Source organism: Chiloscyllium punctatum, chromosome 41, assembly GCF_047496795.1.
Source record: "Chiloscyllium punctatum isolate Juve2018m chromosome 41, sChiPun1.3, whole genome shotgun sequence".
NCBI lineage: Eukaryota > Metazoa > Chordata > Chondrichthyes > Orectolobiformes > Hemiscylliidae > Chiloscyllium > Chiloscyllium punctatum.
The window spans coordinates 67,449,257-67,521,345 of NC_092779.1; positions in this window are offsets into that span (position 1 = coordinate 67,449,257).

The following is a 72,089-nucleotide window of genomic DNA, read 5'->3' on the forward strand; positions in this document are numbered from 1 at the left end:
TATAAACCTCTATCAAGTCACCCCTCATCCTTCGCCGTTCCAACGAGAAAAGGCTGAGAACTCTCAACCTATCCTCGTACGACCTACTCTCCATTCCAGGCAACATCCTGGTAAATCTTCTCTGTACCCTCTCCAAAGCTTCCACATCTTTCCTAAAGTGAGGCGACCAGAACTGCACACAGTACTCCAACTGTCGCCTAACCAAAGTCCTGTACAGCTGCAACATCACTTCACAACTCTTGAATTCAATCCCTCTGCTAATGAACGATAATACGCCATAGGCCTTCTTACAAACTCTATCCACCTGAGTGGCAACCTTCAAAGATCTATGTACATAGACCCCAAGATCCCTCTGTTCCTCCGCCTGACTAAGAACCCTACCATTAACCCTGTATTCCACATTCTTATTTGTTCTTCCAAAATGGACAACCTCACACTTGGCAGGGTTGAACTCCATCTGCCACTCCTCAGCCCAGCTCTGCATCATATCTAAGTCCCTCTGCAGCTGACAACAGCCCTCCTCACTGTCCACAACTCCACCTATCTTCGTATCATCTGCAAATTTACTGACCCACCCTTCGACTCCCTCATCTAAGTCATTAATAAAAATTACAAACAGCAGAGGACCCAAATTCATATACACATCCCAAATGCCTCTCAAATGTTGCAATTGTACCAGCCTCCACCACTTCCTTTGGCAGCTCATTCCATACAAGTACACCCTCTGGGTGAAAAACGTTGCCCCTTAGGCCTCTTTTGTATCTTTCCCCTCTCATCCTAAACCTATGCCCTATAGTTCTGGACTCCCCGACACCAGGGAAAAGACTTTGCCTATTTACACTATCCATGCCCCTCATAATTTTGGAAACCTCGATAAAGTCACCCCTCAGCCTCCGATGCTCTAGTTAAAACAGCCCCAGCCTGTTCAGCCTCTTCCTGTATCTCAAATCCTCTAACCCTGGTAAAATCTTTGTAAATCTTTTCTGAACTCGTTCAAGCTTCACAACATCTTTCTGATAGGAGCGAGATCAGAATTGCACGCAATATTCCAACAGTGGCCTAACCAATGTCCTGTGCAGCAGCAACATGACCTCCCAACTCATGTACTCAATACTCTGACCAATAAAGGAAATCATACCAAGCGCCTTCTTCACTATCCTATCTACCTGCTACTTCACTTTCAAGAGCTATGAACCTACACCTACAAGGTTTCTTTGTTCAGCTACACTCCCTCGGACCTTGCCATTAAGTGTATAAGTCTGAGCTTGACTGATCTTTGTTGGAAAGGAGAGTCAATGTTTATTGGGAACAGACAGGAGATGGATGGACACACTCGGATCAGCCATGAGCATTCTGAATGGTGCCGCCAAATGATCAACTGTTGCCCCTACCCCGTGTGTTGTTCCCTCAATCCACCCTCGAGGCTATTACATGGTAGGGGACCACCCCATTCAATCAGACAGGTTCGATACAATGAGACAGGAGGAGACCATTCTGTCTCTCTAAGGAATTGCACAGCAATATAGAATGAAGTAATTCAGCTCGTTGAGTACATCACACAGCCCAGCAGGAGGCCATTCAACACGCCGGAACGGCTACCCAGGAGCAGGAAACATTGACTCTCCTGTCCAGCAAAGATCAGTCGCTAACAAGAAATAGAGAATAGAGTCAAATGTTTATTTTTAGGCTGCAAAGCTGTAATTGATGGAGTGCCTCAGAGATCACTGTGGGGTCATCAATGATCAACAATTTGGATCAAAGATCTGAAAGAAGGGGAGGGAATTGCTTGGAGCTCAATTAGCTCGTACACCAAGATGGTCATTTAATGTGTCATCAAATGAAGGTAGTGAGTCTGCAATGTGATACAGACAGGGAAGGTTAGTGAGCAAACCTTCAGCAGAAATAACAGAGGGTAGGTTGTCTATTTTATCATGAAGAATAAAACAATGGTAAACAATGTAAATGCAGAGAGATTGCAGAACTCTGTGATTCAGGCGGTTTCCATGCTCTTGGGACATGAATCATATGAAGTCAGTCTGCAGATGCAGCAAGTGATTTGGAAGGTAAGCGGAATGATGTTGCTTTTGGCAAAAGGTATCAGATTTAAGGCAGGAATGTTTAACTGCATCGGTACAGGGCGTTGCTGAGACCACATTTGATGCACTGTGTGCTGTTTTGATCCCCGAAACTAAAATGAAAGGATGTAATTCTTTTCGAAGATTTTCAAAGAGGTTTACCTTTACTCGTTCCTAGAATGCCGGCCTTATGTTATGGGGGATTATCAGTTTTGATCTTAGCTGAGAAATAGTATTGAACCATCCATGACTTTCTGAAAAGTGTATCAACTGGATGCATATTATCTCTTGTCAGGAAGACTAAAGCTAGAGAATAAATTTTAAGAAAAAGATGCATTTATATTAACAGACATACTATGAAGACACCTACCAATATTTACAACTTACACAGACACCTGTAAGCATGTTATCAAATTATAAAGTGGGGACATTTTTGCGATTGAAATGAATGCAAATGCATATAATCTATAATCGGGTTTTCCAGAGAATCTTCCAGAAGAGCATACATGGTCCAGTTTGGTGTTCATTATTGTATGTTTCAACACAGAGAAGGAGAAAAATGTCCCCTGCCTGAGAAGCAGCAGCCTATTGATCTCTCTCTCTTACGTTGTTCCATCCGATAGCAAAGTGTGAGACCATAAAATCCCTGTGTTATCTTTACCATTTGTGAAGGATTTCTGGTGAGAATTCACTGGAATCTCTCCACTGCCTGAAACAAAATGAATTCAGACAAATTCAACTGTTCCAGAGTGAAATCCCACTACCAGGAGCTTGTATGAGCAGAATGACTTCAAAGGCAGTATAACGTTTGGGGCACTCTATCATTTTACCATTTGTTATTAGTCCAACTTTCTGTGTCTCACACTTTTCTAGAAAATGACCTACTCTGAGACCTACATCATTGGTCAGATCCCAAAACTGGTTCCATTTAAGATTGGTGTAACCAGTGGAGGAGTGGGACTGGAAAAGGACGGAGTGAACTTCCAACGTTGGTTGAAACACAAATGAGAAATGTTCAAAGGGCTGTTCAAGTGGAAATTCCCTTCCCCAGCAGTTTGTGGTGCCTGGATGCTTGCATTTATTCAAAGTTATATTTGGTGACATTTGACAGACAAGTGAATGTAGGAAAATGGTATATATAGAGAAAAATGCTGCTGCGACCACATTCACATCACCCATGGAATTTGTGAGTGCTGGAGCGATGACAAAGTGTCTAATAGCCCACTCCTGCTGCTCAGTCCTATGTCCCTATGTTCTATTCAGCTCCTCACAGCTCCTGATATTAGCAGATGGAGGCCAAATACCTGGTCCACCGGAACACAGGATATCATTCAATCCCTCAAGACTGTCACACACGGTTTGGTGTGGGTTGGAAAATATTATTTGGAAAACCAGGCTGGTTTCAATATACACCTCTGGTCTCTTTACAGAGTGTCTCCGCTCTGCAACTTGTGCTTCATTTGTTGGTCATGTTGGAGACCCAGATTCACTATGAATACAGCCCCCATACCTCACCCTGAGATGACTCACAAAATACTTTATTCTCTGTTACTGCAATATTCAATAACAGAACGTTCAGGAAAATTACAATTATTTATTTTGTAATTACAGAATATGAGAACATAAGAAGCAAGATTAGGTGACTCGGACGATCAACCCATTGTATACCATCATGGCTGACCTCCTGTTAGCAATAACTGGTCTTTAATGTCCAATTCTTCACACCCTTTAGCTCTTTGACAGGTCAAAAATTCATGTACCACCTCTTTGAATACTTTCAGTGATGTAACTTCCCTCACTATCTAGCCCAGATAATTCCTGGCATTGATTACCCTGTATGAGAGGAAAACACTCCCAACACAGACACCATCATCTATTGATATGAACAAGAGGTGAACACAGGGGCTCAGGAAAGAGTGAATGGCCTTGATATCAAGGTAGCATTTGACTGAGGATGGCATCAGGACCATCTTATTTGAGCTTAATGGGAATCAGGTGTACTCTCCCCACTGGTTGGGGTCTTTTACAGCACAAAGGAAGATGTTTGTGGTCGGTGACCGAAAATCTTCTCAGTCCTGTGACATCTCTGCAAGAGATCCTCAGGGTAGCTGCCTCAAAACAAACAATTTCAGCTGGTTCATCACTGTCTTTCCTCATCATAAGATCAGAAACGGGGATGGTCACTGAATATCACCCAATGGTCAGCACAATGTGTCGCACCTCAGCTCCTGGACTAGTCTGTGTCCATGTGCAGTAAGTCCCAGACAGCATTCAGGCTTGTGCTGTTAAAATGCCGGTAACATTCATGTAACAGCAAGGCCAGACACTCTACATTTCCACAGTTAAATGAACAGCTCATTCAGCATCTCAGGCACATTAGAAACGGATATGTGGAAGCCATTCAGCCCATCGAAACTACTGAACAAAGAGAGGAATAGCCTATTCAATCCTCCTGCCTGTTCCACAGGAAGAGAAGAGGTCTGATTACCAAAACAAGCTGTTAAACAGGAACAGGCAGGGCCAGGTCAGACTGATGAACCTGTTCCATGGGACCTGGAGGAGGCCATTCAGCCCGTCGAGACACTTATACAGGAACAGGAGGGTGTCACTGATGCTCCAACCTGACAAATCAATGGAGCAGAGAATGCACTCTGAGACGGATCCACGATGTTCCTCATGGCTCCATTACCTGTGGGACACGTGACACTTTGACGTGTTTTTCTGGTAGTGAGGAAGGTAGCCAGATGCTTTGTCTCAAGTCTCAGAGAGGCATCTTCCATCTCTGAGACACAGACCCATGTTCTCCATGGACATCAGAAGCTGGAGGGAATAGTTAACTGTTTTAGAATTTAGGTATTGTGGCTGTTGTCGGGATTGTGGATAACATGAAGTTTAATGCAGGACCACACACTAAATACACTAATGTGGGGAGAATTTAATCAAAGACTGACCCTCTGTCTCTCTCAATCAACATATGGAGTGGGGATGGGCTGAGGGGGACGTCCTCTGATGCTCTTAACCTATTGACAATCATTTAACCCGAGTTAATAAAACCCATGGAATTTATCATCGTATCAGTGCCTGTTTAGAACATCATGAGTGACTGTCCATCCCCCTTCAGGTTCAATACAATCATCTCTTATTCTCTCACTGAGCTTCACTCTCTGCTCATGGTGCCATCATCCCAGGGATTAGTCTGGTGAAACTTGAGAGAAAGTTTATCTAGAGTACCCCAAATACTGCCTCTACAACACTCTCGGGGATGATTGCAAAAATCCTTTTCTCTCACTTAGACATCGCCATTTCTTTCCTATGCCACAAAAAGCCATTCCTTCTCTCTGGACTATGACTGACATGGAATGTATAAGTTCCTTACATCTGTACGTCAGCATCAATAAAGCCAACACCAGAGATGCGTAGAAGATGTGCATCACTCTTGGGGAGAATTTCAAAGAGATTGAATACACCTAAAATCGGGGATGATCACCTCTCTGAATAGAACTGAGCTATAGGAATACGGGAAACAGGCAGAGGAAGGGAGCTATCTTTACTTCTGTTCTTCTCTCACAGGATGTATGCAGCCCTGGTCACGGCAGCATGTAATGCCGATCTTGAACTGAGTGTTTGGTTCAGCTGTTCCACAGGACAGTACAGAGTAAAACACTTTCCTGTGGGATTGTAGTGTTACAACACAGGATACATTGTCCTGCTTAATATAAAACCAGCAACAGGGAAAAGATTTATCCACTGCAGTAATCCATGATAATTCTAGAGTCCAAACTATTTGAAGTAAAAATTAACAACTTTATTTCTTAAAGTATAATAGGGAATAATAGACGAACGAATATTTACAGCTTTTTCCTCTAAGCTATATTTTATCTCCCCCCCACCCCCCACCCCAACCCCCGACTATACTAGTCCGATTAGACTCCAAATTAAGATTTACAAAACAAAACTTCTTATCTCAAAACCAAGAAGCTTTCGGTTCTTCTCCATATTCCTGTCTTCTTTTCTTCTTTGAGATTCTGCTTTTACCAGTTACTAATCAATAAAGTTACCGAGAGGAGAGCTAATTTTCAGGCAGTCTTTGCCTGCTGGTAACTTGGCAATTCTCCTCTCAACTGTCAATTTCCCGCGGTCTTGTACCCCCAAACCATTGGACTGTGTCATTGGCTTTTATGATTATTAATGTTTTAAATTCACACTTGATTGGAGGTGGGCATTTTGGGTTATAATTTAAACTATTTGGCTGAATTTGTTTATGTCTTGAGAAAATAAGCTAATCGAGACGTTCAACCAAATGTTACATTAAATCTATTTTTCAGAAGACTTGGTGCCGTCAGGTAGTTATTGCTGGCTCTTAATTCTGTTAAAGGTGCAGAACACCCACATGTTCATCACAGAAGTCACACTGAAACCTGAGCAGGGAAGAATGTCACATTGTCTTCGCTTAAGGACTTGGGGCAAGCAGATGGGCTTTTATGGCAAATCAAAAGAGTTGCTTTTAATTTCCCTCATTAGATATCAACAGACTATTATTCTGTGGCTCTAGAGTATGAGTCTTGAACACAATAAACTGTCGTCCCATTTGTACAGAGAACAAGTTTAACATCCTCCAGAGCAATTTTTTAGTGACGGACATATAGTTAGAAGGAACTTGAAACTGTTGCATCCGGATTAAACAAAGGCACAAATTATGATTTATTCAGAAGTTGCAATGAGACTGAGGACGTGACTGGGATATCATGACGGTGGTATTGGACAGGATTGGTGAGTGGGGACGAGATAGAGATGTAAATCTGTGAAGGACAAAATGGATTATGGAGTTTGAGAACAGTCTGGTTCTTTCTTGCATATCAGTGAGTAATTGAGAAATAGTAGTTTGATACTGATTAATATAAGAAAAGGTGTTTTTATTTGTAACTGAAAACATTGTCTTGCACTTTCCAAATTTTATATATCATGAGCAGAAATTCAGTTCAACCCGGTTTAGTAGACAAATATAATGACTTACCAGGAACACCAACTAACGCGAGGATGGGATAGGAACCACCTTGAATAATCCAAAGGATATCCTGGATCCGTGATGCTAATGATATCCAAGGCCGAGAAAGAAAGTAAAGACCCCAGAATAAACTCCTGTCTGCTATTGTAATATTCCAGTCTAATATTCCCAGATTCTGATCGATTGTTGAACCATTCCAGTCTAATGATCTCAGATTCTGATCCATTATTGTACCATTCCAGTTTACTGATCTTAGATTCTGATCCAGTATTGGAACATTCAAATCGGAGGTCCTCACATTCTGAACCATTATTGTAACGTTCCAGTCTAATGTTCTCAGATTATGATCTCTACTGCCCCTCTCTCTCGAGTTGATGATCCGTGTTAGTACTGTCAGTGATGCTTCTACTCATACTATGGGATAACACGCTGAAAAGAGCCCATTTATCATTCACTGATGGAAACGCTCCACTGGGATAATTAGGATCCAAGGAGATTGAAATTAATCACAGTCACTGAACAAATAGCTCCAATTAACCCTTTTCAATTTAATATTGATTTTAATAAAATTCAAAAGAACGTTTAAAACTTGGCATGGGATATGTGGGAGTGACTGAGGGACGGAATATTGGAGATGGGAGATTGAATGCGTGCACTCATTCAATCTGCCTTGGATATGGGAGTAACGTCAAAGGATTGTCCGAACATAAACAAGTTTCTCCGTTTATAAATGGAAACATACAGTCTGTAACTACTGATCAGAGATTATAATGTCAGTAAAATATAGCGAGAACTTTTCTCGTCCAGAATCTGACAGGAAAATGTGCCTACGACAACATGAGTGATAACGGACAACTGACATGGATATGGTAACAGAGAATATGACGTGACAGACAATTCAGATGATTATTCGAGAATCAGAGAGAGCAGGTGAGGGTCATGCTGTTCATGTTATCGATGTCAATCAACTGTGATTAAGTACCATTGGATTTCAATTGCAATGTGATTATGTTGTTGGGGACACGGTGCTGAGACTGGAGGGAGGGTACATGATATTTCCCATTCATCAGTAGTGAAACATTACTCTTTGTAAATCACTTGAAGATCAAATTCAAGGATACAACTACAATGAGGAATGAGGAGAGCCAATATTAACCATACGACCATAAGACATTGGAGCAGAAATTTGGCCATTCAGCAAATTGAGCCTGCTTTGCCATTCAATGATGGCTGTTAAGCTTCTCAACCCCATTCTCCCGCTTTCTACCTGTAACCCTTGATCCCCTTTACAGTCAAGAACCTATCTGTCTCACTCTTAAATATACTCAATGATCTGGACTCGACAGACTTCTGTGGCAGTGAATTCCATAGATTCACCGCTCTCTGGCTGAGGAGGTCTCTCTTTATCTCTGTTTGTAAAGGTCTTCTCTTTACTCTGTCCCTTCCGGTACTAGTCTTTCCTATCATTGGATATATCTTCCCAAAGTCCACTCTGACCCAGGACATTTAGTATTCTGTACGTTTCAATTAGACCTCCTAACATCTTTCTGAACTCTATCAAATACAGACCCAGAGCCCTCAAATATTCTTCATATGTTAAGCTTTTCATTCCTGTCACCATTCTCGTGGATCTCGTCTGAAAACGCTCCAAGACCAGCACATCCTTCCTGAGATATGGGACCCAAAACTGCGCACAATAATCCAAATGTAGCCTGACCAAAGCCTTGTAGAGCCTTAGAAGTACATCCCGGTTTTATATTGAAGCCTTCTTGAAATAAATGCCATCATTGTATTTGCCTTCCTAACTACTGACAACCTGCAACTTTACCTTTCAAGACGCCTGGATGAGAACGCCCTAGTCTTTTTGCACTTCAGATTTCTGAATGTGCTTGCGATTTATAAAATAGTCCATGCCTCTATTCATCCTGGTAAAATGCTTTTCCACACTTTTCAACGTTGTACTACATCTGCCACTTCTTTGCTCACTCTCTAAACCTGTAAAAATCCTTCAGCAGGTGAAAGTGAGGACCGTAGATGATGGAGATCAGAGTCAAAAAGTGTGGTTATAGAAAAGTAAAGTCTGTCAGGCAGCATCTGAGGAGCAGGAGATTCGACGTTTCAGGCATAAAACCTTCATCAGGAATGTGGGGTGGGCGGAAGGAGCCACAGAGAAAAATGAGAGGGGCTGGTGCTGGGAGGAAGGTACCTTGGAAGGTGACAGCGAGATGAAGGTGGGTGGTGGAAGTGATAGGTCTGAGTGGAAGGTGGAGTGGATAGATGGGAAGGAAGAGGACAGGTAGGACAGTTCAAGATGGCGGTTCTGAGTTGGAGGGTTTGATCTGGCATAAGGTGGAGGGAGGGGAAATGAGGAAACTGGTAAAATTGTCCTTGATACCGTGTGTTTGGAGGGTCCAAAGACAGAAGATGATGCGTTCTTCCTTCACACGTCAGGTAGCTAGAATTTGGCTGTGGATGAGGTCACAATCCTGCAAAGCCTTGGCGGAGTCGGAGGGGGAGTTGAAGTATTCAGCCACAGGGCAGTGGGTTGTTGGGTATGTGTGTCCGAGAGTGTTCCCTAAACCGTTCTGCAAGTTGACGTCCTGTCTCGCCAATGTAGTGGAGACCAGGAGCAATGGACAGACTAGAAGAGGTGTTTGGATGCACAGGATGTTATCTGCCTGATGTGGAAGGGTCGTTTGGGGCCTTGGGTGGAGGTGAGGAGGGAGGTGTTGGCACAGGTTTCATACCTGTTGTAGTGGCAAAGGGAAAGTGTCGGTAGTGGAAGGTGGCTTGTTGGGGTTGCGTGGACATGACGAGGGAGCTGTGAGGGAATGGTCTCAGCAGTATGATGATAGGGGTAGGGAGGGACGTATATCTCTGGTGGTGGAGTCTGACTGTTGGTGGCAGAAATGGTGGAGGATGATGCATTGTATCCTGAGGTTGGTGGGATGGAAGACCAGCACCAGAGAGGTTCTAACTGGTTGTCGTTGGAAGAGTGGAGTCCAAGGGCGGAGTTTTGGGCAGGTGAGGAGATGCGCTAGAGCACCCTCCTGCAGCTGAACCTCCTCTTCAATGCTACCTGTCCCTCTATCTATCTTTGCACTGTTTGAAAGCTTAGCCCAAATGCCCTCAGTTCCGTCATATCAATAATGAATGCACAAGGTGAAAAGTTGTGGTCCCAAAACTCAGTCTTGTGGAACACCACTTGTCACTGGCTGCCATCCTGAGAAGGACACTTTAATCCACACTCTCCGCTTTCTTTCAGACAGCCAAACTTCAACTTCCACCGTGCCTCTAACCCCATGGACCCATATCTTTCTCAATAGTCTCATGCATGGCACCTTGTCAAAGGATTCTTGAGGTGCAGATGGATGACATCTATCGGTTCTCCTTGATCAAATCTGCACATTACGCCCTCAATGCATTCTAGCTGGTTTGTCAGGCACGACCTCCCCTTGATGAAACCATGCTGTCTCTGTCCTATTTTACCAAAGGCCTTCAAACATTCAGAAATCCCATTCTTCACGATGAATTCCATGATGTTACCCACAACCAAGGTTAGGCTAATCAGTCTGCAGTTTTCCATCTTCTGCCTAACTCCCTTATTAAACCGGGTGTCATGTTAGCAATTATACAGCCACTTGGCCCTTTCCTGATTTTAGTCATTCCTGAAAGATTACCACTTACACTTGCATTTACTCTTCAGCGATCTCCCTTACAAGGCTGGGGTGTAATCCATCTGGTCCAGGTGAGTTATCCACATTCAGGCCATTCTGTTTTCTAACATGTTCTTCTTGGTAATGGCCACTGTATTTAGGACTGCCCTCTCACTCTCTTCAAACCTTGGGAAATTACTCGTGTATGCCACCGTGAAGACTGATGCAAAATTCCTCAGCCATTTCTTTGATTCCCACTACTGTCTCTCCACCATCATTTCCCAGTGGACCATATTCACATTTATGTCTCTTTTGCACTTTATATATCTAAAGAATCTCTTACAGTTTCCTTTATATTACTGGTTAGCTTACCCCCATACTTAATCTTCTCCCTTCTTAGTTATTTTTTCATGCCTTCTGTTGGCCCCAGTTCTCCAGTTCCGCACTGCCCTTCAATCTGCTTGCTTTTTGCTTCTATGCAATCCCTGACTTCCCTTGTCAGCCCTGGTTGCCTCATCCCCCCTGTACCATGCCTCGATTACTCAGCATGAATCTCTGCAGTGTCATTTAAATTATCGTGGAATCTCCAGCCATTGCTGTTCCCCTGTCTTTCCTGCTAAACGCATGTCCAGGTCAATTCACAATCACGAAGGACTCAAAGCCCTCCGCTTCTTCCTTTCCCGCTGAACCAACCAGTACCCTTCCACTGACAACCTCTTTCGACTGACTGAACTGGTCCTCACCCTGAACAACTTCTCTTTCCAAACCTCCCACTTCTTCCAAACCAAAGGAGCAGCCATGGGTACCCGCATGGGCCCCAGCTATGCCTGCCTCTTCGTAGGATATGTGGAACAGTCCATCTTCCGCAGCTACACTGGCACCATTCCCCACCTTTTCCTCTGCTACATCGATGACTGTATCCACGCTGCCTCGTGCTCCCACGAGGAGGTTGAACAATTCATCCACTTTAAAAACACCTTCCACACCGACCTCAAATTCACCTGGACCGTCTCAAACTCCTCCCTCCCCTTCCTAGACCTTTCCATTTCTATCTCAGGCGATTGAATCAACGCGGACATTTACTATAAACCAACCGACTCCCACAGCTACCTAGACTACACCTCCTCCCACCCTGCCCCCTGTAAAAACGCCATCCCATATTCCCAATTCCTTCCTCTCCGCTGCATCTGCTCCCAGGAGGACCAGTTCCAATACCGTACCACACAGATGGCCTCCTTCTTCAAAGACCAGAATTTCCCCCCAGTCGTGATCGACGATGCCCTCCACCACATCTCCTCCACTTCTCGCTCCTCCGCCCTTGAGCCCCGCCCCTCCAATCGCCACCAGGACAGAACCCCACTTGTCCTCACCTCCCACCCTACCAACCTCCATATACATCGTATCATCCGTCGTCATTTCAGCCACCTCCAAACGGACCCCACCATCAGGGATATATTTCCCTCCCCTCCCCTATCAGCGTTCCGAAAAGACCACTCCCTCCGCGACTCCCTCGTCAGATCCACATCCCCCACCAACCCAACCTCCACTCCCGACACCCTCCCCTGCAACCCCAAGAAATGCAAAACTTGCACCCACTACTCCCCCCTTACTTCCTTCCAAGGCCCCAAGGGATACTTCCATATCCGCCACAAATTCACCTGCACTTCCACACACATCATTTATTGCATCCGCTGCACCCAATGTGGCCTTCTCTATATTGTGGAGACTGGCCGGCTACTTGCAGAACATTTCAGAGAACACCTGTGGGAAACCCAGACCAACCAACCCAACCACACCGTGGCTAAACACTTCAACTCCTCCTCCCACTCCACCAAGGACATGCAGGTCATTGGACTTTTCCATCGCCAGACCATAGCAACACGACGGTTGGAGAAAGAGCGCCTCATCTTCTGCCTAGGAACCCTCTAACCACAAGGGATGAACTCCGATTTCTCCAGTTTCCTCATTTCCCCTCCCACCAACTTGTCTCAGTCAAATCCCTCAAACTCAGCACCACCTTCCTAATCTGCAATCTTCTTCCTCACCACTCCACCCCCACCCTCACTCCGGCCTATCACCCTCACCTTGACCTCCTTCCACCTATCGCATTTCCAACGCCCCTCCCCCAAGTCCCTCCTCCCTACCTTTTATCTGACACTGCTGGACACACTTTCCTCAATCATGAAGAAGGGCTCATGGCCGAAACGTCGATTCTCCTGCTCCTTGGATGCTGCCTGACCTGATGCGCTTTTCCAGCAACACATTTTCAGCTCTGATCTCCAGCATCTGCAGTCCTCACATTCTCCCCGGTCAATTCTACCCAGCTTCTCCCTTATGCCTCTCCAGTTGCCTTTATTCAGATGAAATACTGTTAACTCTGATTCTATCTTCTCTCTCAAATTGCAGAATAGATTCTACCATGTTCTGATTACTGCTTCTGAAGTTTTCCTTCACCTTAAGCTCCCTTGTCTAGCCTGCGTCATTAAACCTAGTGTCATCTATTCCCGACCGGGCTCCACCACATGATGCTCCAAAAAGCCATCCCATAGACATTCTTCAAATTCCTTTTCTTGCGATTCACTACCAACCTGGTTTCCCATTGCACTTGCATATTGAAATCCCCCATGATCACTGTAACTTTGCCTTTCCTACAGATCTTTTCTATATCCTGGTGTATCTTGTGCCCCAGCTCCTGACTACTCTTTGGAGGCCTGTGCAAGTCTCCAACTGTGGTTGTCATACCTTTGTGGTTCCTCAATTCTACCATGCAGATTCCACACCATCTGACCTTACTTCCTTTCTTATTGTTGATTTAATTTCATTTCTTATTAATAATGTAAACCCACTCCCTCTGTCTTTTCCATTGGGTATATGTCCTTGCATATCCTGATCCCCTTGCAGCCACTTCTCTGTGATGCCCATCACATCATACCTACCAATTTCAGTCTATGCCACAAGCTCATTTACCCTATTCCTTATACTGCACGCATTCAGATATAACCCTTCAATCTTGTATTAACGGTCCCTCTTCTCATTGCCATTTGTTTTTCCAGTGTGATTGAAGTTTGATTGCTTACTCTTTCCATACCCTCTGTCCTATTTGCGTCTATGCTGGTGATTTTAATAACCTCTCCTGAGCTCTGTACTCTTTCATGCTCTTTTCTAAGTAAAACCTATAAACGAACCCCCACCCCACGCACACACACACACTCGTAATCAGTTTAAAGCTCTGTCTACCTCCTTGGTTAGGATTCACGCGGACACAGACGAAGAAAGTCCAATCGGAACATGTCCTTTCTTCCTCAGTAATAAAATGTGTTTAATGTTTGTGAGAAGATTTGTAGCTCGGGTGCTCGTTGTTGTGGTTCTGTTCGCCAAGCTGGGAATTTGTGTTGCAGATGTTTCGTCCCCTGTCTAGGTGACATCCTCAGTGCTTGGGAGCCTCCTGGGAAGTGCTTCTGTGATCATTCCGTCGGCATTGATGAAATTGTGCGGGTATCCGTTTTGGCGAATACATTGCATAGGTGTTCTTCTTCCTCTTTTTGCAGTTCTGGTGTACTGCAGTGTGTTGTGGCCCTTTTGAATAATGTCTTGATGCAACTTCTTTTGTGTCTGTTGGGGTGGTTGCTTTCGTAGTTCAGGACTTGGTCTGTGTGTGTGGCTTTCCTGTATACCTTTGTGGTGAATTCTCCGTTCGGTGTTCTCTATTCCATCACGTCTCGGAATGTGAGTTGTTTGTCCTTTTCTTCCTCTCTAGTGAATCGGATTCCTGTGAGTGTGGCGTTGATGATTCGGTGTGTGTACTCTATTTCTGTGTTTTTAATAATTACAAAGGTGTTATCCACATATCTGACCCAGAGTTTGGGTTCAATTTGCAGTAAAACTGTTTGTAAGAACAGCCTTTCCACACATTATCCATGAGACAACTCAGTCATTTCAGCTATCAGTCTAGTAAACCTCCTTTGAACCACCTCCAAAACACTTACACTTTTCATTAGAGAATGAGTCTCGGGTATTTCAAGGATGTGTAAGAGGTCATAGACTCTTTCTAAAATTATGTCCCACTGAAAGGTCAGTCACCTGGCCAGGCTCATTAGCCAATATGAGGTCCAGTATGGCTCTTCCTCTCGTTCGTCTATCAACATACTGTGCCAGTTAATAAATTCTGCCCCATCTAAGCCTCTTGCTCCAAGGGACTCCTAGTCATTACTGGAGATATTAAAGTCACTCACTATGACCACTCTGTTTTTAATACACCTTTCCTTAATCGACGTACATATCTGTTCCTCAATCCCTCCGTGGTTGTTGGAGGGATTATAGTAACTCAATGCTTGCAGCCATCTAATTTTTGAGCTTTACCCATATTGCTGCAGTGGATGATCCCTCCTGTATGTCCTCTTGAAGTACAGATGTAGCATTCTCCCTTATTAGTAAAACACCTCGTCCACCTCTTTTACCTTCCTCTCCATCTCGCATAAAACAATGAAACCCTGGAATGTTGAACGGCCAGTCCTTTCCCTCTCTCAACCAAGTCTCTGTAAAGCTGCAACATCATAGTCCCATGCACGGATTCAGGCTGTCACTTCATCGGTCTTAACCATAATAATTCTTCCATTGAAATGAAAACACTTCAGCCCAACTCCATCAGATCCTGACCTGATATTTGGTTTGAGTTTCCCTGATGTAAATTCTCCTCGTCTATTCTCTGGTAATAGGAGATTAGAAAAGACTGTCAGTAAAGCAGAACATATTGCAAACAGACAATTTCTGTTTCCTCCCTCGTCCCTTCTATCTGTACATTGCATCACACACTGCCCAATTCCAATAAACTACTGGATAATTATTATGCTTCAAACAACAGTCTCCAGCCTCTCAATGCACATTCTTCAACTCTGTCTGCACCTATTGCATTAACTGTTTTCTGATCCCTCCCTCAACCAAATCTCTGTAATATTTTTATCATAGTTATATACACTCATTCAAACTCCAAGCTCCAAGCTCATCTGTCTTGCCTGTCACACTGCTCACATTAAAATCAGCACACTTCAGACTGCCAGCCCCATTGTGTTCACTCCCCTCTGCCAGTTTGTTGTTGGTCTTAGCTGTACTGGGATTGGTCTCCAACTGCTCTTCAGTCATGTGCTTGTGGATGTTCTGCTCTGGCTCCACCCTCCCTCCCCCCCCCCCCCCCCCACCACACTGGTTTAAACCCTCCTGAGTGACAATAACAAACCTGCCTGCCAGGAGATTGCTGCCGGTTCACGTCCATCCCGTCCTTCTTGTGTATTTCATACTGACCCAGGAATCCCAATGACCACATATCGGAGATTGCTGCCAGTTCCGATGCATCCCGTCCTTCTTGTGTATATCTTACCAACCCGGGAATCCAAATGATCCACATATTGGAATTGCTGCCTATCCTACCAGCTCTTTGGCCACGTTTTTAACTGTACTGCCTTCCTATTCCTAACCTCACTGACACGTGGCATAATCTCGTCTCTCCAATATTCAAAAATCCTTTCAGCACAACTCTGGCAAGATCTTCACTTTGAAATGGATAGACTAGACAATAAAAACTTAATGTGATCTCATTAACCAGGAAAGTGGAGCCCAATCAATCTGTCGCAATGATCATAGAATCTGATATCTATCACCTTCACCAAAACTGTATGACAAGGTATACATATGGAGCATCTATTTGTAGATGGACGAGGATAAACAGAATTAGTCCAAAAGACCAGAAAATGTCAGAACAGATGGCTGCCATTCAGCCTGTTTGCATTGTTGTGCAATTGGATTTTAGCTATTCTGTTCCTTTTAATAGCAGAGTCTTTGCCCCGCATCCCTGGTGGGTCAGAAAGTGCCCAGAACTTACTATTTGTGCGCTCCTTGCGTAGGGAGCATCCAGTGCCAGGTGATGGGGTGTGGGGAATCCTGGTGTGGCTCGATGAAAGGCTGCATGCAGTGACGGATGGACTCAGGGATTGAGAGTGACAGAGCAGGTAATCAGAGACATGCACTCACATAAGTAGCTGGGCAAGATTCCCCTGTACTCGGGGAGCCCGAGCACCAATGCCACTTTTACAACAAACCCATCATATTTGCAGCAATTCTCCATCAAATACAAGTAAATATACTGCAGATGGCAGAAGCCTGAAACAAACATAGAAACATACCATGGAGAGAGAAAAGAGTTAATTCTCCCAATGCAGACACGGGGAGATTGTAAAAAAACTCCACAAAGACAGGGTCCAGAGATTGGAATAATTCTTATTTGAATGAAAATAGTCTTACCAGTGATAGGCAATATGGTTTTGTGCAGAGAGGTCATGTCTTACCAAATGAATGGAATTCTTTGAGGAAGTGACAAAGTTTATTGATGAGGGAGGGTCTGTAGATGTCATGTACGTGGACTTCAGGAAGGCGTTTGGTATGTTTCCCCATGGTCGGGGTATGTCGAAAGTGAAGTCACATGGTGCGCGAGCTGATGAATAAAGAACTGGCTGGGCAACAGGAGGCAGAGAATAGTAAGGGGAGGGAGTTTCTCAAAATGGAGAACTGTGACAAGTGGTTTATTTTAAGATGTTTCTGGAAACTTACATGAATGGGCAGGGAACAAAGAGATACAGATTCTTAGAAAATTGGCGACAGGCTTAGGTAAAGGATTTGGATTGGCGCAGGCTTGGACCATCGAATGGCCTGTTACTGTGCTGGAATGTTCTTTGTTATAACATTATCAATGACCCATCAGAACCCCAGTAATATTCTCCTATAACCGCTTCCATCAGGCTAAAAGGTACAGAAGCTTGAAAACACTGAGTAGCTGGTTCACGAACAGTTTCTTCTTGACTGTTATTAGACTGATGAGTGTACTCTCTAATCTCAGATAATGCTGATCTTGTTCCTGTTGATCTCGCCTCGCCCACCCCCTGTGCAGCATAACCTGCATGGCTCTAAAACACATTTTATAGCCATTGTTCTGTACATCATTGTTTACTATGCTTTGCCTGTATATCTTGGTACAGGTCAAAGTAAATCCTCACCTCCTTTCCCCCCGTTCCTCCAGTGCTCACTCCCAGCTGTCTCTGATCCCCACCCCCAGCTCACTGTGACCCCATCCCCACTCCCTGTGTGCTTTGTATCTCACTATTTCTCTCACACTGTCTGTTTCCGTGTTTTCCTTTTCTCTGTCTTCTGCTTCTTTCCCAGAACTTACTATCTCCCCTTCCTCCTGTTATTGTGACTGTTTGTTTCTTGTTTTGTTTCCTTTCTCTGTTTTACTGACTGTCCTTCTGTTTTCCTCGCTGTGTTTTCTCTCTCTCTCCTTATATGCGTCCGTCTCTTTCTCCCTCATTGTCATGGTGATGGCTTCTCTATTCTTTTGAAGCATGTGATGGCTCTTTGGTTGGATGTTGGCAATACAATAAACTCAATTTGGTATCTTAGACATAATTTAAATTTATTGGTTAAATTTCAATTGTTGTCAAAACAGCAATCAGAATGTAGATATCCATTTAACGGTCAATTGTTACATCTAAATATTTTGGAACTGCCTTCTCCCAGTGCTCTGCATACTGGCAACGGAAAGCATTCTATTCATGTGCATAATAGTGTGACGGTAACAGCTCTTCCCAGGACCATAAGAAACTACAGACGGATTTATGCACAGCCCAGACTATCATGGAGGACAACCTTCCATCCATTTATGCTTCTCGTTGTCAGTGAAAGGCTGGCAACATCAAATATCTCTCCCAAAATGGTAATGATGTCCTACAACCTCTTCCAAAAGCGAGGGGATACAGAGACTTGAAAACATGGACCAGCATGCTCAGGAACACCTTCTTCCCTACCCTAATTAGACTAACGAATTGACATCTCTAATTTTTCAAATAATGTTAATCTTGCTAAAGTCGATCTTGAATTCCACTGCTCCTGTGTTGCTGTCACCTTGTCCGCCTCCCTCTGTCTGAGTGCCCTGTGAGGCTCAAGGTCTTCTCAAGGGCGATCAACAAAGTGATCTAATGCTGGCCCACCCAGTGATACCTATATCCCATTAATAAATATAAGAACATGACGACACTCAGGGAACACAGACCGGTGGGATCAAATCGCTTTAAACATGATCTTAGATAGATAGAGATTTCCCTCGGTATCTGAAAGTAGAGTGTTCCGACAAAGCCTTTCATAAGCTGAAAAGGCATAAAGTGAAGTAGCATTAATTTACGGGTGAAAAATTTACTTTTCTTGTTAAAAGTGAAAATCCTCTTCGGATTTCTTTTGGTTAGTGAAAACAGGACGTAATGGAGGTTTTCCGGAAAGGGAAGTGGAAAAAAGCGAATTTTTGAAAAGCGGGGGATACATGTACCACCATGGGCATGATATTCAGGAAGGTGGGAAAAGTTAAAAATAAATGAGGAGGAGCTCATATTTTATTTCCACCCCAGCTGATCATCATTCCCTTTGTTTGCTATTTTTCTTCTATCTCTCTCTTTCTCTATCGATTCAACTCACTCCTCCTGCCCTTCAAAGCAGACTTCCCTGTCACCAGCATTGTTCACACTATTTTCCAGCTGCTTTCAGTTCAGAAAAACTCCCCAGCACTTTCTGATCTTTTCTTTGCATTATTTATGCAATTTCAGATCTCCAGCATCTTTCTTTATTTGGTTTTACCTTCAAATGTGTTATTCCGAGGGATGTTGGCATCTCTGCCAAGGGCAGCATTTGTTAATCATCACTAATTGCCCTGACTCTGACGCCATTCCTCAAGCCAATATGAAGTCAAGCACATTGATATGGGTCTGAAGTCACACTTAACCCAGACTGGGTAGTAATGTTAGATTTCTTTACCGACGGTCGTCAGTGGAACAGGAAAATTTTCAGACAAAATGTGGGTTTTATAGTTGTTTTTCGTGAAATTCACTTTTATTCCAAATCTTATCATTTTTATTTAAACTCTGCCATCAGCTGTGGTAAGACTTGAACGAAATCGCTTGAAACAAAGACTTTCGTTTAATAAGCTTTGCTCCTGAATTACATCCAGCGACATTCCTACTCTGATACATTGTCCTAATCATGAAGTAATGTCCGAGACATGAACAATTCTGTGATTGAAATACTTGTAACTGGAAAAGTGGCCAGAAGAGAGCTTGAAATGTAAAGCCTGAATTTTATCAACGTGCAGACAATGGTTTGTTCAGCACTGACGCAGAGATGGAGACTGGGGATATTATGACCTGGTAGTGGACAGGGTTCGTGACAGAGAGAACAAGATACATAAATCAGTTCAGGGCAAAAAGGGATCTCGAGGTTGTGCACAGTTTTGTTCTCAGATATAAGGGTGTGGTCTGCAATTCAGATGAATAGAAACTGCAATTGAAATTGAAGATAAAAGTTTCTTTCATTGGAAAATATAGATAACAGAAATTGCAATGAAGTTCAAAATTGTTTATGGGATTAATGAATGGACAGAAGTAGAGAACTCCAACAATAGCGAGAATAGGTTATGATTTGGAGATGCCGGTGTTGGACCGGGGTGTACAAAGTTAAAAATCACACAACGCCAGTTTATAGTCCAACAGGTTTAATTGGGAGCACACTAGATTTCAGAGCGTCACTCCTCCACCATAGGTTAGTCACACACTCTCCAACCCGCACAATCAGCACCACTAATATCCGATAAGGTACAAATATCCAACAGAGGGAAATGTTGAAAAGACCCAAGGAAAGCCTCCTCTCCATTGGTGTAATTATCCAGTTCCTTATTCGCAGATTCAGACCTGTCCTCTCCACGTCTGTGCAGCTGCTGATCTCTCTTACTGTTGGAGCTGATGCATCTGCTCCTAGGCTGGGATAGTGCACTGAGTGAAGCCCCTCACCAATAGGAGAGGGAAACCCTCCAGAGACACAGTTACAATGCATGGAGACTGACATCAATCACAGTCACTGAGCAAACAGTTCTAGCTTTCAATCCAGCACTTTCAGTTCACAATATAACTGGACTGGACTTGATGCTGACATCGCTGGCTACTGGTCGCATCTCCCATCACTAATTCCCCTAGTGAAGTCAATTGTAAGGGAGAATGATGGACGTTTTCTTATCACAGGCTAGACGACTCTGCCCTGTTGTATGCTTGCAATGCTGTCACCATCGTACCCCGAATCTCTGCCCCTCCACTAAATAAAAAGAAACACAGTCAGGATGTTGTTACTGTGCTGATCTCTCCTTCACGGGAACAAACCCCAGCCAACAGACAGTCACTGGGCACAATTGCCCTGAACATAGACAGGAAGGGTGGACTTCTCTGAATGGTCCTCTCACTGCTCTAATAAAGAAACGTTGGACTTTCCATATAAAATATGTTTCAGTAATTAATTTATACAAATTGATAAACATCTTAATGCAGTTTTATTTGCTGTAAAGCAATAATTTTTCACTTTTTTCCCCCTCAATCCGAAATCAAAAGTGAACTTATTCATTAAGACTTATGAATTAATAAGTCAGGTTTAGCTAGTAGATAGGGCAGAATGGGGGTAGTGGCTGTGGAGACTGCATGGGGAGTACAATGATATTCCCCAATAATTATCTCTCTTAACGTCAGATAGAATTAAATATAGTTCACAACAAGGAACGAGCCAACGCTTGGGATATGTAATGCTCAATGACAATGTGAACTGAACCGGATAATTGTAAATGTGATAAAGTGAACTATATTATATATACACACCATTTCATCATTGGGAATACAGATGAACTAGTGTCACCGCATCTGAAGCATTGACTTTGATGTCTCTTCACAGATACAGCCAGACCTGCTGAGCTTTCCCTCCAACGTCTGTTTTTGATTGAGATTGATCATGTTGTTCATATCAGGCAGGATGCTTACAATTAAAAGCAGATGCTAATAACAAAATGTACAGGGCTACGGGGACAATACAGGAGAATGATAGTCGAAATATCGCTAATTCCAAAACTGGAAGAGACAATGGGCTGAGTTTTCACCACCTTTGCTGTAATAATTCTATGTTATGCATTGAAAGCTTTTGGAGATTGGGGAGTCAAGCTAGTTGAATGAAGGACACGGAGTGTTCCATCATCAAAAACCTATCCCTATTAATTCATGAAGTTCAGCTGCCTCTAAAATGTATTTTCAAACAAAATAGATTTCCTGAGATTTAAACATGTTCAGATTTTTTTTACTTTCTAATCTTAAAAAAGAAACAGATTTCGGCTATAATTCAGGTGTCACAGACACAGCAACTGTAATAGAAACATGAAAGGACCACATTGTCCAAATATTACCAAGGTCAACATGTAGACCTGTCAAGAAACATGAAATATAGAGATAATGGAAACATGAAATGCAAACAGAAATGCTGGAGAAACGAAAAAGTTGAGGAAGTGTCTGCCGAGAGCAACAGAATTAACATATGTCATATGATGTGACACTGTTCTGAAAAGTCCTATTAGAATCAAAGGTTAATTTTTTGCATTTCTGTTCAGATGTTGCCAGATTTACTGAGTTTCGCTCCAGCTCTTTAGATTTCTTTCTTCTTTCTGAACTGTGACGAAGTGTCTGATCTGAATGATCGCAGCAAAGCTGTTATCTCTCAGTTGAATCTCGAGTAATTTGTTATGGACATTAAATGAGAAATTACAAAGTTCCTATGTTTGACAGGCTCTAAATATCGATGACGTATTGCATTGTGAGAACTTGCCATGACAATGTTGAAACAAAACAGAAGTTGCTGTAAACGCTCAGCAGGTCTGGCATCATCTGTGCAAAGAAATCAGAGTTAACGTTTCAGGTACAGTGCCCCTTCCTCAGAACTGATAGTAAGACGGAAAATGTTGGTTTATATGCAGAAGAGACTGGATAGCTCTTAATGGAGACTGTTCGTAGCTAACAATAGGGTGTGAGAAGTGGAAGGCTATGTGACAACTCGGCCTGGTGTATGGATAGGGGGCTAGGACTTTGGGGAGTTCAGGCCCGAAAATTATTGAACTTCTTATTGAATCTAAAGGGCTGCAAAGTCCTCACATGGAAAATGAGGTGTAGTTCTTTCAGCTTGCGCTGAATTTGCCTGGAACACTGCAGCAAGCCTGACACAGAGAAATTGGTCAGGGAACAGGACGGACTGTTAAACTGGCAGGCAACAGAAAGCTCAGGGTGTTTTGCAGCGGTACAACTTGGATGTTCTGTGAAGAGGTCACCCAGTCTACCCTTCATTTCCCCAATGTAGACGAGACCACATTGTGAGCAGCGCATGCAGTTGACTGGATTGTGGGAAACGTTGGTAAGGGGCTGCTTCACATGGAATTTATGGCTGGGCCCTTTGATACTGATGAGGAGGGAGGTAAATGGGAAAGTGTGACACCTCCAGCAGGGGAAAGTGAAGTGGACCTGTGGTGGGAGTGAATAAAGAGTAGACCAGTGTATCCTGGAGGGAATGATTCCTCCAGAGGGTGGACAATGGAGGAGAGGTGAATATGTGCAGGTGGGGGCATCTCGCTAGAGGTGGGGGAAATGCAGGCTGATGATCATCTGCAAGTGAATGCGGCTGAGATAGTAGGGAAACTCTGTTGCGAGAGAGAAGGGGAGGGGCAGGCTAGAAGTGCAGGAGATGGGTCAGACTCGGTTGAGGACCCTGTTGACAACAATGATGGGGAATCCTTTGATTGAGGAACAAGGTGGACATTTCAAAGGCTACCTTGTTGAATTTAGTATCATCAGAAGCAATGCGGTGGAGATTGAGGAACTGGGGGAATGGAATTGAGTCTACAACAGGAAACCAGATGTGAGGACATATTCTCCAGGAAGCTGTGGGAGTCGGTGTGTTAATACTGGATATCAGTGGCTTGTCTATCCACAGAAATGGAAGCAGAGATGTTGAGGAAAGGAAGGGAGTAGTCAAAGAGAGACCAGGTGAAAGTGATGGAGGGCTTCAAATTCCAAGCGAAATCAATGAACCTTTCCAATTCCAGACAAGAGATAAAAGTCGCAGCGATGATATCATCTGTGTATCGGAGAAAGAGTTGTGGGTGGGTGCTAGAATAGAACAGGAACAGTGAATAGTCGATGTACTCCAAGAAAAGAACAGACATAACTGGGGCCCACGTGTGTATCCATGCAGTTCCTCTGTGCGGCAAGTGCAGGCTGAAGCAATGGGTATGTCCTGGTAGCTCTGTTTGTGAATTTTTGTAAGGAGATAGAAGCGAGATCTGCTATCAGAGGACCATCAGCTCGGGGGCAGTTAGGGGGAAGGGGGCGAATGGGGCAGGAATCTCCAGATGAAAGGTGGTCAAGTTATCATAGTTGATATAATGGTTTGATGTGCCATGGTAGGGTCATGGTCCAGGGGAGATTAGAGGAGGTATCTGAGAGTGGGCGTTCAAACTCTGCAATGTCGAGGTCAGTCCACCAGGCTACAGCAGCATCACCCTTATCGGCACAGGTTGAATAACACAGTTATGGTTGGATCTAAGCACATGGAGTGTCGGCTGTTCGGGCAGTGATAGGTTGGATTTGGTGAGGGGAGTGCAGAATAATTAAGACAACCAATGTCATGTTGAGATTTCTCAATGAACCGATTTAGTTCAGGTAAAGACTAGAAGGAGGGGTGATTCCAGGAGGAGGGAGAGTGTTGCAACTGGGTAACGGGGTCTATGGGGCAGGGAGAGGAATCTTGCTGAAAGAAATGTGCATTGAGGCGAAGACAGCGGAAGAGCTCAACTAAATGTCATGCCTAAAATTCATTAAAGTGGGGGCAGAGAGGTAAATTTCAGACATTTGATTAGAACAGAACATTCAGCATCAGAGAGTGAAAGTTCAGTAGGGATGGTGAATAAACGACAGGAGGTGGAATTGGAGGAGGGGATGGAGTCAGAGGCAGGGTATGTGATGTCAGGAAGGTTCCAGAGGGTCAAGGGCATCTCCACGTTGTTGCAAATTGTGTGCCCGGTACATCTGGTCAGTACGGCGAATGAGCCGATGAATAAATTAGAATTGTGGAGTGGCGCAGCCTTGAGTTAATGTGATGCGATACTGCTGGACAGAGAAACTGTTGAACTCAGTAGCACTGAAATCGTTCGATCAGTCCTCAGAAATTAACTGATTGAAAATAATTGGGAAGGTAATCTTACTGTAACTTCCTGATTTCACTGAAGTGACACTCAAGCAGCAAGATCTTACTTTTCGGAGACTTTCGATCAACCTGTGAAAATATAATATGTCTTGATGTTTTTATAAAGACAAATTTATCCATGGTTTTGGAAGGCACTAGCAAGGGCAGAGTTTATTTGTCATTCCCAATAACTCTGGGGAAAGTGTCATTCTTCTGTGAGGAAATTACCAGCGCTGAATTTCCTGCGATTCCCAGTGACCACAGTTTCCTCAGGATCCCTGATGTCACAAGAGTCAAATACTAATTTAATGCAACGCAAGTTACTCTGACCTCACCTCAACTGACATTGGAAAATTAGTTAAATGAATAAAGAACAAAAGGACAGTACACGGCCTGATTGAGCAATGTGCGCACTCTACTCACAATGTTTAAGGGAAAACTGATGCATTGACTTCTGATTCTGAGGAGAGGTTTATCCGATTTGTGATGAGGCCATTTGGCTAAGTGCTGTTAAGAGATAACAAGACACTCCACTCTGTACCATGGGGAACAAAACTAGCCTGTGCACGGTGCATCAGACAATGACAGAAATGCACTATTGTCTGTTCCTATTGGTCATTGATCATCTCAATCTCATCATTGACTGATGACAAATAGCAGCATAGAAGCCAGTGGCTCCCATCATCCCAGTTGGAAAGCAAAAAGGGGAAGGGATGGCCAGAAAAAGTGGGAGTAACTGGGGAATTTGTGTAACTTACAGTGGGAGTGGCAGAAGAAGAGTGTGAAGGGAGATTATCAGTGGAAGAGTATGTAGCAGCAGAAGGGGCAGTGCAAACGAAATAGGAGTGTAAGAAAAGAGTAGGACCGCGGAGGACGAATGGCAGATGAAATTTTAGTGACAGTGAAAAGCTTGTTTTCGAGGAAGTGAGATTGGATGAGAAAAAAAATCACTGTTCAAGAAAATCGGGATCTGGATTCCATTCAAATTAAGTAAGGATTTCTTGTACTTTTCCTTCTATAACTTGATTCTTGTACACGTTGTACATGTACTGTATATTTCGATATCTTCATCAACAGCAGACAACATGTTTTTTTCTCCCCTACTGTGGTGTTTCAACATTTTTGATTTTTTTTCACAGTATGTATTTGCTTCCAATTCAAGGTAGACATGAGAATATGATTTGATCTTCTGCAGTTTGCCCCAACATAGAACTTAATTGAACATTTATCCTCATCACACTCGCTGATTTAAACAAACAATGAATGAGTCCATGTCCATCCTGCAGATGAAACATTTCTTCAGCTTTGGCTATTGTAGGGAATGTTAGAAAGAACAGTGCCACGCAAAATACTAATGTTCCAGCGCAAGGTGCCAAAACGCACTTTTTTCCGAAATTATTTAGAAGGTTTAGAAATAAAATATGCAGAGGGACAGAGTGTAAAAGGTGAATTCAACTCTGTGTCGAAACTACTATTTATCGAAACTCCCTCATAAAATATGTTACCTACATCACTCATAAATTCACCAAAATAGGAAAGGCAAGAGACTGGAATTGTCAAATCATCCTCTGAATAACATTTGGAGAACAGGAAGGAAATCACAATTTGTTTGCGATATTCAGAAATGACGATTGTGAGAATGTGGAAGGTGGGGAGCAGTGGAATTATGATCAATGTTGTGGATGACACAAAAATAAGCTGGGTGGATCACAGCCAGGAGTAAAATGTTAGGCTACAAGAGGATATAAACAGATTATTCAGATAGCTAGATCAACGGTCAATGAAATTTAACACCGATAAATTGGGAAGATGAAAGTCAGAAGTAACAAGACAAGTGAGTATGAAAGAGGAGGGCTAAATTTGCTCGTTTCTTTCTTTGCAGCAGGGAAGGTTGAGGAGGGAACCTAGTTCAGATGTACAAGAACATATGGGGTATGGAGAGGATGAACAGACAGCAGTTGTGTTCCTCGGTCAAATGATCAAAAACAAAGGGACATACTTTTAAAGTGAAAGGCAGGGGATTGAGAGAGAATTTGTGGAATGTGTTTCGAACTGAGAGGGTGGTATGAATCTGGAATGCATTATCTAGTAGAGTGGTTGAGGCAGGTAACCTCACAAACGTTGAAAAAGCCTTTGGATATGCACTTGCTGGCACAGGCGTGTTAGGCCTGGTTTTCATTGCATGATTGTGTGCAGTGGCAGCCATGGACACTCTGATATATTCTGAAGCAATAAACAATGATAGTTGCTGCTTTGTTCCTTTGACTGAACTCAGTAAGTGGCTACATCACAAAACAGCATCATCTCATGGAGCTTCAGCACTTACTCAGCCAAAGGCAGCCCAGCCATCTCAGGGAACATTCAGGGTAATTCATATGCTCAGTGCAAGCATTGTCCCATAATAGCACCAATATTATTCTAGCTGTTTGCCACCATTATTATAGCGACAGCCATGACATGAACACAGCTTTCCCTTCATTATAATACAGACCTCTAGCAATAAGATTGCTATTTCTCTGAAGCATAATAAATTCTTTCCCAGGTATTCACTTTGACAAACAAGTTTTCCTGAGTTTTGCTGCCAGTTGTTTATCACAGAATTCCTCAACTCACTCCACCTCAACCTCTTTCCCCTTGAATATTTTCTTGTTCACTGTCTCCATTATCCCATACTCCTCACTCTCTCACATCCCCCACACTCTCTATCCTTATTTGTTAATTCCTGAAAAACCTGTGCCTCATCACGATCATTTATTCCAACTCCCAACTCACATTTTGGACTGATTTGATTCCTTCTCTCGGCATGGTCATTAGACTGGCCATGCCTGATGTCCTAATCATCTCTACCTTCTGCTCAGTTCCTGATCTGCTGTTTGGTTCTCACCCTCCTGGTTTATTCAAATCCATCTAACTTGCACTCGCAAACCTCCCCACAAGGATGTTGGTGCTTGTCCAGTTAAGATGCAACCTGTCTTTTTTATACAGGTCCCACCTGTCCTGGAAGAGATCTCCATGATCCAAAAATCTGAAACCATTAACCCTGAACGAGGTTTTTAACAACATGTTAAGCTATACTGTGTTCCTCATCCTTCCCTCTTTTCCACATGGCTCGGAAAGTAATCCAGAGATTACAGATGATTGTTTTCTCTCTCTGTCTCTCTCTCTCTCTTGCTGTCTCTCTCACGCACACACACATTCTCTCACACACACAGAGACAGACACCACATTACTTTGCAGAAGAATATAAATAACTGGAACGATAACTGGAATGAAGGATTTAGTTAAAGGGAGAATGAGAGAAATTGCGCTTCTTCTGGATGTCAGTTTGCTCGCTGAGTTGGAGAGTTCATTTTCAGATGGTTCATCACTGTACTAGGGAACATTATCAGTGAGCCTCTGCTGAAGTGCTGGTATTATGTCCCACTTGCTATTTACGTGTTTAGGTTTCCTTGAGTCAGTGATGTAATTTCCAGTATTGGTGATTTTATGTCCGGTTCTTTTTCTCAGAGAGTGTTAGGTGGAATCAAAATCTATTTGTTTGTTGATTGATTTCCGTTTGGAATGCTATGCTTCTAGCAATTCTGGATTAGTGGTACTGGAAGAGCACAGCAGTTCAGGCAGCATCCGAGGAGCAGTAAAATAGACATTTCGGGCAAAAGCCCTTCATCAGGAATTTTTTCTAGGAATTCTCGTGCATGTCTATGTTTGGCTTGTCCTAGATTGAAGTTCAGACCCAGTCGAAATGGTGTACTTCCTCATCTGTATGTAACGATGCTGGTAATAGTGGGTCATGTCATTTTTCTGGCTAGTTGTTGCTCATGTATCCAGATGGCTAGTTTTCTGCCTGTTTTTCCGATGTAGTGCCTGTTACAGTGCTTGCAAGGCTTATTCTTCCTGGGGGAAAACAGATAAATGTGTGAACATATTGCGGTGCTCAAAAGTATGAAAAAAAGTTGAAGAGTAAAACAGGAATACTCTGTTTCCGTAAGTTTGCATTACAGCATCAAGCAGTTCTAATTTTTTAACTTGTCAGCAAAAGAGCCAGGAGTGAGAAAAGGAAAAACTTCTTTATTGAGAGGCTTGTTAGGATTTGGAATGGAACTGCCTGGGAGAGTTGTGGATGAAGATTAAAAAGAGAACTGGTAATGCATTTGAAATTATCAATTCAACAGGCTGCAGCGATAGAGTTGGCAAATGGCGGGGGGGGGGGGGGGTGGGCTTGGGAGACGTTCCTGGAGCTGATGTACACACAGTGGCCAATGGCCTCCTCCTGTACTTTAAAGTTTTGCACTCTATCATGTGTCTGATTAGAATAAAAGTCAGTATCAGATTATTTCCCATTGAAAATGCTCACAAATATCTGATTATTTTAGTGCAGCATAAGCATTTAAAATGCAAGTATTACAAGACCAGCCTCATTTTGTAGTCTAATTATTGCTCAGAACACGAATATATTAATTGTTGTATTCCTATTGCTAAAACAAATCTGTCATCGCTTTGGCACAAACCTCTTTGAAAAGGTCTGACTTTTCTCTCACACGATAATATGTTCATCGTTTTTTGTTTACTGTCTACATTTCATATTAAATAACATTCTTTCTAAAAACTAAAAGTTTTCAAATTATTGTTCACTAAAATTTGATAGCACAAATCATTTATTTAGGTTAATATTCACAGTCCATTTTTGATTATGGCCATTTTTAATTCGCTGGCAAATGGCTGAAGCTTGTACATTTCAGTGAGAAATTAAACAAATTGATTATATATAAATGTATAAGAACGCAAATTCTATTTGATTGTTCAACCATTTGCTCACCCTAAACATGTAATCATTCAGAATCCAACCACATTCAAAATGTTGGAGTGACAATGCATTATTTTGAATCCTGACATTGTGTATGTAATTCTGATCGCCAAAAGAGTTACATCCATGTTGTTTGTTCGATACAAAATAAAATGCACATTCTTTATTTCTGTGTTAGAAAATCATGACAGGAGGCTATATTTTTGTTCCATAAATAAAGAATCAACCTAATGCTTTTCAGAGATTATAGTACAGTTGAAAAATCATAGTTGACATCTTACTTTTGCCCAATTCACGAAACATAGTAAACATCTGATGAATACATGGGTCACCCAACAAATTGTACCTGAATAAAACAGCAGTAAATGACAAGTCAAGAATCACGTTAATAACTGAAGTTAGCGGAGCCTGCCTGGTGTAGGACACCACACAGACTGGCATTCAGGTGAATGGAACAATGGACAACATCACTGGAAGTTTTGGGCTAACGCCCCTCCCCAGGTTCCTAATCTCATACCCACCACTCTCTCACACATTTAGCAATTGATAAGAATCCACAGACTGGGTGAACATAAAACACAGAGCAGTACAGGACAGTGGAGACCCTTCGACCCTTGACGTCCTGCTGAACTTTTATCCTACTCGAAGATCAGAATAACTGACATACCCTTCATGTGCCTATCCAATACTCACTTAAATATCCCCTAATGCAGGCGACTCTACTAACGCTGCTGGCAGTGCATTCCAAGAACACACCACTCTCTGTGTAAAGAACCTACCTCTGACATCTCCTCAAACCTTCTTCCGATCACCTTAAAATTATGCTCACTCGAGATAGCCATTTCCACCCTGCGAGAAAGTCTCTGGCAACCCATTCTACCAATGCCTCTCATCATTTTATACACCTCTATCATGTCACCTCTCATTCTTTATTGCTCCAAGGAGAAAGCCCTAGCTCCCTCATCTTTTCTTTGTAAGACATGCCCTCCAGTCCAGGCAGCATCCTGGTAAATTTCCCCGGCATCCTCTCCAACGCATCAATGTCATTCCAGTCATGCGACAACTAGAACTGAACACAATATACGAGGTGCAGTCTCACCAGACCTTTTTGGCGTTGCAGCATAAACTTGCGGCTCTTAAACTCAATCCCTGGCTCATGAAAACACCATCCATCTTAATAACCTTATCAGCTTGGGTGACAACATTGAGCGTCCTATGATATGGAACACACCATCCCTATGGTCCTCCACACAGCCAATAATCCTGCCTTTAACCCTGTATTGTGCATTCAATTTCAACCTTCCAAAATGAGTCACTTCACACTTATCCAGGTTGAACTCCATCTGTCATTTACCAGCCCAGTTCTGCATCCTGTCAATGTCCAATTACAACCTACAACAGCCCTCCACACTCTCCATAACTCCAACATTTTTGTTACATCGTAAAACTTACTAACGCACCCTTTCACTTTATCATCCAAGTCATTTGTAAAAATCACAAAGAACAACAGTCCCAGAACTGATTCCTGAAGAACGCCACTGGTCACCAAGCTCCAGGCTGAAAACTTTCCATGTTCTACCACCATCAGTCTTCTACAGGCCAGACAATTTTGTATCCACACAGACAGATTTCCCTATTTCCCTGTATCCCATGCCTCCTTATTTTCTGAATGAGCCGATTTTATGGTAACCTTGCTGAAATCCATGTACATCACATCCACTGCTCTACTTTCATCAATGTGTTTGATCCCATCCTGAAAGAATTCAATAAGTTGTGTGAGGCATTACGTGCCCGTCAAAAAGCCATGCTGACGACCTCTAATCAAACTATGATTTTCCAAGTAATCATAAATTCTGTCTCTCAGAATCCTTTCCAATAATTTGCCCAAAACAGAAGTAAGATTGACTGGCCTGTATTTCGCAGGATTATCCCTATTGCCTTTCCTGAGCAAGGGAATAACTTTTGCCACCATCCGATCATCATGCAGTACTTCATTGGACACTGGGGACACAAAGATCATCGCCAAAGGTGCAGCAATCTCTTCCCTCAGTTCCTCTGGTAACCTCGAATGCTTCCTGTATGGTCCAGGGGACTTATCTATCCTTCTGTTTGGACTTCACTCATTCTGTACTTCACCTCACTTTATCTACTCCCTGTCCAACCACTGATTGACTGCTTTCCATTTCAGGGCTATATACAGTGCTGCCCTCCTGAGCAAGTACAATTCCAAATATTCCACGAATCATGGAATGGAAAATAAAATTGAACACACCAATGCCATCCTGATGAAGGGCTTATGCCCAAAGCTTTCACTCTCCTGCTCCTCGGATGCTGCTTGACTCGTTGTGCTTTACCAGCACCACACTTTTCGACCCTGATCTCCAGCATCTGCAGTCCTTACTTTCTCCATTACTGAGGGCTGATCCCGCTGCACACTGAGCAGGGAATTAATCAGCAGGAATTCATTCTATTTGAAGCTGACTGTTCAGTTCTGGAACGTTGTATTTGATTAAGACGTTAATTAACAATAAATTGCAAATCAACGATTATTCATTCAGTCCCAGAGTTACATTTTTAGTTCATGGAAAGGCAACTTGATAACAAAAAGTAAATGGCTGAAGAACTCCGAGGTACGAAATATTCCAGGTGCTATATTCCAGGCTGGATGTCCTTTACCATGATGCTGGTAATATTATCAGATCTTCAGATTTGATAAGAGAACAAGGTGACATGGGGAAGTGGATATTTTTGCCATCACGTAGATGCGTTTGAGAGAGGTCAGAGCTGACAACTCGATATTCTGTGGTACAAGAACTATAGGCAGCAGAGGAGAGGGGTAAAAGACAAGGTGGTGTTGCCTTATTAATTATGGAGTCAAAGACTGCAGTAAGGAAGGATGATATCTTGGAAGGGCATTCAAATGACGGTTTGTGGGTTGGAATTAGGTTCAAATCAATGACAGACACACTACTGGGGACATATTATAGGCCCCCAGATAAAATAAAATACAGGGGCAGGTACATAACCAATTCGCTGAGGTGTGTCAATGCAATAATAGGATCATTATATTCAGGCATTTCAATTACAAACATTGATTAGGGCAGCGATAATTATTTTTAAGAGGGCAAAAATGTCTTGACATTTATTCCAGAGAGCTCCTCATATAAACATGTAGCAGATACAACAATGGGTGGGGCTATGCCGAGCCTCACTGTGGAATGAAGCCAGTCAGGTGTTGCAGGCAGGATTGGCTGAGCATTTCAGGATCAGTGACCATGACTCAAGCATTTTTAGCTTATTAAGGAAAAGACCAAAAGAAAAAAGGCTTGAAAAATAAAAATAATTTGGATGATAGAGGCAGATCTTATCAAAAGAAAGACAGGGTCTGGCCACCGTATAATTACTTCTGGGTGAAACTTGAGCAGAACAGCGTGGGGGTGGTGGGGATCACATGCTCAAAATGGAATTGATGAAGGTGGCACCACAACATGTTACAATAAAGATAAAAATGAGGAAAACAAGCCCAGAAAGTATGGAATGTCTACAAATATTCAGAACAGAATTAAAAATGAAAGAGAAGCTTAAAGCACGCATAAAGTGAGCAGGTCAATGGAGGTCCCAGAAGAGTAGAGAACGTGTTGGGCTAAATTCAAGAAAGTAAGTAGAAGAGCAAAAAGCGGGGTGATAAAAACATTAATGGGCAATATTATCAAGAATTCAAAGACATTCTATCGGTTTATTAAGGGTAAGAGGGTAACAAGAGAAAGAATAGGGAGTATTAGGGACCGAGGAGGCAAACTGTGCATAGAACCTGAGAATGTCAAACACGTACTGCATATTGGTCTTCACTTTGGAGAAGCAGTTCCTGATAGAAGCTGAGGAATAATTGGAAGTTGATGCAGGATAAAAAGTGGGAAAATCTCTAGATCTGGATGAACTGTCTCTTAGACTGATGTGGAAGATGAGGGAGGAGATTACAGGCTCTTACATTTTGTGCTTTATTTTGTTTTGCCTTTGGCCAGCGAGGTGGTGTGATCAAACAGAACAACATCTAATGTAGGTTCAACTTCCACACAGAGTGCTAGAAAAAAAAAAGCCATGGGATGAAAGACCACTATGTCTCACATCAGTGGGAGGGAAACAATTGCAGAAAATTGTGAAGGCTGTTAAGAAATGATCACTAAATATCTTCAAGGCTGAGATCCACAGATTTTTAAAAAAGGATTACAGGGAAAACGCAGGAAAATGAAATGGAATGTTATCAGAATAAATGTACCCTAATTGAAAGTAAACGCAGAGTCAGAGAGCGGGTGGACATACTGTCGCTCGTATGTCCATTGGCAAACCTTTTTTAATAGACTGTACTTAGTGGAATATCAACATCTCTCACTCCGGAGTGAGACACAGTTTCGAATACAATCAGTAGTTACAAGGAATTCATAAATGCAGTACTAGGAGACCGAAAAAACCAGAGGACTGCGCCAACGCGGATGGGCTGTCAGGGTGAATATTTGCATCAGCGCAGTCACCACTACTAGGAGGAAGACCTCAGCAAGACAACCCCACCCCCACCCCCCATGTCCAAGCATGGGCCTGGTGTTTAGGAGTGCTTAAGGCCCAAACAATACATCACTGTAGTGTCTCCATCCTACCCTAACCAAACCTAAATGTGGAGTGGTCTATTAACGTACTGTGAGTGGAAGAATAGGTAGTAATGCTTTGGTTCCAGAGAAATCGGTGAGCAGCAGTTCAGCAAAAGGTAAAGATAAGCTCAGATAAACTCTTTTTTAACGCTAGTCTGACAGCAGTGGAGATGGCAGTTAGGGCAGTTGTATGTTCCTCCTGCGGTTTGTGGGAGCTCAGGGAGATTTCCATTATCCCCGATGACTACACGTGTGGGCAGTGCACCCTGCTGCAGCTCCTGGGAGACCGTGTTCAGGAGCATTCTGGATCATCCGAGATATGGAACACTTCATAGATAAAAGCTTTAGTGAGGTGATCACACCCAAGTCCCTCCCTTAGCCATGTTTCTGTCAGGACTATAATATTCCAGTCTCATGTAAAGATCCACGCCCTGAGTTCATCTGCGTTACCTGTCAGCCCAGTTCCATTTAATTTAAAGCAATTTAATCCAACAGGCTTTCCTTGCTTCCTGTCGTGTTCCAAGCAGAGAGTATCTGGGCGACCACCAGGAATGGCGAAGGGAGTAGGCAGAAAGTGCAGGAATCCACTGTGGCTATTCCTCTCGAAACCAAGTATACCATTCTGGATACTGATTTTGTGTGTGTTGGGAGATGGGCTGGGTGTCAGGGAATGATTGTTCAGGGGAAAGCAGCAGTAGCCAAGATGGATGCGCTGGATCTGGGGGGCAGCAGGAAAGGATAAAGGTAAACAGGGTCTTAGAGATAGGAGATTTGATTGTTAGGGGGCACAGATCGGAGATTCTGTGGCCTCAAACGGGAAACTAGGATGTTGTGTTGGCTCTCAGATTTCAGGATCCAGGATGTTTCTGAGTGGCTGCTGAATGTTCTCAAGAGGGCGGGTGAGCAGCCAGAAGTCATTGTGCACGATGGTACAAATGACACGGTTAGATATAGGAATGTGTTTCTATAGAATGATTAACTGAGAACTAGGAGAAAAGTTAAAAACCAGGACCTCGGTAGTGATAATTTCCAGATTACTTCCAGTGTCATGAGCTAGTGAAGGTAAGAATAGGAGGATATCAAGATAAATATATGACTAAAGAATTGGTGGGAGGGATTCATATTTTTAGACCATTAGGAGCTTTTCTGTGACAGAGTTGACCTGTTCAAGAGGTACTGGTGACAGATCCACTTGAGGGGGAATCAATATCTTCGCAGTCAGTTTTGCTAGTACAACAGGGGAGTGTTTAAACAAGATTGGCAGGAGGTGGAATCCTCAGCAGCAGGGAGGCAAGTGAGAGGCTGGATGGAGATACAGTAATCAAACATAGTACGTTGAGGAGCCATATCAGGCTGGACCACGATAGGGAACAAGAAATCCCCATGGATTAAATTGTGTTTATTTCAGAGCAAAAGAGCTGACAGTTAAGGCCGATGAATTCAGGGTGTGGATAGGTTATCGGCGCTCGATAGTTTAGCTATTACAGAAACATGGCTGAGGGATGGATAGGACTGACAGCTTAATGTACCAGGGTCAAATGCATTCGAAGGAACAGAGATTGTGGAACGGGAGGAGGTGAGTTGCATTTCTGAATAAAGGGTGTATCGCAGCGGTGATCAGAGATAAAATAACTGATGGATCATCCAATGAGGCTTTGTGGGTGGAACTAAGAAATAAGAAGGGGATGGTGACATTATTGGGGTTGTACGGTAGGCCCCCAAATTGTAAACAGAAATTGCAGGAACAAAAATATGTAGAGATATTGCGGAGACTTTCAGGAATATTTTGGTTGTCATAATGGGGGCTTTAATATTTTTTATAACACAGACTTGCACTGCCAGAGCATTAAGGGATTTGATGGGATGGAATCAATTAAGTGCGTCAGGAAAATTTCCCCAAGCAGAATGTCGAGGGTCCTAATCGGGAAGGAGCAATATTTGTCCTACTCTTAAGAAATAGGTCAGGACAGGTGAGTGAGGTGACAGTAGATGTGCACTTTGGGACCAGTGACCATAGATCTATTAATTTTAAAATAGTTATGGAGAGGGAAGAAATTGGTCCACAGATTCTAGTTCTAAATCGGGGCAAGGTTAATTTTGATGGACTCAGGCAGGAGTTTGCAGGGGTTGATTGGAGTAGTATGTTTGCAAGCAAAGGGACCTCCAGCAAGTGGGAGCTTACGATCTATATGTTCCTGTGAGTGTGAATGGAAAGTTTACAGGAATGAGGTACCCTGAATTACAAGAGATGTTTAGGCTTTTACCAAAAGATATGTGGAGGCGTGGCTCAGGTAGAGGCAGCTGGGATCAAGCGAATCCCTGAAGGTGTACAGGGGATACAGGAGTTTACTGAAGAAGGAAATCAGAAGGGAGAAAAGGGCGTATGAGATAACTTTGCCTGAGAAGATCAGGGTGAATCCAAAGAGATGCTTTAAGTATATTAAAGGAAAAGCAGTAGCTAGAGAGAGAATAGGACCCCTCAATGGATATGTATGTTGGGAACCATAAGAGATGAGCGATGTCCTCAACAAATATTTCTCAGAGCAGGGGCTAGAGAAGAACTTACGGGGGCCCTGGCTGATAATTTTGATCATCAGTTACCACAAGTGAGATCCCAGAAGACTGGAGGAAAGCAAGAAGGACTGAAAAATAAAGTCTGGGAAATATAGACCAGTAAGCTTAATACCTGTGTTAGGTAAATTAATTGAGAAGATTCTGAGGGATAAAATGTATATGCATTGGGAAAACAGGGTTTCATTAGTAATAGTAAGAATGGCTTTGTCAGTGGAAGTTCATGCCTGTTCTTTGATGATGTGACCAGGAAGGTTGAGTAGGGCGGGCCGGTTGACATCTAAACGTGTGGTGGTGGAAAAGCACAGCAGGTCAGGTAGCATTCGAGGGACCGGAGAATCGACGTTTTGGGCACAACTCTATCATCAGGAATGTTCAAGACATCGATATTCCTGCTTCTCGGATGCTGGCTGACCAGCTGAGCTTTTCCAGTGCCACACTTCTCAATTCTGATCACCGGCATCTGCAGTGATGACATTCTCCAAGGGTGGTCGATCTGGTGTATATGGATTTCAGTTCCACCAGAACAGGATGTGGCTTCTCAGCCCCTGGACCATGATATACATTTACAGGAAGAGACCAATCAGCCCCTCCAATCTATAGAACTAGACCCAGTTTAGATCATGCAGCAACAATGTCAACCTATTCAGCTACTTGAAGTACCACGGGATATGGAAGAGGCAATAAAGTGACTGGGCTATAGGGTTTATTGTAATAATACCAGGCTATATAGCCCGTCAAGCCTGTCCTTCCTTCAGTAAGGTCAGGGCTGATCTCTCTTGGCCGCAATTTCTCTTTCATGCCCAATTCTTTGTAGCCTTAACTCCCTGATGTGTCAACATTCATTAACACCACCCTGCTCCCTCAAACATTCAGAGCTGTAGTTGTCTGGGATAGAGAGGTCCCAACAGTCACTACCCTCTGAGAGAAGGAAACAGTCCCCACACATTTACCTTGGCCGTTGACATGAACAAAAGCTATGAACTTAAAAATCTCACAACACCAGGTTATAGTCCAACAGGGTTAATTGGAAGCACACTAGCTTTTGGAGCATCGCTCCTTCATTAGTTGATGGTGGAGGGCTCAATCGTACACACAGAATTTAGAGCAAAACTTTAGTGTGATGTAAATGAAATTATAACATTGAAAAATTGATAGTCTGTTGAGTCTTTCATCTGTTTGAATACCATGATATTTAATTTTGTACACCCCAGTCCAACACCCATCTCCAAATCAAAAGATATGAACACAGCGTCAGAATGACTGGCCCTGAAAGGACATGACTGAACAAGATGTCAAGGAGGCTGAATAAAATTGCATCTAATTGGAATCAGTTGTAAATATCCCAAGCTGTTGGGCCATTTGGAGCACCATGTGGCTGATGGAGATCAATCCTCTCAGTCCCTGGATATCTCTGTTGGCGGTCCTCAGGGTAGCTTCCTCGGCACAAACATCTTCAGCTGCTTCAGCAACGTCTTACTCTCCGTCATTCGATCAAAAGTGAGGATGCTCAGAAAAGATCGCATAAAACAGCAAAACCTGGACAACATTCAAGCTCATGCTGTTAATGTGTAGGCAACATTCATGTAACAGCACTGCTGGACCCTGAACATTTCCACAGGACTAAAAATGAGGAGCTCATTCAGCATCTCAAGCTGGTTTCACAGAAATATGAGAATGCCATTCAGCCCATAGAAGCTATTGGATAAGTAGAGGCACAGCGCATTCACTCTCTCTTACCTATTACACAAGAAGAGATTTTTTTAAAAAAACTACAAATGTTGGAATTCAGGAAACTGGAAGACCACAACAAGCCAGGCAGCATCAGGAGAAAAAGTCCACATCTTGGGTATAACCTTCCTTCATGTCTGGGGGTGGGGGCAAGGGTGTGTACTGATAATGAGGCGAGGTGGGGAAATAGGAGGAGACGGCGTGTTGTGGTGGCGAACACAGGTAAAGGGTACCACCGGGTTGGCCAATGGGAAGAATGAATCCAGTTGACAGTTGGAAGATGGGTTGATCAGAGGAATGGAAAGGGGAGGGGCTAAGCAGGAGATCTGGGGATTGGAAGGGAGGTTACTAGAAATTGGAGAACTCAGTGTTGAGACCCCCGGCTGTAGGCTACACAGGTGGAATATGAAGCGTTGTTCCTCCAATTTGTGCTTTGGTTCTTTGTGGCAATGGATGAGGTCAATGATGTCATGTCGGAATGGGATTGGTAGGTGTAATTGAAATAGGCAGTGACTGGGAGGTCAGGTCAGCCCTTACAGGACCAGCTGAGATGCTCAGCAAACCATTCCTCTTAGTTTGCATTTGGTCTCCCCGATATAGAGAAGACCACATCAGGAATGGCAGACACAGTAAACTAGGTTGGATCCCATTACCTGGCACATCTTCCACAAGGACTGATCCCTTCACAAATTTTGTTTCGTGCCATACTCCCCACCAAACCTGTCGATCCCCATGGGCAACTGACACTTGCAGATGAAAAATAAAATACATCACCTGCTGGCACACACCTCCCTCACCTCTATCCAGCGCCCCAAACAGTCCTTCCAGGGGAAACAGAGGTTCACCTGCCTCTCCTTCAACGTAGTTTACTGCAGTAGGTTCTCCTGATGTGGTCTTGTCTACATCGGGGAGAGCAACGTAAACTAAGTGCACATTTCACCGAGCATCACAGCCCGGTCCAAAGGGGCTGGCCTGAGCTCCCAGTCACCACCCATTTCAATTCCCCTTACCAATTCCTTTCCAACATGACCTCCTTGGCTTCCTCTGTTGCCACAGTGAGTCAGACCGCAAATTGGACGAACAACATCTTACCTTCTGCCTGGTTAGCCTACAACCTGGAGGACTCCACATTGAGTTCTCCAATTTTAAATAACCATTCCAGCCCCGCCTCCTCCCTTCCATTCCACCAAATGACCCCACCTTCTAGTTCCCAACTATATTCATCCCTCCCATCGACAAACCACGTTGCACCCACCACTTGTGTCCACCTATCCCCTACCTCACCATCCTTCTGCTCTCCACACCCCAACCACTCCTTTCCCTCTTTATCTGCAGTTCCCCCTACCCCCACCTGCAATCCTGAAGAATGGGTATACTTGAACTGTTGACTTCTTCACCTCCTGATGCTACCTGACTTGCTGTTTCTTCCAATCTCCTGTTTGTCTCATGTTACACAGGAATATAAGGAATCTAGTCAGCACAGCACGCAGGTAAGCAGCTACCACGGGTCACCCAATAATAAGCCTCTTCCCTGGAACGAGGAAGAGGACATTCAGCCACCCGAGACACTGATACACGAACAGAAGAGGCCATTCAGCCCCTCCAAACTGTTAAACGGAAATAGGAGGTTGTCATCGATGCTGTAACCTTACAAACCAATGAAGCAGAGAATGCACAAACAGACTGTTCCATGCTGTGCCTTCTGGCTCCATTGCTAATGTTTCATGCGTGTTGCATTAACGTGGTTTGCTGATGGTAAGGAGGCACAGCGGATGATTTGTGCCATGTCTCAAGGAGGCATCTTCCATCTCTGAGAAGACAGTCTAGTCTTCTGCATGGAGGTCAGAAGCTTTTGAGATAGGGGATTAAAAAGAGAGGAGAAGGTTCTCAGCTGAGCAAAGGGAGAGTGAATTTAAACTTGATAAGTTGTGATTTAGTAAGCAAAGTCAAGTGAACAGGCTGGAGAGTAAAAGGGACATTAGTGATGTATACAACTATGTCAAAATTCTGCCACATTTTGATGAGAAAGATGTTGAAGCCTTCTTTATTTCTTTTTTAAAAATGGCTAGGCAGGTAGAGTGGTGAGAGGATGTATGGGTAATGGTAGTTCAGGCTAAGCTGGTCGGCACAGTTAGTGAGGTATTTGCTGCCCTGCCAGTTGAGGGGTCAAGAGATTATGAAGACGTGAAACAAGGTATTTTATGTGCTTACGAATTGGTACTGGAAGCATACAGATAGCAATTCAGAAACATAAAGAAGGAACAAGATCAGCCTTATGTTGAGATCCGGGTTCAATTCCTGCCTCAGGCGACTAACTGTGTGGAGTTTGCACGTTCTCCCCGTGTCTGCGTGGGTTTTCTCCGGGTGCTCCGGTTTCCTCCCACAGTCCAAAAATGTGCAGGTCAGGTGAATTGGCCATGCTAAATTGCCCGTAGTGTTAGATAAGGGGTAAATGTAGGGGTATGGGTGGGTTGCGCTTCGGCGGGGCGGTGTGGACTTGTTGGGCCGAAGGGCCTGTTTCCACACTGTAAGTAATCTAATCAAATCTAAAAATAAGACCTATGAAGCTCTAAGGGAGATTATTCTGCTGGAGGAGTTTAAAACCTCACTTCCAGAGATGATAATAATTCATGTGGAGGAAAAGAAAGTTCAGAAATTGAGAAGGGCAGGAGAATTAATAGATGAATACATGCTGCTGCATAAGACAAGCTTCCAGCCAGAATTTTGTCCTGTGAGGGATAGAGTTTGGGAGAAGGGGAGATGCTACACTATAAAAGAAAGAGTAGAACATATGAGTTTACCACAGGTTAAAGAAGCTGCCCAAGAGAGTGAAAAGGAGGTGAAAGGCCTCAGGTGTTTTCACTGTAATGGAGTGGAACACAGAAAATTACAGTGCCGGTGGTTTCCGAAGGGCATTGGGAAAAGGTGTTTTCACCAACATAAGGAGGTTAATGTATGGTCACAGTGCTGATTGTTAAGAAAAGGACTGTGGGAAAAGATGTGGTAAAAGAAGCTAAGCCAGTGGCATTAGTGAAAGATTTAAAGGAAACCCCAACAAGACCGAAGAGCTGCAGGAAAGTGCACAGCCAAGGCAGGGGCTGGGTATGGAGTTAGTACCTGATCTCTATAAAGAATTTGCGTCTGTGAGTAAAGTTTACTCAGAACTAACGGGTGTAGAAGAGCAAGAAGTTACCATTTTCAGAGATACATGATCTAACCAGACGATAATAGGAAGAGATGAATGAATTTGCAGTCTTTCTGATCTGTTACCCGGGAATGCATTAATTTATGGGAAGGATGGACAGAAATTTAGCATTTCCCAATGTAAGATCAGGTTGGAGTGCCTAATCAAGACTGGGGAAGTTATAGCGGGAAAGTTTGACAGACTGTCACATCCAGGAATGCAGTTTGTTCTTGGGAACGGTTTAGCAGGGTCCAAGTTGGGAGTGACATCGCTTGTTGTGGAGAAGCCCAAGGAAGACAAAGAAACGGAAGTGTTAAATCGGAAATATCCTGGTATTTTCCCAGGCTGTGCAGTAACCATATTCCACTATTATAAGTCACAGCACGAAGGACAAACTATAGACAAAGATGAAGGAGTTGAGATTCAGTTAATGGACACCCTGTTTGCCGTAATGGTGCAGGGAAAACCTGAACAGGCAGTGGGTCAGACAGAGGTGTTTTGTCCTGAAAGGCTAAAGGACTTGAAACAGACAGACAAGACGATAAAAGATATATATGTGGATGTGTACTCTGAAAAGGAGGCAGAGGATATTCATGAGGGTTATTATCTGAAAGATAGACCTTAAGACAGAAATAGAGACCACATCAGGTTAGTGCAGAGGAGAAATGTGCTGAGGTGCACCAGATTGTGTTGCTGATAGCATAGAGACAGGAAGTTTTACAGGTAGGATATGAACTACCTGAAGGAGGTCACCGAGGGGTACGAAAGACTCGGGCTAAGGGACAAAAACATTTTTATTGACCTGGACTGCACAATGATGTGGTTAACGTTTGGCATACATGTCATTCATGCCAGATGGTAGGTAGGACACGGACAGTAATGAAACTAGCACCTCTGTTGCCAATTCCCACATTTGAAGACCACTTCATGTGACTTATAAATGAGTGTGCAGGTCCCCTCCTGAAAAGTAGAGGAGAGAAAGAATTGGAGAAACAGGTGTTATTTACTCCCCCACAGAGTGAAGAATCAATTCCAAATGTCGTGGATTTTGATGTGCCTCAAAATATGTCAAAAACGTAGAAGTCCTTGAGCAGTGGGGTAGATTAGTAAACTATCTGTCTCAGGAGCATAGAACACAGTTGAAAGGTTTGTTATTGCAATATGAGGACATCTGTTAGAATCATATGGTGGGCACTATTGTATATGAAGTTGTTGTAGAGAGTACTGTTCCGATAAAACAATCCATATCGGCTTTATCCCTCAAAGCCAGACAGGTCCAGAAGGAGGTGGAGGTTATGCTCAATGAGGACATCATTGAACCAAGCCCGAGCGAGTGGAGCTCGCCGATCATCTTAGTTCCAAAACCGGATGGGACTCAATGATTTTGCTTGGATTATTGGAAGATCAAGACTGTTACAAAATCAGACTTACATCCAATACCGACAGTGGAGGACTGTATCGAGAAAGTTGGACAAGTCAGTTACATCACGAAGTTGGATTTAATGCGTGGTTTCTGGCAGGTACCTTTATCAGAGACAGTGAAATAAATTTCTGAATTGTAACAGCAAATGGTCTGTATCAATTCAAAGTGATGCCCTTTGGAATGACAAACACACCCAACACATTCCAAAGACTCATGAACAGAGTTGTAGCCTGATTAATAAACTGTGCAGTCCGTTTAGGCGATGTCGTGATCTTCACTAAGTCCTGGAAAGATCACTTGGTACAGTTGGCAGAGCTTTTTGAACGAATACGAGAAACAAAACTGCTGATAAAATTAAACAAAACACAATTTGTGAAAGCAGACATGATGTTCTAGGGACAAAATATCTGTCATGGAAGGTTGATACCATGGAACGCAAAGACAAAAGCAACCGAGGAATTTCCACGGCCAACCTCGAAGAAAAAAGGTGCTTCGCTCCTTCGGAGTCATCGGATTCTATCGGAAGTTTGTTCCAAATGTCAGCAGTGTATTAGCACCGTTTACCGACTTGCTGAAGAAAAACACAAAGTATTGGATGACAGAACAATGCCAGGAGACATTCGACCATTAAAAAGAAATATTGAGCACCAAATCAGTTTCAGCTACACCAAATGCTTGAAAACATTTCAAAGTTGCCGTCAATGTGAGTGGCATAGGAGTTGGAGCTGCACTGTGATGAGATGGGATCGTCCTTTTCAAAGAAGCTCAACATTCACCAGAGAAAATATTCCACGATTGAGAAAGGACTGTTGAGTTTGGTATTACAGTTATAACATTTTAATGTGTACTCACAAACAGAGTGTTGGAGATGGTTGTGTACACGGACCCCAATCTGCTGACATTTTTTGAAGGCTTTAAAGGCTATTTCATTGGAGTCTTATGTTACAGACTTTTAATTTTAAAATCGTACACGTAGCGTGTCGTAAGTATGTAATCTCAGATGTGTTCTCACAGATTTAACTGATAAAGATGAGACGAGATTTGAAATTATCCAATGTTACATATAGGATAAGGGGAAGAAGTTAAGGTGAACTTAGATTTAGGTTATCGGTGTGTTATGGTAATGTGTTGAAAGAATAGAAAAACAAATGAGACCGTGTTTTCATTATGATTGTTCTTTTTTGAGAGAGAAGGGGTTATGAATGTGTAAAGGGTATTGTACCTTTAAGAGAGTTGAAGGATTTCCAAGCACAGTGAGTTCTGGAAAATTTACAATGTAACATGTGGTCCAGCAGCTTGCAGTACCTGGGTTACTATGAGACAAAAAATAAAATCAAATTTGATCAATTCATTTAAATTATGTCCCAAGAAGCTAAACTACAATCGAGTTTACATTTGGCATTTGGCAATATTATAAAAAAATGGAAATTACCCGATGATTTGGGATAGAAAGCTGAAAAGGAATTTGACCAGTCGGGGAGAACTGCCACGGCACCAACATCGGCAGACTGACCGGAGAATAGGTCACCAAAATGTACCTTTATTTATCAATGACCTGTGAAACAGAAGCTCTAAGGAGAAGAAGCGAAGACAGAGGACGATACAAAGAGAAGATTCGACAGCTGGCTGGTTCTGAAATTTGAATGTTTTGGTATATCTTAATTGGGGGAGGGGTGGGGTGGGGGGGATTATCGGACCAGTATTATCGAAGAGTAAGTAAAAGATTGGTCAGAGAAAGGAGTTGCAAAAAGTTGTTAGGTAATTATTCCCTGTTAGACATTTTAAAAAAAAAAATGTTAATTCTTGCTTTAAATAGTGACCTTTAGGATGGTTATTGGCCTTCCGAATTTTTACAAATTACAGCATGGGTTAAATCTTTTCTGTGTTGCAAGTTTAAATTAGCGTGGGGTGGTGGAGATGGTGGGAGGGGGGGAAGGTTTCCCCCGTGTTGTAACATATTAAATCGGATTGCTCTGCACAGATGCTGCCAGACCTGCAGAGCTTTTCCAGCACATTTCTGTCTTAGTTTCTGGTTTACGAAATCTGAAGTTCTCTTGACTTTCTTATGTGTATCATTGACAGCCACGGTTGAGGTCCTGGAGGACAGGAAGACAGCTAATGTTGTTACATTATTTGTAATTTGGCTGCAAAGAAAACCCAGGGAACTACAGACCAGTGAGTTTGATGTCAAGGGTGAATAAGTGTTTGTAGGAGATTCTGGGAGGCAGGATTTACATGCATTTGGAAAGGCAAGGACTGATTAGGGATATTCAGCACGTCTTTTTGTCTGGGAATCCATGTCTCACAAACTAGATTGGAGTTTTTGAAGAAGTGATCAGGAAGATAGATGAAGGTAAAGCAACATACGTTGTCTATGTGGACCTTATTAAGGCCCAACAAGGTTCCACATGGTAGTTTGTTTAATAAGGTTAGATCGCAGGAGATCAGGGAGAGCGATCCACTTAGATACAAACAGACTTGACTGTAGTAGACAGAGGGTGCTGGGAGAGATCTGCTGTTCCAATTGGAGGCCTGTGTCCAGCGTTGTGCCACAAGGACCAGGCTGCTGTTGTTCATGGTTTTTGTAAATGGTTTGGATGAGCATATTGGAACCGTGGATAGGAATTTGGAGGTGAAACCCCCAAAATTGGAGTTATGGTGGACAGTGAAGAAGGCTGTCTTAGAGAACAAAGATATCTTGATCTACTTGACAAGTGGGCTGAGGATTGGCTGATGGATCTTCATGCAGATAAATGCGAGATTTTGCATTTTGTTAGACAAAAGTGTGTAGGATTTATTCAGAAAATGGTAGCGCGCTGGGGGGAGTGTTGCCAAACAGGGAAACCTCGGGTCCAGGTACATAGTTCCGTGATAGTTGAGTCGCAGATTGACAGGACAGTGAATAAGGCGTAAGGCAAGCTGACTTCCAATGGTCAGAGGATTGATTATAGGAATTGGCACATCATGTTGTGGCTCTACAAGAGAATGGTAAGGCCACATTTGAAGCAATTCTTGTTGTCCTGTTATTGGAAGAATGTTATAAACTGAGAAGGGGACAAAAGTATTTAAAATTATGTGACAGAGACGGGAAGTTTTAAGATATAAGGATAGGCTGGGATTTTGTTCCTTTTGCGTTGGAGGCTTAGAGGTGACCTTTATTATATCATGAGATGCATGGATAGGATAAATAGACAAGATCATTTCCTCCAGGTGGGTGTGTCCAGAACCAGACAGGATAGGTTTAAGGTGAGAGTGAAGACATTTAAAAGAGATCTAAGGGACAGTTGTTTCTCACAGAGGGTGGCGTGTATATGTAGCGAGCTTTCAGAGGAAGTAGCATTGGGGAGTACAGTTACAACATTTGAAAGACAATTGGATGTGTACATGAATACCAAAGGTTTGGAGGGGTGTGTGTCTAAAGAAGAAAAATAGTAATCATTCAGTTTAGGAAACCAGGTGAGTATGGACGAGTTGAGCCAAAATGTCTGTTTGAATATTGTATTATTCTAAGAGTCTATGACTTTTTCACGCCTCCTTCATCACTAGTCTTTAATTGCATTCAATTCATTTCCAGGTCAAAGCTCATCTGTAGATATTTTAAATGATCTAACTCTCCAAACCTTCTGAAATAGAGAATTCCTGATATTGATGTGGTTCTGCAGACCACAGCAGCAGCAGAAACAGAATTAAATTCTGTTTAAATTAACGTTTTTCCTGGGATAATCCCTCAGTCTACCATGCCAACCAAGTTGATCTATGGTTCAGTGATGTATAGGTGAACGTGCCAGTGTCCCAATCGTGTGTACCTAAACCTGATGACAACCCGTTAAAGCTACCATAACTAACTGTCTGCATTCCAAACTGCAGCAATAACATGTGATAGAGAGGGTGTAATGATCACAACACCAACAAACCAACAGTACTGTCACATCCAGCCATAAATGGTGATGGACGGTTAAACAATTTCATGGAGGAGAGGGCTCACTATTATCCCCATCCTAAATAATGGAACAGTCCTGTACATCAGTGTAAAAGATAATGATGTATTTTTGGCAAGATGCTCCGCCAGACGTGTTGAGTGGATGATCCACCTCACCCTCGCCATGATGCCCACAGAATCACAGATGCCAGTCTTCAATCAATTCGATTTGCGTCAAGTGAAATGAAGAAACAGCTGAACAGAGTAGATACGACAAGGGCAAAGGGCCCTGACACGATTCCTGCAACAGGACTGAAGTCTTGTGCTGCACAACAACCGTGTCCCTGGGAGAAGCTGTTTCATTCCAGCTCCAACTCTGACATCTTCTTGGCAATGTGGAAAATTACTCAACTATGTCCAGTCCGCGAAGCGGAGAATAATTACAATCTGACCATTTGCCACCCCCTCAGTCCCATCACGATAGTTAAACTGGTAGAAATTCTTTTGGACAGATCTGTCAATCCGCACAGAAATAACCAGCTCAATGTGGTTTCCAATAGGTCCCTACGTGGAGATGGTGCTGTTGTGGAAATATCACTGGGTTACTAATCCGGTCCAGGCTAATGCCCTGGATAGCTGATGGAATTGAAAAGCAATTAACAACATATCGAGATCTAAAATCTGGTATCAGTAATGATGATGCTGAAATCAATGCCGATTGTAAACTCCAATTTGCTTCATCAATGTACATTCAGGAAGTGAATACTGGCCTGGTGAATTCCATGCATTTCTGGTCTGGCCTAAACGATACTCTGTACACACATGCATGTGATAAACTTTTCAATGGTCTCGAAAACGGCAAAGTAGGAAACAAAATTGTATCAAACTGCTCTGAAGTTTGTAAGGATAAAACTGACAGAATTCCCGGCACCAGCCTCAGTATCGGAAAAGGGAATGGGAAACACATTTCTGTTGACCCTGCAGAGGCCTCCTTCCTAACGTCTGAGAGCTTGTGACCGCCATACTCCAGATGCCTCCCGCTCCCTTTCGTGTCGAGAAATCCTTACTCATATTCAGTGCCTTGTGTTCCACTGCTTATGTGGCAGAGAAATTCCCAGAGTCACCAGTCACTGAGTGCAGACATTTATTCTCATCTCAATGCAGAGTGGCCTGTCTGTACCTAATACGGTGGCCTCTTGTTCTAGACGTCCCAGGCCGGGGAATTATCATCTTCCAATATGTCTCACACTGTTATAGTTTTATATGTTTCACTGAGATCTCCACTCATTTTCCTGAAGCCCATTGAACACAGGCCTAAACGCCCCAAACTCTGCTCTCACAACAAGCCTGTCATTCCAGAGATCAGTCTGGTCATCCTTCACTGCACTCCCTCAATGTCAGGTTTGTCACTTATTAGGTAAGGAGACCAGTACTGCACACCATACTGCACAATGTTCGAGATGGGCTCTCACCGAGGCCCTGTACAGCTGCAGTAAGACACCCTTACTTCTGTCAGTCAATCCCCTAGAAATTAAGGTCAACACACCATTTATCTTCCTGCCTGCTTTCTGCTCTTGCAATATTGCTTTCAGTGACTGGTGTACAAGGAAATACAGATCCTTTAAAATGTTACAGCTCCCCACTTGGTGGGTTTGTGTACACTGGTCAGCGTGCCAATGCCATTCCCAGTATTGACTTCTGGGTTCAGAACTCACTGCCCTGCACTGACTTCGGAGGGCTGCGCAACAGGAAAAAAAAGAAAGAACATAAATCCCTTCAAAGACCAACATGTTTCATACAATCCCTTTTGAAATGATAGTTTGCTGTTCTATTGTACCTATCAAAGTACACACCATCACATCCACCCCCATTGATCTTCATCTGCCACATATTTGCCCATTCACTCCACTTGTCTCAATCACTTTGGAGCTTTTTTTAAAAAATCCTCCTCACCCACTAACAATCCGACATCATTTAGTGCTGTCAGCAGACTGAGAAATATTGCATTTGATTCCCTCATCTAAATGATGGTAAGCATTGAGAATAGCTGTGTCACAATCACTAATCCCTACGACACGCCATGATCCTTCAACTTCAAAACAGATTGTTTTATTCCTGTTCACTGTTTCGTGTCAGTTGTCCTATTCTAAAATCATGTTCATATTTTAGTCCCAATGCCGTAACATTTGAATTTGCACACTCAGCCATAGTCTTTATCAAGATCTTTCTGAAAATCTAAATGCATTGCATCCATTTCTTTTCTGTATGCATCGACCAGTCAGTTTGTCAAATATAATTCCCATTTCATGTTGACCCATTACATAAGAACGTACAAACCAGGAGCAGGAGTAGGCCATCGGGCCCTTCAAGCCTGCGCCACCATTCAATAAGATCATGGCTGATCATTTCATAGCCTCAGCTCCACTTACCCGCCCACTCACCATAATCCATCATTCCTTTAATCTTCAAACAATTATCTATAAGAGTTCAAACACATTCAATGACAAATCCTCAAGAATTCTTCAGGTTCACAAGCTTCTTGATCAAGACGTTCCTTCTCAATTCAGTCCTAAATCTGCTCCATATAGTTTTGAGGCTTTGCCCTGTTATCTCATTTCACATGCTTCTGGAATCATCCTTTATATTTCTATCGTACCTACTCCCTTCACAATTATAAATGTTTCTATTCCTTCCTCCCTCATTCTTTCAAATTCCAATCAATGTATAATTCCAATGTATTCAGTCTCTCCTCATAACCAAACCCGTCACCTCTGAAACCAACCTAACGAGCCTCCTCTGCATACATTGTAGTGTTAGTATTTCCTTTCTCAGACGGGGAGACCAAAACTGCACATACTACAGGTGTGGTCTCCTCAGCACCCTTTAAATCTGCAACATAACTCCCTACTTTTACACTCAATCCCTTTCGCAAAATTCAATTTGCCTTGTTAATTACCTGTTGTCCCTACAGACCAGCTTCTGTGATTCATGCACAAGGACACCCAGGTCCCTTTGCACAAGAGCATGCTGCATTTTTTAAACAATTCAAATAAGAGTCCTCTTTAGTATTTGTCCTACCAAAATGGATGATTTTACATTTATTATAATTGCACTCCATCTGCCAGACCTTGACCCACTCACTTCAACTCTTTATGTCCCTTTGTAAAGTTTAACCATCCTCTCCACATTTTACTCTGTCAGTCATGTTAGTATCATCTGCAACCTTTGAGACACTACACGTGCTCCCCTACTCCAAATTATCGACGTAAGCTGTGAATAATTGCAGTCCCAGCACCGATCCCTGAGGCACTCCACTCGTCACTGATCAGCAACCAGAAAAACAATCATGCATTCCCACTCGTTGCTTCATGTTAGTTCACCAAGCCTCTCTCCATGCTAATACATTGCCCGTAATGCCACACCTTATGCAGCAGCCTTTTTGGCGTCACTATATTGAATGTCTTTTGGAAATCTCAGTACACCACACCTACTGGGCTCCTGTAGTTGTAATGTTTTCATAGAATTCCAGTAGGTTAGTTACACGTGGCCTGCCTTTCATTAACCAACACTGTGTCTCCCCAACGGGACAATTTCTATCAAGATGCATTGCCATTTATTCCTTGATTACAGATTGAAATATTTTCTCCTACAGATGTTCGGCTAACCAGTCTATAATTCCCCTCATGTTGTCTATCTCCCTTTTTAAACAGTGGTGTCTGTACTCCTGTTTTCCAATTTGCTGGAATTGTATCAGAGTCCAGTGAAATCAGAAAAATTTCCAAAAGTGCATTTGTTATTTCTCTCATCACCTCTGTTAGTACCTTGGGATACATTCCATCAGGGCCAGGAGACTTATCTACCTTTGGCTCCATGAGCTTGCCCAACACTATCTCTCTCTTGGGAATGGTTGTTTCCAGGTACTCACTTACCTTCCTGCCTTTGACAATTACTGACATGTTATTAGTGTTCTTCATTGTGTAGACCAACTAAATAACTCTTCAGTTCCTTGTCCATTTCCTCATATCTCATTACTGGATCCCACTTCTCACATTCTAAAGGACAATTGCTTACCTTAGCCATTCACTTCGTTTTGTATATTTATACAATATTTTGCTATCTGTCTTTATATTCTGAGGTAGTTTACTCTTGTAACCTATCGGATGTGTCTTGATAAATGTCAAAATAAAGCAACAAAAAAGTTAACGGTTTTGACATTATTTTGACATTTAAAGTTTTCCCAATCTTCTACTTTCCCACTGGTCGTTGCCATTATTTATGCCATTTATTTTAATTTGATAGCCTCCCTTATTACCTGGGACGTTCATGGTAGATTACCCTTTTGCGACAGTCCTTCCATTTCACCATTATATGCTGTTGCTGGGAACGTTGAAAAATTGTTTTGAAAGCCTTCCACTGTTCTTCATCAACGGTTCCACCGTAAAGTCTTCACTTCCAGCCACCTTTAGCCAAGATCAAAGGGTTGTACAAGTCATGCACATGAATTGTACACACCTAAGATGGCTCTTAAGTACTTAATCAGTCAGAATGGAGAGGCGGGTTTGATTGATTAAAATGCAAATCACAGAATTTATTTCAAGTCACTGCCTGGAGACACCTTCAGGTACTATCGATGTAAATGAACTAACAGTTGCGGTCAGATAATGTATTCTCAGCTTGAGGCCTTGTTTGGACTCTGTCTGTGTCTTGCCCTGGAGTCAGACTGGTTTTATTTACAAAGTAGGAGTAGCGCGCGTGTGTATGTGTGGGAGAGAGGGCGTGTCTGCGTGAAGGGGAGTGAGAGACACCCATTCTGTATGTGAGAGAGAATGAGGTGGATTGTGCGTGTGTGTGCGGGAGGGAGAGAGAGAGCCGGTCTGTGTTCATCCGTGTGTGTTGACAGAGTGGAGTGCATGTGTGGATCGTGAGAGAGGGGCAGTGTGAATGTGTGTGAGGGGCAGATAGGGAGAGTGTGCATCAGTGTATGTAACGGGGAGAGTGAGAATGTGTACTCGTCCAGACTAAGGCACAGGCAAATACGGCATGTCCCTTTCCCCACACACACTCACTCTGTGGTTTCAGAGCTTCCCCTCTCTGTAGCCTCTGCGCCATTTGTTGTTCATGTTGCAGACCCAGATGCTGTAACTACAGTACCCATGTTCCATTCAGAGTTGCGTCACCAAATCATCAGGTTTTCCGGAATATCTGAGGCAGCTCACAGCACAACCTTCTGCAAACCATCCCCAGCAGCTCCACTAAGTGGAGGTGAGAGAGAGGGGCGAGAGAGAAAGGAAGAGACATGAGAGAGAGAGAGAGAGGGGATAGGCAAGAGAGAGAGAGGTGGGTGGTTGAGAGAGAGAGAGGGAGCAGCGAGAGCGAGAGGGAGGGCGGGCGACAGAGAGGGGGGAGCAAGAGAGAGAAGGAGGAGGTAAGAGAGAGGGAGGGGAGCGAGGTAGAGAGGGACGTGCGAGAGAGAAAGGGAGAAGGGTGAGAGAGAGAGGCGGCGGGCAAGAGAGACAGGTGGGTGGGTGAGAGAGAGAGGGAGGGGCGAGAGAGAGGGGGGGTGCGGGACGAGAGAGGGTGGGGTGATACCAAGAGAGGCAGGGGGCGAGAGAGAGAGGTGGGCGGGAGAGAGAGGGGGGGGAGAGGGGGGTGAGAGAGAGGGAGAGGGTGTGAGAGAGAGGGATGGGGTGAGAGAGAGAGGGAGGGGGCGAGAGAGAGAGGGGGGCGAGAGAGAGAGGGAAGGGGGCGAGAGAGAGAGAGGAAGGGGGTGTGAGAGGGGCGGCGGGCGAGAGAGTGAGGGCGCGGGCGAAAGAGGGGGGGCGAGAGAAAGAGAGGGCGGCGAGTTAGAAAGGTGGTCGAGAGAGAGTTGGAGGGTGGCAAGAGAGAGAGAGGGACGAGAGAGAGAGGGGGCAAGAGAGAGAGAGAGGGAGGGGGTGAGAGAGAGAGAGGGTGGGGGTGAGAGAAAGAGTGAGGGGAAAGAGAGAGAGAGGAAGGGGAAAGAGAGATAGGGAGGGGGGAGAGAGGGAGGGTGCGAGAGAGAGTGTGAGAGGGCGAGAGAGAGTGGGAGGTGGCGAGAGAGAGAGGGAGGGGGCGGAAGAGAGAGAGGGAGGTGACGAGAGAGAGAGGGAGGGGGACGAGTGAGTGAAGGGGGCGAGAGAGAGAGTAGGTGAGAGAGAGAGGGAGGGGGTGAAAGAGAGGGATAGGGAGGCGAGAGAGAGAGAGAGGGAAGGGGGCGAGAGAGAGAGAGGAAGGGGGTGTGAGAGGGGCGGCGGGCGAGAGAGAGAGGGCGCGGGCGAAAGAGGGGGGGCGAGAGAAAGAGAGGGCGGCGAGTTAGAAAGGTGGTCGAGAGAGAGTTGGAGGGTGGCAAGAGAGAGAGAGGGACGAGAGAGAGGGGGCAAGAGAGAGAGAGGGAGGGGGTGAGAGAGAGAGAGGGTGGGGGTGAGAGAAAGAGTGAGGGGAAAGAGAGAGAGAGGAAGGGGAAAGAGAGATAGGGAGGGGGAGAGAGGGAGGGTGCAAGAGAGAGTGTGAGAGGGCGAGAGAGAGTGGGAGGTGGCGAGATAGAGAGGGAGGGGGCGGAAGAGAGAGAGGGAGGTGACGAGAGAGAGAGGGAGGGGGACGAGTGAGAGAGGGAGGGGGACGAGAGAGTGAGGGAGGGGGACGAGAGAGTGAAGGGGGCGAGAGAGAGAGTAGGTGAGAGAGAGAGGGAGGGGGTGAAAGAGAGGGATAGGGAGGCGAGAGAGAGAGAGAGGGCGGCTTACAGATGCTGTAACTAAGTAGAGTGCCCGACATCCGTTCCCTCACTGTCTACCTCGACATTTGGGGAGGATCCTTCAAAAAGCCAGAGACGACCAGGACACCTTGTGTGGAGATTCTGAAACATCGACGTCCCACCAACCAAGTAAGTATCAATGTTCAGTAAAGAGCAATTCTCAATTGAAACTCGCTGGCAGTTCCAATCTAATCTCTCTCACTTTTCGGGCTTAGTTAACAGCATTAATGAAAGACTAAAAATAAAAATAATGTTTCTTCTCTTCAGTAAAAATGTTAAAAAGAAAAAAAGTAAACGATATAAGTTCATTACGAAAAATTTAAAACATTACATTCATTCAAAATTATGGGCAATCCTCGTAAATACTCGACATCATTTCTCTCACTAAATCTTCTTACGAGTGTTTGTAATCTAGCATCTGCTTCTTTAATTTCAACGGACTATCGTGCCCTGCTATCAAATGCTCATAGTAAATGTCCCTTCCTCTCTGAACCTTTGGTAAACTGTCAATATATTTCCAAATAACTGGATGTTCCACATCATGTTCGCATTGTCATCTCCTGTGGACAGCTTCTGCATTATTGTCTGTTTTGTCGTCATTGTTTAAAGTTCTTTCATATAAATTCCACATTCCAACTGGAAAAAGCGGTGAACGCCGACCATTTCCTCTGCGTAATCTTCTACCTCCATAGTTATCCTCGAACCAGTCCAGCAGCGGTTGCAGTTCATCTGGAAGCGTATCAGTCAAATGTTCAATAGTTTCATGAATGTTTTCAATGTGAATAAATGCAAGACCGATTATCATTTTAGCTCTGAAATAAAACTCTGAGTCAATGTTATACTTACTCAGGTGTCTTTTTAACATTTTTACTAAAGGCAATAAACATTATTTTTATTTTTATTGCTTTGATTAATGCTTTTACCTAAGCCTGAAAAGGAATAAATATGAGCTGCGCTGAAATAGTTCTGTGCCTAAATGCGTCTGCGGCAAAATGGGCTGCACCAAACAGACCCCACCAAACAGAATGAAGTATTCAGTAAATTACCGCACAGGGGGACGCCCTATAACCATCCCAGGCTGTTATGCAGAAGAGGGTGAGCCCTAGGTCGCTGTCAGGAAATGCAGAGTATAGATCATTACTCATTTTGTGTTTGGAAAGCTGTAACGAGTGGAATTCTTCAGGGATCTGTATGAGGTCATCAACAAATTACAATCTATTCTAATGAACCGGATGAAGGAGATGGAGCTCAATTTGCTCATGCACCAGGCTAGTCATTCAATAAGATGTCAAATGGAGACAGAGCGTCTGCAATGGGATACAGACAGGGGGAGGGTAGAGCGTCTGCAAGGGAATGCAGACAGTGGAAGGACAGATCACCTGCAATTGGAGACAGACGGGGAGAGGGCAGAGCGTCTGCAATGGGATACAGACAGTGGAGGGAAGACTGTCTGCAATGGGATACAGACAGCGGAGGGCAGTGCGTCTACAATGGGATACAGACAAGGAAGGGCAGTGTGTCTGCAATGGGAGACGGACTGGGGGAGATATGCACCTCTGCAATGGGATACAGACAGGGGGAGGGAAGAGCGTGTGCGATGGGAGACAGACAGGGGAAGGGTAGAGCGTCTGCAATGGGATACAGACAGGGGAAGGGAGAGCGTCTGCAATGGGATACAGACAGGGGAGGTCGGACCGTCTGCAATGGGATACAGACAAGGGAAGGGCAGAGTGTCTGCGATGGGAGACAGACAGGGGAAGTGAAGAGTGCCTGTAATGGGATACAGACAGGGGAGGTCGGACCGTCTGCAATGGGATACAGACAGGGGAAGGGAAGAGCGTCTGCAATGGGATACAGACAGGGGAGGTCGGACCGTCTGCAATGGGATACAGACAAGGGAAGGGCAGAGTGTCTGCGATGGGAGACAGACAGGGGAAGTGAAGAGTGCCTGTAATGGGATACTGATGGGTGAGGTCAGAGCTTCTGCAGTGGGATAGAGGCAGGGGTGGCATAACGTCTGCAGTGGGATACAGATGGGGTGGGCAGAGCACCTGCATTGGGATCCAGACAGGGGAAGAGCAGAGCGTCTGCAATGGGATACAGACAGGGGGAGAGAAGAGCGTCTGCAATGGGATCCAGACAGGGGAGGGGAGAGCATCTACCATGCGATACAGACAGCTGAAGGCAGTGCGTCTGTAACGGGGAAGGTTAGAGCGTCTGCAATGGGATACAGACAGGGGAGGGCAGAGCATCTGCAATGTGATACTGACAGAGGGAGGGGCGAGCGTCTGCAATGGGATACAGACGGGGGGAGGGCAGAGCATTAGCAATGGGATATAGACGGGGGGAGGCAGAGCATCAGCAATGGGACACAGACGCGGGGAGGCAGAGCATTAGCAATGTGATACGACAGGGGGAGGGCCGAGCATCTGCAATGGGATACAGACGGGGGGAGGCAGAGCATCTGCAATGGGACACAGACGCGGGGAGGCAGAGCATTAGCAATGTGATACGACAGGGGGAGGGCCGAGCATCTGCAATGGGATACAGACGGGGGGAGGCAGAGCATCTGCAATGGGATACAGACAGTGGGAGGGCAGAGCATCAGCAATGGGATACAGACAGGGGGAGGGCCGAGCATCTGCAATGGGATACAGACAGGGGGAGGGCAGGGCATCTGCAATGGGATACAGACAGTGGAGGGCAGAGCATCAGCAATGGGATACAGACAGGGGGAGGGCAGGGCATCTGCAATGGGATACAGACAGTGGAGGGCAGAGCATCAGCAATGGGATACAGACAGGGGGAGGGCAGAGCATCTGCAATGGGATACAGACAGTGGGAGGGCAGAGCATCTGCAATGGGATACAGACAGTGGAGGGCAGAGCATCAGCAATGGGATACAGACAGGGGGAGGGCCGAGCATCTGCAATGGGATACGGACAGGGGAAGGCAGAATAAGCAATGGCATAAAGACAGAGGATGGCTGTGATCAAAGCTTCAGCAGAAAACAAAAACAGTACAATATATATGTGATGGAAATTTTCTGTTTTGTGGAAAAGACGAAACAGCAGAAATTTATTTAACTGCAAGGAGAATGCAGAACTCAGTGTTACAGAGAGATTTGTGGGTCGTAGTACATGAATCATATCAAATTAACCTGAAGATGTAGCAAGTGATTTGGAAGGTAAATGTCATGATCCTGTTTCGTGCAAGGGGTGTTGGGTATGATCTTAGTGATGTTTTTTGCATCAGTACAGGGCATTGCTGAGATTACATCTGTTGTATAATGTGTAGTTATAACTGCCTAAACTGAAAAAAAAATTGCTTTCGAAATGTCTCAAAGATGTTTCTCTTTATGCATTCTTGGGATGAAGACATTACGTTCTGAAGAATTAACAGTTAGGCCTGAGAATGAGGGATGGTTTATTGACCATATAAGATCTGGAGAAGAGTGTAGTTGGTGAATACTGGATGGATATTTCTTATGGTGTGGGAGAATAAAACTGGGGAAATAATTTAAGAATAAGTCAGTTTCAAAGGAAAGGTCATTGGACAGTAAAATTGAACTGTGAATTCTCTTCCCAAATATTCTGACAGACAAGCTGAGCTTTTCCAGCAATTACTGTACATGTTTAAGAGTATTCATTTTAACACAGACTTTGTGAAGACATGAAACGCTTATTTTTACATTATACAAGCACATAGTAATACATCTTCAAAACAAGTAGGACCATTTATTGTGAATGAATTGATTCTGCAATAACACACTGACCTGGAGTCGAGAATGTTATGGAGTCATATAGTTCGGACAATGTTCAAGAAGAGCTCACAGAGTCCAGTGTGGGACTGGAAACGTTACTGATTTAACTTACAGATGGAAAATATAGCCTATCTGTGGAGAAACATTCTATTGCTCCCTTTCTGCTTCCCAATCGCTCATCACAGCAATGTGTGGGAGTGAAAAAAAGCCCAGTCGTCTTTCCCACTAATGGAGGATTCCTGATGAGGATTCATTGGAATCTCCCCATTACCTGAAGCAAAACAATTCTGCCAAATTCAACTGTTTCATGAAGAAATACCATTGTCAGAAGGCTGTGCAAGTAGAATAACAACAGAAGTAATTATTCGACTCGATAGTGAACAGACAGGAGATTCTGTGGCAGCAAATGGGAATCCGGAATGGTGTGTAGCCTCCCACATGCCCAGGGTCCAGGATGTCTCAGAGTGGCTGCAGAACGTTCTCACCGGGAGTAGGGGGAGGGTGGTGGGAGCGGGAAGCAGCCAGAAGTCATTGTGCACATTGGTACAAAGGACAGAATGACACAGGTAGAAATAGTGATGACATCCTACAGAGTGATTGTGGAGAGCTACGGAAAAGGATAAAATGCACGGTAATATCCAGTTTACTTCCAGTTCTCCGTGCTAGTGAGGGTAAGAATAGGAGGATATGGCAGATGAAGGGGTGGCTAAAGAATTGGTGCAGGGGGCAGAGATTTTTGGATTACTGGGATCTTTTGTGGGGCAAGGTGGCGTGTTCAGGAAGGACAAGTTGTACCTGAGCTGGAAGGGGACCAGTATCCTGGCAGGCAGGTTTGCAACTGCTGCAAGGGAGGGTTTCAACGAGATTGGCTGGGGTTGGGGAGTGGTGAGATCCTCAACAGCAGGAAGTCAAGTGCGAGGCTGGAAGGAGATACAGTAATCAGAAACAGTAAAATGAAGAGACAGGTCAGGCTAGACAACGACAGGGAGCAAGGAATGTCTGTTGGATTAAATCGCAACTGTTTCAATGCAAGATGGCTGACAGGTAAGGCTGATGAACTGTGGACATGGATCGCTGCGTGAGACTGGGACATTATAGCCATTACTGAAACATGGATAAGGGAGGGACAGCACTGACAGCTTAAAGTACCAGGGGACAGGTGCTTTATAGGGGACAGAGATGGTGGAAAGAGGGGACAGAGAGTTTCATTTTTGATTCAGGCGAGTAACACAGCAGTAATCAGAGATAAAATAACTGATGAATCATCCTGTGAGGATTTGTCTGGGGAGCTAATAAATAAGAAGGGAATGGTGATAGGATTTAGATTGTACTATAGGCCCCCAAATAATAAACGAGGAATTAATGGAACAAAAATATGTAGACAGACTGGGGAGACGCACAGGGCCAATAGGATTGCATTAGTAGGAGATTTTAATTTTCCTAACATAGACTGGGAATGACATAGAATTAAGGACTAAAATGGGGTGAATTTATTAAGTGTGTTCAGAATAGTTTCCTCAAGCAGTAAGTAGAGAGTGCAAATCGGGAAGGGACGAAGCGTGACCTACTCTAAGATCTAGGGCAGGACAGGTGTCTGAGGTGATAGTGGGGGAGCCCTCTGGGACCCGCGAAAATAGTTCTATTAATTTTTAAATAGTTATGCAGAAGGATAAAATTGGTCCACATGTTCAAGTTAAAACTTGGGGCAAGGCGAATTTTGATGGAATGAGACAGGAGCTTGTAGGGGTTGGTTGGAGGGGTTTCTTTGCAGGCGAAGGGACCTCCTGCAAGTGGGAGGACTTTAAAAGTGAAATGTCGACAGTTCAAGGTCTATGTGTTACTGTGAGGGTAAAAGGCAAGGTTGGTAGGAAGAGGGAACCTCGGATGTCAGGAGATATTGAGGCTTTGACCAGCAAAAAGGAGGCGTGGCTCAGGTCCAGGCAGCTGGGATCGAGGGAATACCTGGAGGTGTACACGGGGTACAGTAGTTTACTGAAAAAGGAAATCAGGAGGGTGAAAAGGGGGCACAAAATAGCTTTGGCTGATAAGATTAGTGTGAATCCAAAGAGGTTCATTAACTATATTAAAGTCAAAAGAATAGCTAAATGAGAATATGACCCCTCAAAGTCCAAAATGGACGTGCATGTCCTGAAGATTTGCGAGATTCTCAATGAATATTTCTCCTCTGTCTTTACCGTGGAGTAATACATGAACCTTGGGAGGCTGACAAAAGTCGTAGTGTTATCTTGGGGTGAGTCAATATCACAGGAGAAGGTGTGTTGGATGCGTTAGACTGTATGAAGGTGGATAAATCTCCTGGTTGTAAACAGATGCATCCAAGAACACTGCAAGAGGCTACAGAAGAAACTACGGGGACCCTGGTTGATATTTTTGCATCATCGTTAGCAACAGGTTAGGTTCCAGAATATTGGAGATTAGCAAATGTTGTGCCATTATTCAGAAAGGGAAGCAAAGAAAAATCTGGGATCGATAGACCAGGAAGTCTAATATCTGTGGTACGAAGGTTGCTTGAGAAGACTCTGAGGTGTGCGATATGCATGCATTTGGAAATATAAGGTTTGTTTAGAAATAGTTTTTTTGACAGATTCCCTACAGTATGGAAACAGACCGTCTGGCACAACAAGACCACACTAACCCTCCAAACAGTCACCCACCCAGTTCCATTTCTCTACCCTATATTTACCCCTGACGAATGCACATAACACGATAGGTAACTTAGCATGGCCAATTCACCTGACCTATAGATCTTTGGATTGTGTAAGGAAAATGGAGCACCCAGAGGAAACACACACAAACACAGTGAGAATGTGCAAACTCCATACAGAGCGTCACCCGAAGCTGGAACCAAACCCGGATCCATGACATTATGAGGCAGCAGTACTAGCCACTGAACTACCATGTCACCCTTGCTTTTTTTCAACACAGTTCAATGACACAGGTACAAAATCTATTCTGCCCTTCACCCATGATGCACGTTCGAATATCACATACCATGGTTAATTTATTCTCCACTGAAAGTGTCATCTTATTATTAGTTTGATATTAGTTTTATATCTTATTAGTTTGATATTATTAATTTTAATAATTATTATTAATAGTTGTTTTTATACTGGAAAGATCACATGGCTTTGTGAGTGGGAGATCATGCCTCTCAAATTTGTTTGAGTTCATTGATGAAGTGACCAGGAATGTTGATGAGGGTAGGGCGATAGAGTGTGTGGTTTTCAGTAAGGCCTTTGACAAGGTTGCCATTGATAGGCTGGTCTGGAAGGTTAGAATCGCATGGAATCCAGAGGGACCTGGCAAATTAGATATACAATTGGCTTCATGGTAGTAAGCAGAGGGTAATAGTGGAAGGGTTCTCTCGGACTGGAGGCCTGTGACACATGAAGTGCCTCAGGGGTCGCTGCTGGGCCCGTTGCTATTTGTTATCTGTATCAATGATATTCTTGCGAATGTGCAAGGCATGGCTAGGAAACTTGAAGATGACACTAAGATAGGTGGTATCGTGGACAATGAGGAAGTATATCAGAAATTGCAGCAGGACGTTGATCAAACTGGAGAAGTGGGCCGAGGAATATTTTGGCAACGTTAGATCAAGGTAGGAGTTTCATGTTGATTGGTAGGACCTTAAGGAGTGTAGTTGAGCAGAGGGACCATGGAGTTTAGGTCCACCGTTCTCTGAAAGTGGGGTCATAGTTAGATATGGTAGTGAAGTAGGCTTTTGCCACACTAGCAAGCATCGGTCAGGACATGGAGGAGAGCAGTTGGGAAGTTATGTTATAGTCATACAGGATGTTGGTGAGGCTGCACTTGTAGTGTTGTGTTCAGTTTTAGTCACATTGCGATCGGAAGGATGTTTTTAATTTGGAATGTGTGCAGACGGAATTTATAAAAATGTTGCCAGGACTCAACAGTATGAATTAATGGGAGAGGTTGGACAAGCGAGGACTTTTTTTCTTCAGAGCACAGGAGAGGGGCCTATAGAAGTTTACATGGATAGGGTGAATGGACCCAACAAATTTTCCCTAGAGTTGGGGAATCAAGGAGGGGAGAGCATCAGTTTAAGGTCAGAGGGGAAAGAATAAAAGGGAAACTGATGGAAACTGTTTTACACAGAGAGTGGCACACAAAGGGAATGAGCTGTCAACAGAAGTGGTTGATGCATTTATATTAAGGATACGTAAATGGCATTTGGGCAAGTACATGGACAGGAAAGGTCGAGAATGCTATTGGCCAAGTGCTGGGAAATGAGGTTAGTGTGGTTGGATATTTGGGTCAGCATGGACGAGTTTGAGCCAAAGGGCCTCTCTGCCTCTCTCCATGATCTAGGACTTGATGACTCTACACATAGAACAGTATTTGGGTCAAACTCTCATTTTTCCTTAGGTCATAAGTTCGAATCATATTTGGACAATGTTCTTTCAAGTTAACTTTGCAGATATTTTGCTTTTCAGTTTGTTATCGACAATACGTGTGTGTGTGTGTGTGTGTGTGTGTGTGTGTGTGTGTGTGTGTGTATGTGTGTGTGTGTGTGTGTGTGTGTGTGTGTGTGTGTGTGCGTGTGTGTCTGTGTGTGTGTCTTTGTGTGTGTGTGTGTGTTTCTCAGTATTTTTCAAAGGGAAATATCACTGTACATATTTGCAATATCCTCTCGTCATTCCACTTTCCATCATAGTTTGTTTTGGTCATAGACATGTTGTTTTAGTAGATTAAAGAAATCTGCCTGACTTGTTCCGAACACTGACCCTGACACACTCTGAGAACTATATCTTTGGCCATATCACCAACATAGTTATAATTATTTTTTGTGGGCAGTGGAGGAGTGGGGCCAGAAAAGGGAGAAGTGAGCCAAAACAACACAGGGAATTATCGACTCAATCAGCCAAGGTCAGAGACGAGGAGTTCCTTGGAGGGGATTCTGAGGGATGGAATTTGCATTTATTTAGAAAGACAAGGAATGATTAGGGATAGTCAATATGGATTTGTGAAATCATGTCTAATTAATGTGATTGAGTATTATAAAGAGATGACAAAGAAGATTGAAGAATACACTGTGGTGTACAATTTTTACATAAATTTCAGCAAGGCATATAATAAGGTTCCCCATCGTAGACAGATTACTAAAATTAGATTATATGTAATCTAGTAAAAGCTAACCAATTGGATACAAAATTGGATTGAAGGTAATGGATTGTTTTCCAAACTGAAGTCCTGTGGCCAGCGGTGTGCTGAAAGAATCAGTGCTGAGCTCACTGCTTTTCATCACGGATATAAACAACTTTGATGTGATTATCGGAGGCATGGTTAGTAAGTTTACAGATAACATCACCGAATTGGTTCAGTGGACAGTGAAGAAGATTATCTCAGATTATAACGGGATCCTTGACCAACAATGAGCCAAGGACTGGCAGATGGAGTTTAATTTAGATATTGGTGAGGTTTGACATTTCGGTAAGTTAAAGCGGGGTAGTGCCCTGGGAAATGTTGCTTAACAAAGAGAACTATGGGTGAAGATTCATAGTTCCTTGAAAGTGGAGCTTAGGTCGGTAGAGTAGTGAGGAACGTGGTTGACATGCTTGTCTTAATCGGTCAGAACATTGAGAATTGGAGTCGGGGTAGCGTGAGGGGCTTGGACAGGACGGAGGTGAGGCCACTTTAATAAAACTGCGTACAAATCAGTTGACTCTTTTAAAGGATGGATGTTGTTAAGCTTGAAAGGGTGCAGAAAAGATTTACAAAGATTATCTGGCACCTGAGGGTTTGAGCTACAGGGAGATGATGAACAGGATGAGGCTTTTACCCCTGGACTGTCAGAGACTGAATGGTGACATGACAGAGGTTTAATAAAGTCCTGAGGGGCATGGATAGTCTGATTGGACAAGATCTTTTTTCCCAGAGTAGGGGCGTCCAGAACTAGACGGCATAGTGTGAAGGTGACAGGGCAAAGACTGAGAAGGGACCTGAGGGGAAACCTTTTCATACAGAGGCTGGTGGGTGTACTGCCAGAGAAAGTAGTGAAAGCGGGTACAATTACATGTTTAAAATGTAACTGGATAGTTACATAAATGGGAATGGATCATGTGATGTGGGCCAAATGCTGCCAAGTGGGACGAGATCTGATTAAGATGCCTGATCGGCATGGACAAATTGGACAAAAGGATCTTTTTCCACGCTGTATGATTCTCTTATTCTCACAGCGGGATGAGGAAGAATTCTAAAAGGGTCATTCGAATGGGAATTCTCTTCCCCGGAAGTTTGTGGTGCCTCTCTGATTACAAGTATTCACAGCTGAGTTAGCAAAAGATTTGACAGAAAAGTGAGTCACAGATAATGGGACACAGACAGGACGATGAGGCTGAGACCACAATCTGATCAGCCACAATCTCAATGCCTGGTGGAGAAGACTCAAATTCTCTAATGACCCACTCCTGCTCCTCAGTCCCATGTTTCTGTGTTCCATTCAACCCCTCTAACCTGCTAGACAGGAGCAGTTAGAGTCCACTTATTGTTATAGCATGGTGCACAGAAATAGAGGAGTCAGTTCGGTCCCTGGAGACTGTCCCACTCGGTTTGGGAGATTTGGAAAATGTAATTGGAAGACCCAGGCTGGATATGGAAGAGGTTGCTCATTTCTCTTTACAAAACTTCCCCTCTCTGTATCTTGTGCTTCATTTGTTGATCATATTGTAGACCCAGATTCACTGTGAATACAGCCCCCAAATCTCACCCAGTGATGGCTCACAAAGTCCACGGGTCTCCCTGATTGCAACATTCCATAAAAGACCTTCCAGGAAAATAACACATACGAACTTTCCAATAACAGAAGGGGAGAGCATCAGGAACAGGGGCAAGGCATTCACATCCCAAGCCTGCCTTGCCCTTCACTAAGATCAAGGCTGACCTGCTCCAAGTCTCAAATCTTCTTAATGTCCAAGTATTATTGAGCACTTCCATAGAACACAGAACAAAGAACAGTACTGATTTGGAGATGTCGGTGTGCGACTGGGGTGTACAAAGTTAGAAATCACATAGCACCAGGTTATAGTCCAACGGGTTTAATTGGAAGCACACTAGCTTTTGGAGCATCGCTCCTTCATCAGGTGATAGTGGAGGGCTCGATCATAACACAGAATTTAGAGCAAAAATTTACAGTATGATGTAACTGAAATTATACATGGAAAAATTGATTCTCTGTTAAGCCTTTCATCTGTTAGACTACCATGATAGTTTCACTTCTTTCATGTGTAAATCCCAAAACCTTTTTTTTAAAAAAAGTTGCATTCTCAGGTGAGCTGTGAACAATGGTGATAGCAAAACAAAATGTTGAAAGTGTTGGCCCCCTGTGTTCTCTGACTATGCCATGATGTTTAGATTGATTCTAAGCTAAAAATTGAGATAACGGAGTTTTACATGAATTCATGCAGATTTTCAGCTCCTGGGGAAAAACCTTGTCTATTGACCTGATCGATGATCATCATGATTTTAAACACCTTTATCTATTAACTTCTCAGCTTCCCATATTCAAGTGAAAACAACCCCAGCTTATTCAGCATTTCCCTAACGCGCAAACCCTCCAATCCTGGCAACATCCTTGTTCATTTTTTCTGAACCCTTTCATGTTTCACGACATCCTTCCTGTGGCATTGAGAACAGAATTGCACACAGTATTCGAATAGTAGTCGGGCCAAACACTGTTTAGTTCCCTGAGCGCCCCAGTCTTTATCCAAAGTAAGTTCCAAAATGAAATATTTGTTTTGGATCTTGTAGTTTCACACATCGTTGCCTTCATTGATCATTAAGGAGACCGGATTTGTCCCGAGCTCTTCTTTTGCCCTTAATACCCTTGTAGAGTCTCTTTTGATTCTCTTTAACTTTCTCTGCCAAAGCTATCTCGTGTCCCCTTTTTACATTCCTGATTTCCATCCTAAGTGTATTCCAACAGACCGGATGCTCCTGAAGGGATTCCCTTGAGTCAGCCAGTTATATCTGACATGTGACCCCTTTTTTCTTGACCACAGCCTCGAAACTCAGCCAGTGTTTCCTAATTCAGTCAGCATTGAGCTGCACACTAACAGGAACATGCTGGCGCTGAACGCTCCTTTTATCTCGGTTTTAAGATATTCCTACTTGCCAGACTTCCCTTTACCTGTAAATATCCTCCCCAGATCTACTTTAAAAAGCCCTGTCTAATACTATCTTGCTCCATTGAATAACTTGAACTTGTGGACCAGGCCTGTCCCTTTCCATCGCTATTTTCAAACTAATACAATTGTGGTAACTTTCCAAAGTGCTCCCCCACTAACACCTCAGTCCCATTCCCGACCTTGTTCACTCCAGCTGTAACCGTCTGTCAGAGAATGTCACATTCATTCAGAAAGGGTCACAGTCTGTCTCAGAGAGGGTCAGAGATTGTCACAATGTGCCTCGGAGAGTCAGAGATAGTCAGAGAATGTCACAGTGTGTCATAATGTGTCTCAGAGAGTGTCACAGTGTGTCTCATAGAGTGTTATAGTGTGTCTCAGAGAGTGTCACAGTGTGTTTCAGAGAGTGTCACACAGTGTCACAGTCCGTCAGAAATGGTTACATGTATTTCAGAGTTTGTCAGAGAGAATCAGAGAGTGTCACAGTGAGTCGTACTTTGTCTCAGAGAGTGTCAGAGAGGGTCAGCATTTGTCTCAGAGAGGGTCACAGTCTGTGAGAGAGTGTCATGGTGTGTTTCAGAGAAAGACAGAATAACTCAGAAAGAGTCACAATGTGTCTCAGAGAGGGTCAGAGAGAGTCAGAGAGTATCACAGTGTGCCTAAGAGCATGTCAGAGAGTGTCATGCTGTGCCTCAGAGAGAGAGAGAGAGAGAGAGAGAGAGAGAGAGAGGCACAGTCGGTCTCAGAGAGGGTCAGAGAGTGTCACTGTGTGTCTCAGAGAGTGTCACAGTGTCTCAGAGAGTCAGAGAGAGTCGGAAAGTGTAACAGTGTGTCTCAGAAAGTGTCATAGAGTGACACAGTGTGTCACAGTCTGTCAGAGCGAGTCACAGTGTGCCTCAGAGTGGGTCAGAGTGTGTAACAGTCTGTTAGAGAGTGTCACAGTGTGTTTCAGAGAGTCAGATAGGATCAGAGAGTGTCACGGTGTGTTTCAGAGAGAGTCAGAGTGAGTCAGAGAGTGTCACAGTGTCTTTCAGAGAGAATCAGAGAGTGTCACAATGTGTTTCAGAGAGTGTCAGCTAGGATCAGAGAGTGTCACAGTGCGTCTCACAGTGTCAGAGAGAGTCAGAGAGTGTCACAGTGTGTCTCAGAGAGGGTCAGAGAGAATCAGAGAGTATCACAGTGTGCCTAAGAGCGTGTCAGGGAAAGTCAGCGAGTGTCACAGTGTGTCGTGCTGTGCCTCAGAGAGTGTCAGAGAGAGAGTGAGAGAGAGAGACACACAGTCGGTCTCAGAGAGGGTCAGAGAGTGTCACTGTGTGTCCCAGAGAGTCAGAGAGAGTTAGAAAGTGTAACAGTGTGTCTCAGAAAGTGTCAGAGAGTGACACAGTGTGTCAGAGTCTGTCAGAGCGAGTCACAGTGTGTTTCAGAGAGAGTCAGATCGAGTCACAGGGTGTCTCAGAGTGCGTCAGAGAGTGTCACACTGTGTTTCAGAGAGTTCCAGATAGGACCAGAGAGTGTCACAATGTATCTCAAAGTGTCAGAGAGAGTCAGCGAGTGTCACAGTGTGTCTAAGAGAGTCTCAGTGAGAGTCATAGAGTCACAGTCTGTCAGAGAGTGTCACAGTGAGTCTCAGTGAGTCTCAGTGAGTGTCACAGTGTGTCTCAGAGAGTCAGAGAGAGTCACAGTCTGTTTTTGAGAGTGTCACTGTGTGCCACAGAGAGTATCAGAGAGTGTCACAGTGTGTTCAAGAGTGTCAGAGAGAGTCACAGTGTGTCTAAGAGAGAGTCTCAGCGTGTTTCAGAGAGTCAGAGAGAGTCGGAACGTGTCACAGTCTGTCTCTGAGAGTGTCACAGTGTGTCACAATCTGTCAGAGAAGGTGTCAGTATATTTCGGAGTGAGTCAGAGAGAGTCAGAGAGTGTCACAGTTTGTCAAAATCTGTCAGAGAGGGTCACAGATGTCGTGCTGTGCCTCAGAGAGTGTCAGGGAGAGTCAGAGAGTGTCACAGTCAGTGTCAGAGAGGGTCAGAGTGTGTCACAGTGTTTCACAGTCTGTCAGAGTGTGTCACATTGTGCTGCAGAGTGTGTCAGAGAGTTTCACAGTCTGTTAGAGAGTGTCACAGTGGGTTTCAGAGAGTGTCTCGGTGTGTCTCAGAGAGTGTCAGATAAGATCAGAGAGTGTCACAGTGAGTTTTTTTAATGTTATCAGCCTTTCGGTGACAATAAGAAGTATAAATGGATGGAAGGTTGCCTTCCGTGATGGTCTGTGCTGTGCACACAACCGTCTGTAGTTTCTTATGGTCCTGGGTAGAGCAATTACCATGTCACATGAATAGAATGCTTTCGGTTGCCAGTATACAGAATAACAATAAGAGAGACAGCTCATTCTAAGCTGGAAGAGACAATGGGTTGAGTTTCCGCAACCTTTGCTTTAATAATTCTGTGATATGTATTTAAAGCCTGTGGAGGGGGGGTGAGACAAGCTTGTTCAATAAAGGACACAGACTGTTCCATCAACAAAAATCGATTCGTATTGTGTCATGAAGTTCAGTTGCAATGAAAAGTTTTTTAAAACAAAGTGGTTTTCTGAGATTTCCAGGATATTCAGAAACGTTTTTTTTTTCTCTTTGAATCTTATAAAAGAAACAGATTTCGGCCTTAATACACGTGTCACAGACACACCATCTGTAATTGGACCACAGTGTCCACATATAACCAAGGTCAGCAAATGGACCAGTCAAGAAACATGAGATATAATGATATGCAAACATGAGATACAAACTGAAAATGGTGGAGAAACGAAATAAAAACATGAAGAAGTATCTGCAGATAGAAACAGAGTTAACATATTGATTATGATGTGACATTTCTGAAAAGTCAAAGGTTAATGCTATGCAACTCTGCTCAAATTCTGCCAGATTTGTTGAGTTTTGCTCCAGCTCTTTCAATTTCTTTTTCTTTCTGAACTGTGACAAATTGTCTGATCTGAACGATAACAGCAAAGCCCCTGTCTCACTTGGATCTCGAGTAATTCGTTATTGATATTAAATGAGAAATTACAAAGTTCCTATGTTTGACAAGGCTCTAAATATTGATGACGTATTAGATTGTGAAAACGTGCCATGAAAATGTTGAAACAAAAACTGAAGTTGGTTTTAAAGCTCAGTAGGTCTGGCAGAATCTGTGAAGAGAAATCACAGTTAACGTTTCGGGTTCAGTGACCCTTCATCAGAAATGATGGTAGCTAGGAAAATGTTGGTTGATATGAAGAAGGGGCTGGACAGCTGTTAATGGAGATTGTTAGTGGCTAAACATAGAGGGTGTGTAATGGAAGGCGATGTGAGAACTAGGCCTGGTGTATTATTGGTCGGGGGCGAGGACATTGTGGAGTTCAGGGCCGAAAATTATTGAACTTGATTTTGAGTCTGAAGGGCTGTAGGATCCTCACACGGTAAATGAGGTGTTGTCGTGTCAGTTTGCATAGACTTTTCCTGGAACACTGCAGCAAGCCTGACATAGAGATATTGGTCAGGGAACAGGATGCGGTATTAAACTGGCAGGGAACTGGAAGCTCAGGACCATTTGTATAGATACACTTTGGATGTTCAGAGAAGCGGTCACCCAGGCTACCGTTAGTTTCCCCAATGTAGAGAAGACCACATTGTGAGAAGTGAATCGAGTAGACTAATTGTGGAAAATGTTGGTAAGGTGCTGCTTCATCGGTACGGTGTGGTTGGGCCCTTGGATAGTGAGAAAGGAGGACAGAAGTGCGAACATGTTACACTTTCGGCAGGGGCAAGTGAAGTGGACCTGTGGTGGGGGTGAGGGCGGGGTAATGGGAGTGAATAAAGAGTGAACCAGGGTGTCCTGGTCCCTCCAGAAGGTGGACAATTTTGAGGAGGAAAATATGTGTCTGGTGATGGCATCTTGCTGGAGGTGGGGGAAATGGCGGCTGATAATCCACTTCATGTGAATGCAGGTGGGATGGTCGGCCAGGACAAGAGGAATTCTCTCGCTGTTGCAGGAAGGTAGAGAGACGGTGAAAATAGAAATGCAAGAGGTGGGTCAGACCTGGTTGAGGGCCCTCTCGAAAACAGTGCTGGGATATTCTCAGTTGAGGAAGAAGATGGACATTTTGGAAATTGACATCATTAGAAGCAATGCGGTGGAGACAGAAAAATTGGTGGAATGGAATGGAGTATTAGCAAGAAACAGGTTGTGAGGGTGTATACTCCAGGTAGCAGTGGCAGTCGGTTGGTTAATACTGGATATTAGTGGCCTGTCGATCCCCAGAAATGGAAACAGAGATACCGAGGAAAGGAAGTGATGAGTCAGAGAAAGACGAGGTGAAAGTGAGGGAGGAGGGGTGACTGATAGAGGTGTACAAGATGATTAGGGGGTTAGATAGGGTTGACAGTGAGAACCTTTTTCCACGTATGGAGTCAGCTATTACAAGGGGGCATAGCTTTAAATTAAGGGGTGGTAGATATAGGACTGATGTTAGGGGTAGGTTCTTCACTCAGCGAGTCGTAAGCTCATGGAATGCCCTGCCAGTAGCAGTAGTGGACTCTCCCTCTTTATGGGTATTTAAGCGGGCATTGGATAGGTATATGGAGGATAGTGGGTTAGTGTAGGTAAGTTCCGACAGCAACATGGTGCCAGAGAGATAAATGGGAGGGGCTGGTGCTGGGAGGAAGGTCGCTTGGAAGGTGACAGCTAGATGAAGGTGGGTGGTGATAGTGATAGTTCAGAGTGGAAGGTGGAGTGGCTAGATGGGAAGGAAGATGGACAGCTAGGACAGTTCAAGAGGGCGGTTCTGAGTTGGAGGGTTTGATCTGGGATAAGGTGGAGGGGAGATGAGGAAACTGGTAAGATTGTCCTTGATACCGTGTGTTGGAAGGGTCCCAAGGCAGAAGATGATGCGTTCTTCCTTCAGACGTCAGGTGGCTAGAATTTGACAGTGGATGAGGCCACAAACCTGCAAAGCCTTGGCGGAATCGGAGGGGGAGTTGAAGTATTTAGCCACAGGTCAGGGGGGTTGTTGGGTGTGTGTGTCTGAGAGTGTTCCCTGAACTGTTCTGCAAGTTGACGTCTTGTCTGGCCAATGTAGTGGAGACCAGGAGCAATGGACACACTAGAAGAGGTATTTGGATGCACAGGATGCTATCTGGCTGATGTGGAAGGATCCTTTGGGGCCTTGGGTGGAGGTGAGGAGGGAGGTGTTGGCACAGGTTTCATACCTGTTGTAGTGGCAAGGGAAAGTGCTGGGAGTGGAAGGTGGCTTGTTGGGGTTGCGTGGACCTGATGAGGGAGCTGTGAGGGAATGGTCTCAGCAGTATGATGATAGGGGTAGGGAGGGAAGTATATCTCTGGTGGTGGGGTCTGACTGTTGGTGGCAGAAATGGCGGAGGATGATGCGTTGTATACTGAGGTTGGTGGGATGGAAGGCATGCACCAGAGAGGTTCTAACTTGTTGTAGTTGGAAGGGTGAAGCTCAAGGCCGGAGTTTTGGGCAGTTGAGGAGATGCGCCAGAGCACCCTCCTGCAGCCAAACCACCTCTTCAATGCTACCTGTCCCTATATCTATCTTTGCACAGTTTGAAAGCTTAACCCAAATGCCCTCAGTTCTGTCATATAGATAATGAATGCACAAAGTGAAAAGTTGTGGTCCCAAAACTGAGTCTTGTGGAACACCACTTGTCACTGGCTGCCATTCTGAGAAGGACACTTTAATCCACACTCTCTGCTTTCTGTCAGACAGCCAAACTTCAACTTCCACCTTGCGTCTAACACCATGGACGCATATCTTTCTCAATAGCATCATGCATGACACCTTGTCAAAGGATTCTTGAGGTGCAGATGGATAACATCTATTGGTTCTCCTTCATCAAATCTGCACATTACTCCCTCAATGTATTCTAGCAGGTTTGTCAGGCATGACCTCCCCTTGATGAAACCATGCTGACTCTGTCCTATTTTACCAAAGACCTCCAAGTATTCAGAAATCCCATTCTTCACGATTAATTCCATGATGTTACCCACAACCAAGTCTGCAAATCAGTCTGCAGTTTTCCATCTTCTGCCTAACTCCCTTATTAAACCGGGTGTCATGTTAGCAATTATACAGCCACTTGGCCCTTTCCTGATTTTAGTCATTCCTGAAAGATTACCACTTTCGCTTGTACTAACGCTTCAGCGATCTCCCTTACAAGGCTGGGGTGTAATCCATCTGGTCCAGGTGAGTTATCCACATTCAGGCCATTCCG